The sequence below is a fragment of the Protopterus annectens genome, chromosome 7.part0, assembly GCF_019279795.1.
Source record: "Protopterus annectens isolate FY-2018-M chromosome 7.part0, PAN1.0, whole genome shotgun sequence".
Taxonomy (NCBI): domain Eukaryota; kingdom Metazoa; phylum Chordata; order Ceratodontiformes; family Protopteridae; genus Protopterus; species Protopterus annectens.
Window position 1 is genome coordinate 1,480,542,438 of NC_056739.1, and position 72,089 is coordinate 1,480,614,526.

Consider the following 72,089-nt stretch of genomic DNA (forward strand, 5'->3'; position numbering starts at 1 on the left):
GCACATCAACTTGAAAGAAATGTTAGCAGTCCAAAATGCTCTTCTAGCCTTCCAGACTCTTTTGAAGCCAGGACCTCTGCTAATTCGAGCAGACAATACCACAGTCATGTGGTTCATAAACAAGCAAGGGGGCTCTCACTCTTACCCCCTTTGCAGACTTGCCATGAATTTATGGGACACTGCCCTAAATTTGAATCTGGATCTTCAGGCACAGTTCATTCCAGGAAATCAGAATCTCTTAGCAGACAGCCTAAGCAGAAACATTTTGGATCCTCACGAATGGATGTTGGACCCCAACTTATTCAGCAAGATAACTGCAGTTTGGGGCTGTCCTCAGATAGATCTGTTTGCATCCCATCTCAACCATCAGTTGCCTCTCTTTTGCACCAGGTCCTTCCACAAGACAGCTTGGAAAGTGGATGCCCTGTCCTTCAGCTGGAGGAATCTTTCTGGATATGCCTTCCCTCCTCTTCCTCTTCTGCCTCGGGTATTGCTAAAGATAAAGCTGGACAAACCCAGACTGATCATTTTGATAGCTCCAAATTGGCCTCGTCAGTTTTGGTACCCAACTCTACTGCACCTTTGCTTGGAACCCCCTTGGAGTCTTCCTCTGACCCATTCTCTGCTGTCCCAGCATCAGGGTCAGGTATTTCACTCTCAAATCAAGACTCTCTGCCTGGCAGCTTGGCTCATCAAAGGCAATTGATTCCTTCTTCTCTTCCTAAACAAGTTTTGGATATTCTTTTGGAAGCTAGGCGTCCTAGTACAAGGAAATCTTATGCTTCTAAATGGAAAAGATTTTGTATTTGGATGCAGGATCGTGGCTCTGATCCTTTAATACCTGATATTCCCTCTCTTTTACTTTATCTCTCAGACCTTTTGATTAAAGGTCTTTCCTTTTCTTCCATTAAAATTCATGCTTCTGCTATTTCGGCTCATTTCAATTGTGATCCTCCCATTTTTTCCCACCAGCTGGTTAGACAATTTCTGAGAGGAGCTAAGAATTTAAGACCTCCTAGATCTCCTCCTGTCCCTCCTTGGGATCTCAACTATGTCTTGGAAAAGCTTACTTTGCCTCCTTTTGAGCCTGCTGCCTCTGCGGATATTAAGTTCTTATCTTGGAAGACAGCTATCTTGTTGGCCTTGACGTCTGCCAGAAGGGTATCTGAGTTACAAGCCCTCATGGCCGTGGAATCATACCTCATCTTCCATCAGGACAGAGTTTCCTTGAGGACCAATCCTACTTTTATGCCTAAGGTAGTTTCTAGAGTGGCTCTAAATCAGACTATTCACCTTCCTACCTTTTTCCCAAAACCCCAAAATAAGGGGGAAAGGATTTTGCATTCATTGGACGTACACAGGCAACTACGTTTTTACCTGGACAAAACTAAAGATTTCAGAAAATCAGATCAATTGCTTATCTCATTTGCTTCCAGTTCTCTAGGTAAAGCTATTTCTAAGCAAACTATTTCCAAATGGATTGCTCATGGAATAAGATATTGTTACTCTCTTTATGGAAAACAGATTCCAGGTACTGTCAGGACTCATTCTACTAGAGCAGCTGCCACTTCAGCAGCCTTTCTCAGAGGAGCTCCTACCAAGGACATTCTGGAGGCTGCCACTTGGAGCTCTGTGCATACCTTTTCCAAGCACTATAACCTCCCTTTGTACTCTAAGTCTAGGGCAGGCTTTGCCTCTGCTGTTTTGCAGGGTCTTCTAGCTGCTCCTTCTTCTTCATAACCTCCTCCCGTGTTCTCAGCTTTGGGATTCTACCCTACAGTTATGACTGCAACAGTGAAACATGAAGAACATAGTACAGTTGTGTACACCTACCATAAATGTAGATGTTCGAGTGTCTTCACTGTTGCAGTTGGTATTTCCCTCCCTCCAGACCCCTCTTGTTTCTTTTTGCTTACTTTGTTTCCTTTTCCACTACCTTTCTGGTGTATTTGTGTTTCCCTGGGGACACCTTTTGGTTTTATGGGGGCTTCTGACATCAGGGGCAAGAATGGCTGGAGAAGATGGCGTCTGCTGTCAGCTTTATACCCATGCGTTCTGACGTCAGGGTACTTGCTGATACAGCCGATGCTGGACCCAGACTTTGATATTCTGGCCGACCTCGGGCTGCCTGCCGGCAGGAGTACCCTACAGTTATGACTGCAACAGTGAAGACACTCTAACATCTACATTTATGGTAGGTGTACACAACTGTACTTTCCAGTGCCTCTCATCACCAAAAGAAAGGGTGGCATCCCCATGTTTGTTCAGAAGTAAGTTGAAGGAGAATGGGTTGACATCTCAGGCATTTACCCCCGAACTGAGATCTCTTAAACCACAGTTTTAAATATATTTATAAGAAGACTAAGCTAAATTGGACAATCATATAGCTTGCCTCAGCCTGGGATGAACAGTCCCTTTCTCTCCACCTTTTCTGCACACCCCCCCCCCCCCCAGGAACAGTTCAAGCTGGCCCAGAACTTCATGGATTGATTTTATTTTACTTTTTATGTGTACACAGCCAATTTCTACTGAACCATTAGTATTGGGGTGCCCTGTGCCAAAGAAAGAAGGGAACCCCAGAATGTGGATCTTCCCAAAGGGATTCAGACACATCAAACTCATGAAATGGCCAGTGTTGACCAGCGGTCTCCCCTCTGTTACCTTGTGTCAGATACTGAGGACACCTTATACTCTGTCTCGTCCCCAGTGGAGGTCTCATTTGGGGATACCCTTCACAGAATGAAGGTGGTTTTCATATAGGAGGCCAATGAATTCTGTCATGCCCAGATTACATGCAGGGATTTTATGAGCCTGTCTGAACCCAAACTTCTGTCTATTTCTCAAGTCCTGGTGCCTCTTTGGAGCTAGGTTCCCAACCCTTTGCTCCTTAGAAAACCTGACCATTTCTTTAGGGTCCATTACTTCGACAGATACCTAAAGAAGAGCTCATTGGCTGACACAGTTGTGGTGGTGAAGGACACCAATAAGGGTACTACTGTGGCTTCCTCGTGAAACCTTATTCCCAATAGTAGAGAGAGAGAGAATTTGTAAAAAAGAAAATATATACTTCAACTACCATGACCAAGAGGTCCATTAACTACCAGTCTCACATGTTCACGTTTGAAGAATCCCTCTTCAGCCAGTTGGAACAGAAGACAGAGGAGATGGAGGTTAAGGACCCAAAGAGGGAGATGCTTGACTTATACAGCCTTCATTCCCAGGCTACTAGACACTCAATGAAATGCAGCCATGGTGTAATGTATGCATCATGCTGGGCAGCTGCAGTGAAGTCGTTATGTGGTAAGGAGACATGGATACCTGAGAAACAAACAGCTACCTCAGTATGTAAAAGCAGAGTTCTTTAATGTATCTCTGAACAAGGGAATCCTATTTGGTTCCCTTGCAGAGAAGTTTGAAAGAAGAAGAAAAAGGGGGAAGACCATAAATCATTCGAGAGTCTTTTTCATTCCCCTATATCAAGGTATAATAGGAACTATCCCAGTAAAAGCTGTCCCTTCTGCCCTAATCATGACAAGGGCAAGCCAAAAATGTTTAAGTGCTGCTACAAGAAAAAATGCAAGTGGACCACAAGGGGGAACCAAGAGGCTCTCAGGACATGGTACACAGTGGGGACTGTTGTGACTCGGCAAAGCTCATTCCTTATCCCACACCACTAAATCCCAGGGCCACTTCTACTTAGCATCCCCTTCTCCTGTCCTAAACAGATTGGTAGCAGGCTGGCCCCAGTTCAAAAAGAAATAGGATGCCATCCTGCAGGATGGGTAGATCTTGAAGATAAAGAAGTGCTTACTCTGCTTTCAAAAATAAAAAAAGCCAGCATTTCTAGGCATTCCACGCCCATTCCCAAGGAGCAAGTACTTCCCATCACCTCCGAGTAAAATTATCACAGAGAACCATCTAGAGGTTGCCAGAAGAAAAAGGAAGGTGTGGAATTTTATTCCAGACTTTTTTCTGCTTCCAAAAAAAGAAGGGAGTTTGGCCATTTTTACTTATTAAGATTATACAGTTTTCTAAAGGTTATAACGTTCAACATACAAATATTACAGAGCCTTTTACCTTTATCCTTCTGCAAGCAATTGCTTCCAGTCATTGGGCTGTGTCTGAACCTTCCAAAATCACATCTTTCACCCTCAAGTCAAGTGCTGCTTGTGAGGGTACTGCTAGAAACATTGCAACAATGAACCTTCCTTCCTATCAGATAAATTGTTCTTTCTGTCCCAATACTTCCAAAAAATCTCTGAGCAGTGCCAGGTCTCACAAGAGTTTGTCAGGGTCTTGGACTATATGGCATTTTGAATTCTGATGGATACTGTAGCAAGATAACACATGAAGAAATTACTTAAGAAACAGGTGGTCTGATATGCCAAATCCCTGCAGTGTTCCATTCTAATATTAGCCCTGCATTACAAAAGAGCCCTGACTATGGATAAACCAGGTTTGCCTCAAGCTGGGAAATGCCTTTCAAGATGACCTTGGGGACCTTAGACTCTCCCAACACATTCTTGAGATTCATCTTTTAAAGCCCATGTGGGAGAACAGTGAGTCTAGGACACTCAGAACATGGCCTTCAGGAAGAGGCACATCAACATAAAAATGGTGATGGCAGTGAGTCTAAACATTAAGGCAATCAAGTCTATTTGACAACATGGAACCTTACACATCCAGATATCATAGTGATGTGGTATATCAACATACAGGGAGGTATTCATATTTTCTATGCAAGCTTAGCAATGCAAGCTTGGAAACTTCTCCAGGAGTCAATCTTGACCTTTAGGACAACTTACAACTTGTCCCAAGAGAATGTGTTGGCAGACCAGCTGAGCAAAACAGAGGATCCCCACAAGTGGATGCTAAATATTGATATTTTCTTGACATAAATCATAGGTGGGGTTTGAAAGAAGTTAGACCATTTTACTTCTCCAAAAAACAGACAACCAAGCAATTCTTGCAACAGGTTACCAGTAATGAAGAGTTGAGCAACAAAGTTCTATATAAAATATGTCCGTATCTGTGTACCTTATCTTCAATACCCTTGATATCTAGGGTGGTATAGAATATAAAGGACAGGACAAAAATGCTATTGGTTGCTTTATTTTGACTGGAGCAACACTAGTTCTTCTTGCTGGGCCTAGCAAAGACAGAACTCCTCCTCTTGCCCCAGAATATGAATCTCTTAACTGAGAAGAAGAGATTCCCATTCCAACCCAACTTCAGAATGCTAAGGCAGACAGTGCAGATGATTTAGTGCATATTTCTTCTGAGGACATATTTAAAGAGGACATGTACAACTAGAGGGAAACCAGGAGACATAATTCAAGGAAATTATATCCACCTAAATGAAAAGGTTCTTCCATTGGTGCCTTTGAAGAAACCATGACCCAAATTCTACCCTAGTGTTGCTAGTCCTCACCTGTCTTTCAGACTTTGCAAGCATATGATATGCCTTAATTATTTCAGCCGTCTTACTGTGTCTGTGACTAGACCCATTTGCCAAGGATGTTCTATTTTTGAGCATCAAAAAGTAAATGACCACTATCGGACCTAAATTAAGTCTTGGAAAAGCTTGCCTTGTCTCCTTTAAGGCAGTTACTTCCATCTTCCTCAAACTTGTGCCTTGAAAATTTGCACTGCCAGTGACACTAATTTCAGCTTGATAAAATTTGGAGTTGCAGGGCCACATAGAGAACTCTTAATCTTTCACAGGGTCAGGTCACTCTACAGACTAACCCTTCCTTTGTGTCTGTTGTGGTGATGGATTTAACCCTGAACCACACTATTCACTTTCCTTTATATTTCTATTACCCCAGAAAAAGGGAGAAGCAATCCTACACTCGCTCAATGTGCACAGGCGAATGTGTTTTTACTTTGACAGAGCAAAGTACATCAGGAAATCTGATTGGTTATTCATTCCTTTTGCTTAGGACAAGGAAGGTAAGTTGCTAAGCAAACATACATATCAAAATGGATAGTACATTGCTTCTGCTTCTGTTACTTCTTTCTTAGTAAAACAATTTCAGGCCATGTCAGAGACCCTTCTTCAAGGGCCACTACAGTTATTACCACCTCCCTGACAGGAGTTATCACACAGTCTTGGAAGGGGCAACATGGTCTTGTGTACATACTTTTTCTAAGCATCATAAACTGAGCAGTGCTTCCATGGCAGGCATTACCACAGTTATTCTGCAGGACCTATTGTCCCATGCCTCTTCAAGGGCCAACCATCCTCTTGTCCATAACATATGTGAGTCTTCCAAGAGTCAGTACTGCAGCAATGGATTATATAATGGACATAGAAGAAACATGTTAGGAATATGCCATCATTTTTTATGCTGAAGTATATCCACTATTGTAATACCAATTTCCTCCCCATCCCTTACTTTCTTTGTCTAGATGGTTATAGGTGAGTATCCAAATCACTTTTTCTGTCCTCACTGTCTACATCCTGATCAGACACCTCCCCTCCTCAGGGTTTAACAGCACGGAAAACACAGTTTTGGAGGGGTCTGATGGTTAAGACAAACATAATAGAGTAGGCTGCCACCCTTTTACCCAGAATACTGTTGTCAGGACAAGAAAGATCAGAAGACAGCACTGTCTGAAGTCCATTCTGACCATCATCTTCCTGGTGCCCAAGGGTGCAGAGTCTACTGGGCAGAGAGTGGAAAACTGGTAGAGATCTGGTAGCTGGACCAACCATTGGGCTTTCCAATAGTCCGTGTTTTAAGAAGAGGTATACTCACACATCTGCAAGTTCCTAGTGCAATTTCACTTTCTGCAGGGGTATAGTGTAAAGCTTAGGATATTTAAGTGTAGATCATAACCCAAGGCAGTAATATGCATTTGATGTATGTAAGACTGATTCAGCCATTTGCATTATTTGGTGGTCAGTGGTGCTTATCATTGGATCATAGTCCTGTCTATTACAGAACAAAATAGTTTCCCTGGCTGGTTTGTAAAGATCTGGTGCAGAAGTTTCTACCATTCATTCTGTAAGCTATGCTTAGAAAAATGCAGAGAACCATTTCTCAGAATGAACTGTAGACAGCAATATGAAACTAGAAATACCTTTTCATAGTACAGATATCATGCAGCAAAAACCATGTAACATGTCTGCTCGTCAGGATAGCAATTGAAATATGCAAGTACACATGTCTGCTCAACTGGAAAATAGTCAAGTTCAAAAAAAACAATCAAACTCTACAACATATTCTCAGGTTTTGTAAGCCCTGGTAATCTGGCATGGAAAAATACACAAGTCCACTGGCAATGCTCAACCAAACATGTTGCAACAAACAAATGAATAGTATCAGAAGGTCATTCAGAACCTGCAGCAGTAAGTATGGGCCCTGGGTAAGGGTTGTGGATACACCTAGGAAAAGCACCAGCATAGGGCATCAGTATGTGGAACAGACTACTTCCTGCAGAAATTAATGATGTCTGAACTTAAGTCTTTGAAAGAACAGATGAAAGGGAAGGATAGCTGTCTAGTGAATGGGCCAGGTTAATAGCACTGTTTCTGAGTGGGGAATCTTAAATAATGTATATTTTGATTTTAGAACTAGCACAGGCCAATGATTCCAAACAGTAAAAAAAAAAACTTGTAACCCACTCAGGCGTCACTCCTCTGACACACTCACAAAGATTTCACATGGAGCATTTCTCACTGGGCCTCCGCTGAACATTGGCTCATTCCAAGTCAGACTTTCCCGGTAAACAAATGTTAAATAAATAAATAAATCCTATAATGGTAGACAATTTTATGGAAGTGACAAGTGCAAGGTGATGAACAAACTGCCCCAAAACCCTGAGGACAACTTGCTTTAGAGAAATCCACCTAACAATGGAGGGACTAGTAAGAATTGTCTGAAAGATAAGCGTGAGGAAAAAACATCCACCTATTCAAATATGCTGAGACCATCTTAGACCACCCTTAAGTGTGAAAGGGATTAAAAATAAGACAGAAAAAGTCAAATGTTTCAGCGGTCTGTTAAGTGTTGAACATGGGATTATCCAACCACCAAAGTGGTGTTTTTTTACACTCTACTGGGAGCACTGAGTTATTGTGTTGGAGTAATACCAGCCCTTAAAAGACTTACCCCTTTCATAGATACATGGACATATGTGAAGGGAGGGCAAGAAGAAGCTACAGAGGGTGGGCAGAACGGCAAAGAAAAAAAAGTCTACCATGACCATAAAATAGACACCATCCTACTTTTGGTTAGTGATTTATGATGTAAACCCAATAGAATCTGTATCAGAGGACAGTAGATGAAATGAGGAACTGAAAATTTTAAGTATTCATTTTCTTTGTTTTAGGAATGCAAAGTAAGAGGGTTGCACATTGAGAGGCCAGAAATGACATTCATGTGGTACATTGGGGTATTGTCTCACCAGACCAACCACCTGTCTACCCACAATTTGAAATGGACCACAAACTCATTGTATAGTAGGCAAAAAAGGAGAAATATTGATGTTCTTCATGTGTCACTGTTGCAGTCATTACATTTGGGTAATCTGCTGGCAGGTTGCCCTCAGTCTGCCTGAATTCCAAAGTCTTGGGTCCTGTATCGGTTGCTGTCCTTTTCCATGATGTCAGGTCGTCAGGGGTATAAAACAGGCAGCCAACACCATTTTCTTCAGTCTTTCTTGCCGCACGATGCCCAAAGCAGAAGCAGTTTGCAAGTGCCAGTCGGCCGACTCCTGAAATTTTCAAATTCGAGTTTCAGAACCAAAGTGTTCACTAAAGCTAAGTACCCCATTGGGGAAACTTTTTCTTGCTCCATACCGATGTCAGTAAAAGTTAATAATTGCATTACTTGTGGAAAGCAAATACCTCATAAGGATTTCCATTTATACTGTATTCCTTGCCCTAGGCCCTGATCATGTCTCTCCAGACCAACCACCTGTCTACCCACAATTTGAAATGGACCACAGACTCATTGTATAGTAGGCAAGAAAAAAGAAATATTGTTGAACAGGTCTTAGCATTTCAGGCATTTAGCAACACAGTATTAAAGCTTGTGACAGAGTTGCCCCCATAGGAGGCCACCTAAGGATTGGAAAAAAAATAACAAAGAATGAGTATAAAGAGACTGAACAGGCTGTCTTCTCAGGCATTAAAAGTTTGTCTGTTACTTGCATCAGCTGACAGAAAACTGACATTTAAGGGTTTTGTATTCTCCTTTCATGCCATTACCCACAAAATGTTTACGTTTTGAAAAATTATCTGTGGATTTGTTGGGTACTTTAGTTAAACCTCCTAAGGGATGTCAGTATATTTTGGAAATCTGTATGCCACCTGCTATGCTGAGGCTGTGCCACTTTGTAGAGCTCAAGACAGAATCGTAGCAATAGAATCAATGCTCCTGTCCTCTCTGGTAGATTTTCCCAAGGAAAGATCAGTGAAAGGAACCTACTGTAAGTCAACTTGCACAAATCAAGCAACCAAGAACCTATGCATATTGTCCTCAGAGCTGGTTTGGTACAGCCCAGTAGTACTGGAGCCTAAATCATGTAGCACCATTAGGTTTTGTAGGCATAAATTTCATACACATGCCATATCCCAGCTAGACAGATGAATAAAAAGATTGGAGAATGTTCAATACCTCACCACCTTTGACTTAGCTATGGAGTACTAGTAGTTTACCCTAACTGACCAGAAGAAGGAAAATGCCTTCTCAATCTATGGTGAGTTCTTTCAGTTTAAATTATGTTTTTGCCTGCATGGAGCTTCAGTTACATTTCAACAACTAATGAATAACATCTTGAAGCCCTGTACTATCCTCAATTCTGTTCAAATCACTCTGTTGGCAACCAACCTTGGTAAATGCGCTATTGGCTTGCAAGAAGATAAATGTTTAGAGCATGCTGTAGGTCTAAGATTAGTAAAGACTCCAGGTAGGAAATGTCAAAGCAATAAAAAGATGACTTAGACTACATATTAAATAGCCAGTCAGGGCATTCCTATAACTTATGTATCTATTGTAAGTGATGATACAACACCTTTTAGAACATAGTTTGAGTCTGTGTTATTACACCAAGAGTTTACTAGGGAGAGTCCATTCTGGATGGTTTGGGCGTTGTAGGGTGACTTAACAACACCATCGCAGTTTTCTGTCATCTGCAAACATTGTTAGTGAGAGGTCTTGGCATTTTGCTTGGAGATCTGAGGAGTAAATAACAGCAAGGACAGGTCCCAGTACCAAGCCCTGAGGGACACTGCTGGTCATTTTCATACTTTATGATGAGGCATCTACAACTCATACAGTCTTGTCTTATGACCAGTTTGCAATCCATCTTCTCCTATATGGGTTGATTATTTTATATCATTTAGCTTTTATAAGATGCCAGCTTGGGGCATGGTAAGTCTCAGTGGGGGTAGAATGTTGGCACTAACTTTGTTTACCAGGATATTGTCAGTGCCTGTTGGGTCAGAATATGGGGTGTGATTCTAAATATATTAAGAAAAATACATCACCAACAACCAAAAGAATGCACCAAACACCAAAACGGCAACATATATAAATGAAAATCAGTGCAATTACCACGGCTAATAGCATAAACTTTCTTCAGATCTTATTAAAACATAAATGTTTAAAAGAGAAACAACCAGTGAGGTCAACAGATGTAAATCAAAAATATTCTCATTCAATCATTTTATGAACCCTTAGCCAGTAGAGAGAGAGCCATACCCCTCTCAGAAATAGGTTCAAAGAACATATGTAAAGTCTGGCATAATCTTACAATTAGGCAGCTAAAATCAAAACAACCAATGAAATTGAGAACTGTGAATCCAGTTGTCACACTTAGTCCATTCAAGCCACATATCCATTCAGTCATAAAAATTAAGATTAAAAAGTGAATAAGAAATATGAATAAAACAAGGCGCTAAAGGCCAAGTAATGCATCAACAACAGATCGAAAAAGCAGCATCTAGGTCCATAACCCTATTACTACGATCTTGTGAAAGATTTGCCCTTAAACTAAAAAGTCTGCAATGAAAACAAGGATATCCCATCCAATACAACAGTATCAGAAATGATGTCATTGTCATGGAAGCCTGGACCCCTTAAGGACAGGTCTAAGAGGCACACAACCATTCAAGCCTGGGAATTTATCTGATTAAAGTGGTAATCCACTTCATTTCTGTATTGTTAACAATGTTGCCACCTCTAACAGTTTCATTTATCACTTGCAGTGCCATAAAATAAAAAGAATGGTTCCTGTTGGATGATATACATTTGGCAAGTGCATCCTTTTCTTCACAATGCCGAATATCACTCAAGTGTTTAAAAATACATTCTTTAAAGGGTCTGTTCGTTTTCCCAACATAAAACGAATCCTAGGAGTCACAAGTTGCTAAATAGACTATGTTCTTGGTCTTACAATCTGCATACAAGGATGGTCTATGCATGAGATGGGATGCATGAATGAATTGGTGGTGGAAAGATGTTGACATCCTTTGCACAATCTGCATGGAAAAGTCGATCTCAAGGGGGTCTTGTATCTTGGGCCGTAACAAAGTTGTTTCTTCAAATTGGCACTATTCTTGAAACTGAAGGCAAGGTGTTCCCTAATATTTCCTTAATCTGGTCATCATCCAATTTTTTCTGATGATATCCCATACCAAGGTCACATCAGCTGAGTAGGTGAGCGTCAGCTTAAGTGCTTTATCTGTTTGAGTCCTTGAGGATGAAATGTTAGAGATATTATGATTCTTCCTAGAAAAATAAGGTTTCCCTTTTTGTTGACTAGTCAACTGAATCTCTTGTTTATGATGACCCCCTAGTCAAAAAATCATTACTAAGGGTTGGCATCGCCTCATAATGTACACCTTCATCTGTATGTAGGTGTGAAGTTCTCAGAAACTGCCCTTTTAGTATATTCTTATAGACGTGATTAGGATACATGTGAGAATGTTCAAGCAACTTGTTTTTCTAGCATGCTTTTCAATGCAATTTTGTATTAAATTTCGTATCATGTGTGAGATATATACACGTCAAAGAAATCCATGGAAGTAGACTCCTTCATAGTTAACTTTAGAAAGGACGTAGTTGTTTCCAAGTAAATAATAGTCTTTAAGCTGTTCTAAAGTACCATGCCAAAAAATAAAAATGTCATCCACAAAGGGCTTGTAATAATAAATGCAATCGGAAAATCTGTTATTGTTGAAGACATGTAAATCCTCCCATTTAGCTAAGACCAGATTAGCATAGCTATTGGCACATGGTGTGGCCATAGCTACTCCCAATTTCTGCCAATAAATTCTGTCCTTAAATACCAAGAGGTTGTTTTCCAAGATCAATTCAAACAGCATGCATATCATAATGGTATCATTTCCATATCCACTTTTTTCATGCAATAACTTCTTCACAGCATCAACTCCATAATCATTGGGAATCACTGTGAACAGACTCTGTATACAGTCTAAGGTGACCATATAATGCAGAGTGGTGACTTCCAGTTCACTAGTACTCCGATAAAATGATGCCAAGAAATGCTGGGTGTGTCTCTCAAAAAAGTTTCGGTTACCCAACCACTGCCTGCCACTATTCGGTGTATTGGGGGATTGTACAAGTCTTTACGTATCGTGGATAAACCGCTAATGATGGATAATAGTGGCTCATGAACAATAAAGTGTTCATATAAATCAGTGGTGATTAATCTAGTTATGAACATATCCTATAAAGTGTCTTGAACTGTCTTAATAATCTCCCCGACTTGCAATCTAGTAACAGGAATATTTCTCTTTATCACTTAATACAAGGTACATCTTATTCTCATAGTCATAATTATTCATCATGATTACAGCATTTCCTTTATCGGCCGGACAGTTCTTAATGTCTGTATTATCTTGTAGGTCTTTTGATGCCTGTCTCTCTTCTCATGTTAGATTATAGAAGCATTTCCTGTGTTTATTCAATCTGATGAAAAGCTCTGTCACATATTTTCAAAAAAATGTGTCGACAGTGGAGCTCAGTTGAGGTACAAAAGTACTGGGTTTCCTAAAGATGGTAATAGTATCAGGCATGTTCTGACCATATATAGTCCTCAACATAATGTTCCTTGCAAAGGTCTTGACACTTAAAATAACATCACCCATTTTTGATGGCGTGCAGGAATTAACAAAAGCCCTTTGTTCAGTATGTTGAAATTCTCAGCCTTGAGAGTGAAATCAGAAATGTTAACAACTAATAAATTTGTGTTTATTTCTTCATGAACAATGGATTGGGGACGGTGGAAAACTTCCTCCTTTTGCATCCCCTGCTGAGTGACTACCCCCGGGATTCTGCTTTGGTTTTACACACACAGGCAATTCTGGAAAAAACGATGTAGCATCATTCACGTCTATATCACCACATTGAATGGTGAGAAGTTCGAACACCATTTGTTTGAACCGAAAAATCCGAAAGCTCCAAACCGCGAAGTTATGGGACATCGATTTTTTTCCTAGGGAAAAAAAATTGGTGGGCCGTCTTCGGAGCTTTGCTATTTCCTCCACTGTAGTGCGATATCGGAATTGGTATATTTAAGTAGGGGGGTGTGGGGGGCACAGCCTCCTACATTGGGGGTGTGTGGTGTGTGAAGCCCCCACTTTAGTTTGTTTTAAAGTTGTGATTTTTTTTCCATGGAGCAGTGATTGTTTTCCCTGGGAAAAAATCGCTGTTCTGTGAGTTTGCTGTTTAGGGATTTTGGACTTTTAGGTTCGAACAAAGGGCGTTCTAACTTATCACCATTCGATGTAGTGATATAGACCCGTATCGGTCTTCTCGTTACTTCTTGCACCTAAATCAGAGGAAGGAGGAACCTTGGAAATCGATTTGGTACTAGAATTCTTAATATTGGGATCCACATTGTGTAAAGTTGGCAAATTATGTGGCCGTATATCATGTTCATCCAAGGTTAACACATTGTGAGGTTTATTCAAAGAGGAAACTATTACTGAAGGTACTTCATCTTTAGAGGTGCGAGTTTGACTCATTGCTCTTCATCTGTTTGGACCATATTGGCTATTTTTGAAATCGGTGTAGTCTCTTTCTAATTTTTGCTTCTTAATGAGCTGTAATTTCAAGTCATATGCAGAAACTTGACTATACAAACTAGCCTGAAAATATGTAAATCAGCATTGTAACAGTTCTTTGTCCCTTTGTAGTTCTTCAACTTGTTTAACTAAATACTTCTCAAATGGTTCAAAGAAATCAACAAGTAATTTAATGTAACTAAACTTACTTCCAGATTTAATTTTTACCATCATTTGAGGAAATCTGGAAAGGTTTCTCTGTAGGTGAGCATCTGGAGAACTCTCAAACCTCTAGGGGATAACTCTGATGTAGGCATGCCTCTAAAGGCAGGCATTGCCATTGTAGCCTCTTCAGCTTGTAGAGACGGTTTTCCAACTCCTTCAGACTGTTAAATTCCCAAGTCAGGAAGGCCATCAGGTTCCTCGGTGCTCAGTTCAGTGAAATCCAAGTGTAGTAAAGGGTTGTCATATAAATGTAGCTTATTCCAAGAAAAATTAGATGTCCTTGTATTTCTGGATGCATCAGGATTATAATGCAATTCCACTACAAGTCCTTCTGCCATGTGTTGCTACAGTATAGCACAAGAACTGAAAGGCAAAGAAAAAAACACACCAAAAGCAACCAAAAGAACGTACCAATCACCAAAATGGCAAAATATGTAAATGAAAATGAGTGCGACTACCATGGCTAAATAACATAAACTTTAATGAAATAATAAAATTGTAAAAAAATGAGCTCTTTAGTGTTACTCAGAACACTTCTTCAGATCTTATTAAAACATAAAAACATAATCCAAAATACTGCTGCAGGTCTGGAAAGCAATGGCATTCAACAGAAAAGCCAGTCAGACCTTCAGTAAACTTTATTGTAATAAAAATAGGCGCATTTGTTTATTCAAACCATATGTGAACTTCTTCAGACTCTTCACCCATAGTAACAGCTCTGTTTAAAAAGACTCTAGCAATGGGATGCAGTCATTATATCACTTCCTCAAGTGTCTTAAAGATCCAGCCACCCTTTTCTTTAAACATCTTAAATATAAAACAGACAGGTACGACCAAACTACCTTATTATTGAAATAACTTGTTTTAACCTAAAAGGTAGTTAGCACTTTGAAAAAAAGTCATTCAACCCAGAATCAAAATAGGCATTAAAAATTAGTTGCCATGCTAACTCTTTCTTTTGCAAATAAAGTCCCCAAGGCCCTTGCCTCACCTTTACTGGGACATGATCAATGACAAAATTATATTCCTTCATATTCACGTTTAGCTAAGGTGTTAGATAAATTCATTTTATTAATACTATATTCATGTTCATAGATACGGTCTCTAAGTTTCCCCTCATTTTTTTCAACATAAAAACAGGGACACTTCTGACACTGTGGTAAATAGTTAACTTGTTTAGATTAAAAATACCCTTACTATGACAGGTAGCATCCCTTACCTGAAATGTGGACCTCCCTCATAAATGAACTTGCAATATGAGCAGGCTCCACATTTTGTTATACCAGACCTTCCTCTTACTGAACCTGTTTTTTTCTGTTCCAAAAAAGCTTTCAGGTACTGGCCCCTCCAGTATACTAAAGGAAGAATTTCCTGGATTTTATCACATATTTCCACATCACCGTATAACAATAGCAAATAGAGAAGGGGCCATACCCCTCTCAAAGATGGGTTCAAACCACATATATATATAAAGTCAGGCATATTACAATTGGGCAGTTAAAGCCAAAACAACCAATGAAACTGGGAACTATGAATCCAATTGTTACACCTAGTCCATTCAAGCCACATGTTGCTTAAATGTTCCAGTATGCATCCTAATCACATCTATAAAAATATACTAAAAGGGCAGTTTTTGAGAACATGCCTACATACAGATGTAGTTCATTATGAGTCAATGTCAACCCTTAGTAATTATTTTTTGACAGGGGGTTATCATATACCAGAGATTAATTTGTTGACTAGTCAACTGAAAGATCTTAGATCTACAGGAGAGAAACCTTATTTTTCTAGGAAGAATCATAACATCTCTGTTTCATCTTCAAGGACTCAAACAGATAAAGTGCTTAAGCTCACACTCACCTACTCAAGTGATGTGACCTTGATATGAGATATCAGAAATAATTGGATGCTCTTAACAAAACATGACCAGATTAAGGAAGTAGTAGGGGAACAGCCTGCCTTCCATTTCAAGAATAGTGCCAATTTGAAGAAACAACTTTGCTATGGTCCAAGATATAAGATGCAATTGAGATCATCTAGAATTGGCACTCTTCCATACAGATTGTGCAAAGCATACCAACATCTTTCCACCACCAATTCATGCATCCCATTTCACGCAGAACATATAGACCATCCATATATGCAGATTCAGACCAAGAATATAGTCAGTTTAGCAACTTGTGATTTCTGTGATTCATTTTACGTTGGGAAGATGAACAGACCCTTTAAAGAACATATTTTTAAACACTTGAGTGATATTCGGCATTGTGAAGAAAAGAACATATATCATCCAACAAGAACAATTCTTTTTGTTTTACAGCACTGCAAGTGATAAATGAAACTGTAAGAGGTGGAGACGTCATTAACAATCCAAAAATAGCAGAAATTAATTGGATTGCCACTCTCCAATCAGATAAGTTCCCAGGCTTGAATGGATGTGTCCCTTTTAGACCCACCCTTAAGGGGACGTAGGCTCCCATGATGATGACATAATTTCTGATACTGTTGTATTGGCTAGGATAGCTTTGCTTTTACTGGAGCCTTTTTAGTTAAAGGGCAAATCTTTTACAAGATCATAGCGACAGGGTTATGGACCTAGATGTTGCTTTTTTGATCTGATGTTGATTTATTACTTGTCTTTTAGTGGCCTTTTTTATTGACATTGCTTATTCACTTTTTTAATCATAATTTTTATGTTTCAATGGATATGTGACTTGAATGGACTAGATGTGACTGTTGGAATCGTAGTACCCAATTTTATTGGTTGTTTTGGTTTTAACTGCCCAATTGTAGTATTATGCCTGACTTTACATATGTGCTTTGAACCTATCTTTGAGAGGGGTATGGCTCCCTCTCTGTTGGCTAAAGGTTTGTAGAATGAACAAATGAGATTATTTTTGATTTGCATCTGTTGACTTCATTGGTTTTCTCTTTTAAATGCTTATGTTTTTATGTTTTAATAAGATCTGAAGAAGTGTTCCGAGTAACAAAAGCACTCATCTTTTTTACGAGTTTATTGTTTTTATGCTATTAGCCATGGTTGTCGCACTGATTTTCATTTACGTATTCTAAATATGTGCAGAACAGTGTAGGGTACCTTTTTTAGTTTTCTGCCTTGGGTAAAGAAAGATTTCTAATTATCTGGTGTCAGAGACCAGTTTAAGTTTACAAGCTCCTTTAGTGGACCTGATAGTGTTCTTCAGTTTTTTTGTAATGCTTGTGATATTATCATTCAGTATAGGGGGGGGGGGTTGGATGTACTAAGTAATTTAAAGAGCTTCTTACTTTTGTTGCATAGTTTATTTATGGTGGTGGACTGCCAAGGTGGTTTGTTTTTGAATTTTCCATTATACATGGTTCTCTTGAAACTACCAGTTCAATGCATTTTACTAAACAAGTAAGCTTGCTGCTGTAATACGGGCAGAAAAGGTAAGTTATAAGGGAACTTAGAGACCTCATCATAGAGTAAGTTGAAGATGGTATGTTTGTAGTCCTTAAATTCAGTGAGGTTTGCTGAAGGAGGTTTTGAAAGTTTAAAGAAGGTCACAAGTTTATAGGTTCATTGGTAGGTACTAGGCTATGTGCCCAAAGGCATTTATAAGCCTAGCCAGAATGTGTTGGCTTTCGCTGCCCCCTTAGATTAGTTCCCTGTGCCTCTGTCCAGCAGAGCCACTGAAGTGTTTCCTGGGGTAAACTTCCTGTTTCCCATCCACTCATCAAGGTTTCTCATAAAGAGTGCTAGTGAGGAGCTCTGCCTAATGTAGACTGGAATCTTGTTCCAGAACATGGGAAGTCTCTGGGATAGGAATCTATCCCTCCAGCACGTCCTATTTATTGTTGTGGCGAGGTTTAAATCCCTAGAGCGTGTGGCTCGAGGGGATATGGTTTTCTTTAGGTGGAGCATGTCCATCAATTCTGGGTTGGACATGGCCTTGTATGTCAGGCAGAGATCACCTCTGAGTAGGTGGCATGCAACCGAGTACAGCTGGAGTTTCTTCAGTCGAGCTGCATAGGGCATCTGTTTCAGGCCAGTGATCCTCTTGGCGAGGTACTTCTTTGGTCTTTCCAGCTGTTGCAGGTGTCTTGTAAGGTACATCCCAAACAGGGCATTGTACTCTATGATGGGTCTGGTGAGTGATGTGTAGAGGGGCACAATGACCTCTTTTGATCTGGATGCAAACCCTTTTGTGATTAGGTGGGCCACATAGAAGGATTTTCTAACCACTTTGGCAATGTGATTATCAAAGGAGTGGTTACTATCTACTTGGGTCCCCCGATCCCTTATTTTGTCTTCCGTATTTAGGGGGCTACCACCAATGTGGTAATTTGTGGGTACTTTGTTTTTTTCCAAAGGGGATGACTATGCACTTTTTGGCATTTAGTTTGAGGCCATGGTTTTGACACCAGGTATCTGTCTCAGTGAGACCCTTTTGGAGGATGTCTGTGTCAGTCGGAGAGTCAGTTATAGCCCCTTGTTTGCAGTCATCTGCGAACTTAGTCAGCCATAGTCCTCCTGTGCTTGCCTGTACCTCTGAAAAGTATATGCCGAATAGGAGGGTCCTAGGACTAAGTCCTGGGGAACGCCACTTGTAACCGGTTTAGAGTCAGACCTAGCTCCCGCAACTCTTTACCATGTGGGTTCTGTCCGTGAGCCAGTTGGCAGCCCATCTCATGACATAGGGGTTTATGTTCAGGCTGGCGAGCATGTCTGTAATACCAGAATGGGGAAGGATGTCGAAGGCCTTTGAGAGGTCTAGGTAGGCTGTGTGGACCACCTTTCCCTCAGCTATAGCCTTGGTAACTGTCTCAAAGAAGTCCGCCAGGTTTAGGAGGAATGATCTGCCCTTAACAAAGCCGAACTGGGTAGGATCCAGTGTTTGGAGGTCCCCAATGTCTCTCTTAGTGAGATCCATGATGACGTGCTCCATAACCTTGCAGACCAAGCTAGTCAGGCTTATAGGGCGATAGTTCCTGGGGTCTGTTGTAGCTCCACCTTTGTGGAGCAGAATAACTGTTGCTGTGCGCCACTCTATGGGCACGTAGCCTGTGGAGAGGCTGAGTTTGAAAAGTGTGTTTAGGTGAGCGGGTTAGTTTATCTTTGAGCTCATGTAGGACGCAGCCTGGGATACCGTCTGTTCCCATTGATACGGTGTTTTTGGCTTTGGAGAGGGCTGTTTTAACCTGAGTGTCTGTGATTTCAGGTGCACTACATTCTTCTGGTATGGTTATGGGCCATTTTAGGGGTGAGAGAGGGGTGAAGTTTGCACTGAACCTGTCTGCCAGGATGTTCACGATATCGGTCAGTTCAGTATATTTTGTGCCATTCTGCACTAACTCTGAGCAGATCTGGGAATTGGCACTTAGATTCTTGACATAGCTAAAGAATGCCTTGTGATTATCATTTTAGTCCTTGGCAATTTTTCTTTCGAAGCTAGCCTTGGATGATTTTATGAGGGATTGTAGTTTCTTGCTGATACTGATCAGGGATGTCTTTTCCTCTTGGGATTTTACTCTCTTCTGTACTAGTTCCCACCCTCTATTGTATAGCTTGTTTATGGCAGGGATCCACCAGACTGGTTTGTGGGTTTTTCTTTTGAGCCTTGCCTAAAAAAGGCACTATGGGGGGTGGCAAGAGCCTTGGCCAGTATTCAAAAGCCTAAGGGTGACAAGTGCAAGCCATCTCTAGCGAAGCAGCGTGACTTGTCGAGCATGTCATCCCAGGCGGACAGGCACTGGGTCCCCTTTGAATGACACCAGAAACTTAGCCAATTGTTGAAATTGATAGTTTTTTCTTTATACCGTGGTATCATTCTTGGTGAGGGCAGGATGCTACTCAGGGTCAGGGTCATACTGGCCTGGTCTGCGTGATCAGAAAGCACCTCCATGTCTCTTTTCATGTAGTCCAGAGAGGTACGGCTCGGGTCATTCACACCAACGTGGACAATGACAGAGTTGTATTTGTACTTGTTCTGGTGTGACCTGAATGCTTGTGTTATGTGGCAAATCCTGGCACCCGACAGGCAGCTAACAGTAACCTTCTCCTTGTTCATCCTAGTGAGTGGGACATCAGTGTGCCTGACTCTAGAGTCACCTATTACTAGTGTGTTGGGTATGTTATTTTGCCTTAAGGGCTGTCATTGCATGGCACACTGGTTTTGTGAAGTATGTGTTTCATGGTTTGTGTTGCGGGGTGGAGGTTGCTTGGATGTCTGCTTTGGAAGTGTCTGTTGCTTTTGTAGATTTTTATTAGAGCTTCTGAGTATGTTTTTGTGTATTTATGTGTGTTTTTTGTCGGTGCTGATTTCATAGGTCTTTGTGAGACTGGTGGTGTGATGCAAGTAATTCCCTTCTCCTCTTGACTGTCTGGTCCAGTCTTGGGTTGAGAGAGCTTAGCCTCCAGTATGGCTGTATAATTGCATCTGTCACATGTAGGGTTGTCTGTGTACATGAGGCAGTTGTAACATTTCCTCAAAATGCCCAGATTCACCACTTGGACTGGAGAGTACACCTGAAACTGCCCTTTGGACATGCCTGGATAGGTACAGTGAGCTGTTTTACTGATTGGCTGGTAAGGCCAAATAGAGAGCCTTGTCCTGCTCTACAGTATAGGGGTTCATAGGTTGGTACTAGGCGATCAGCCCTAGGGCCTATACAAGCCTAGCCATAACAATTCCCTGGCTATTTCTTCCCACATTATTTACTTTCCTGGACCCCTGTCTAGCAGGGCGACTGACGTGATCCCTGGGGTGAATTTCCTTTCTCCCATCCAATCGTCAAGGTTCCTCTTGAAGAGGTCCAAAGAGGCACTCTGCTTTACATGTATGGGCAATCTATTCCAGAGTCTGGGGAGTCTCTGGGTCAGGAACCTATCCCTCCAGCATGTTTTGTTTATTGTGATGACAAGGTTTAGATCCCTGGAGCATGTAGCTCTGAGGGATTGGGATTTCTTTAAGTGTAGCATGTCCAACAGCTCTGGGTTTGACATGGCCTTGTATGTTAAGCAGAGATCGCCTCTGAGTAGACGATATGCGACAGAGTATAGCTGGAGTTTTTAAGGCGGTCAGCATAGGGCATCTGCTTTAGGCCTGTGATTCTTTTAGTGAGGTATTTCTGAGGCCTTTCCAGTTGTTGCAGATGTCTTGAGAGGTACATACCAAATGGGGCGTTGTATTCTATAATGGGTCTAATGAGGGATGAGTACAGTGGGACAATGACCTCCTTTTTCTGGATGAAAAGCCCTTCGTGATGAGGTGTGCCACATAGAAGGATTTCCTGACTGTTGTGGCGATGTGGTTATCGAAGGTGAGACCACTGTCCACCTGTGTCCCTAAGTCTCTTATCACACTTTCTGTGTTTAGTGTACTGCCACCTATATGGTAATTCATGGATACATGTTTTTTCCCAAAGGGATAACAATACATTTCTTGGCATTGAGCTTGAGCCCATGGCTCTGGCACCAAGCATCTGTTTCTGTAAGGCCCTTTTGTAGAGTATCCACATCATTTGGGGATTCAATAATGGCTCCCAGTTTGCAGTCATCTGCAAACTGTGTTAGCCAGAGTCCCTTAGTGTTGACCTGTACTTCAGAGAAGTAGATGCCAAACAAGAGCGGCCCCAGGACTGAACCCTGAGGTACTCCACTTGTCACTTGTCTGGAGCTGGATTTGGAGTCAGCTACTTTTACAGTGTGGGTTCTATCAGTAAGCCATTTAGCAACCCATTGGGTGACATAGGGATTAATGCCCAACTTAGTAAGTTTATCTATGATTCCAGAGTGGGGGATGGTGTCAAAGGCCTTGGCAAGGTCTAGATAGGCTATGTGGACCACCTTACCCTTGTCCATGGCTCTGGAGACTGATTCAAAGAAATCAATCAGGTTCAGGAGACAAGATCGGCCCTTCACAAACCCAAACTGGGTGGGGTCCAGTGTTTGAAGGTTTCCAATGTCTTTGTTTATAAGTTCCATGATAATACGCTCCATGGCCTTGCAGATAAGGCTTGTCAGACTGATGGGACGGTAGTTTCCGGGATCCAAGGTGGATCCCCCCTTGTGGATTGGGATAACTGTAGCTCTGCGCCACTCAGTGGGCATGAAACCTGAGGTGAGGCTATGATTAAACATGACACTTAGGTGAGGTGCCAGTTCATATTGTAGTTCATGTAGTACACAGCCCGGGATGTCATCTGGTCCCATGCATGCTGTATTCTTGGCTTTAGAGAGTGCGTTTTGTACCTGTGTGGCCGTTATTACTGGAATTTGGCAATCTTCCGGTATTGAGATGAGCCATTTAGGGGGTGAGAGGGGGTGAAGTTGGCACTGAATCGATCTGCCAGGATATTGGCAATATCCTTCAGATCAGTATATTTAATGCCATTCTGTTTTAGCTCAGAGCAGATCTGAGCATTGCCATTTAGATTCTTGACATAGTTATAGAATGCTTTGTGGTTGTCTTTGGAATCTTTGGCAATTTTATTTTCGTAACTAGCTTTGGTGGATTTTATGAGGCATCTCAGTTTCTTACTGAGGCTAGTAAGGGAGTTTTTTGCATCCTGGGATTTTCCTCTTTTCTGCAAAAGTTTCTTCCTTTTGTTGTAAAGTTTGTTTATGGCAGGGGACCACCAGATTGGCTTCCTTTTTTTGGATGAGAGCATTTTGGTTCTATTTGGGATGGCACGATTCATGCATGAGCGGATGTGCTTGTACAGTGCCTTAGTGTAGGATTCAGCAGTTGAACTTTCAGTTCCCGTCTGCATGGGTGTCATGAAGTTTGTCACTTCTGACTTGAGTAGCATGAAGTTGGCTTTGGAGAAGTTTTTTATGGTGGTTTCTTTACTGGGGGTTGGGATTGGGATGTGGATGTTAAGGGTGATTAGCTTATGGTCAGACCTGACTAACAAGGGGGTGACCATAGGTATGGAGCATTGATTTCCCATGTTGGTAATGACCAGGTCTAGGATATTGGAGCCCTGGTGGGACTATGGATTAGTTGATCCAGGGCATTGGAATTTATGAATTCCAAGAACCGTTAGCAAAGGTGTTGGGACATGAGTAGTTTTCCCAGTTAATGGCAGGGTAGTTAAAATCACCCAGTATTAGGGTGTTTGGTTCTATCTTAATATTTTCCAGTATGTTTAGAAAGGTGTAGTGAGAATCTTGGGGTATGGTGGGGATCTGTAGCAAGCTACAATTTGGATTGCAGTCTTACCTAGTGTTAGTTGCACTTGGAGAATTTCAGACACATTGTGTTGGCCAACTAGCCTGGTGGTGTGAATATCCTTGGTGAATATTGACACTCCTCCACCTTTAGTGTTTCGGTCCTGGTTTGGTGGCGAAAAGTGTGGTAAGAGTTGTAGCCTGGTATTGCAGGGGTGCTCTCTGGAGCCTTGAACCAGGTCTCAGTTACTGCACAGATATCGATGTTCTCCATTTTTAGGAGTGCCTCGAGAGAGTGCATTTTGAGGTTTAGACTTCTAGCATTGAGTAGCATTACCTTCAGATTTTGCATGCTTGTACCTGTTACGGTGGTGGTTTTGTCCTTTGAAGTTTGCCTAAAAAAGGCACTATAGGGGTGGCAAGAGCCTTAGCCAGTAACCTGAATCCCAGGGGCAACAGGTGCAGACCATCTCTGGCAAAGCATCGTGGTCTGTCAATTATGTCATCCCAGGCAGACAGATACTGGGTGGTCTAGTGCTAAGGTTTATTAGTGTATGGTATGAGTTTTGAGCACGTGCCAGGCTGAGAAGTGAATGGTTTGAGTGCTTAAGTTGAAAGTTTGTCTAGTTCCAAGGGAAAAATTGAAGAGTAAATTTTGTGGAGCTGGGAAGAGTTATACCCTAGCTAACCAGCGCTGTCCGGCACGCAAAACACAGCTACTGCAGGTTTTATAGTAAGGAAATTAAAGAGAAATTAGCCCAAAATGGCCAATAAACTACTAATTTCTGGACTGAAACCACTCCTCCAGGGAAAGATAGGCTGCTCAAAGCTCCCCTGTCTCACAGGTGAACAGAGAAACTTCATTCTATCCAAGTAAGGTATGGCCAAACACAGAAACTTGTAATACAGCCCTAAATTCAGCACTAACCTGAAAACTGGACTATACCAGCTTAGAAAGGTGGGAAAACAAATATATATTTTTTTCTTTCAGAAAATAAAGCAGATACAATCAAAACACTTTAAATGCACATAAATGGCTATCACACGTGAGTGCGTAGCCTACAACAGTTTAAACAGGTGATTTAAACACAAAACAATTACTTTAAGTGCAGGCAGTAAAATAAGTACAATATGTAGCTGAAACAAGCTTTTTAAATCACAGAAACTTTAAAAAAATGGCAACACTTCACTGAGGAAGAGGATACAAGAAGAGTAGTGCAAGAAGGGACATATTTTTAAGAATCCAGTCAAGAATACCGTGTCTTCTGGTAGGATTATTTGCCAACTGCTCAATGGAATTTTTGTTTATCCAGTATTGGAGGTGTAGTTGCCCCAGTTTATTGAAGTGTAGTTAGTCCCTCACATTTTCTAATAGGTAGAACATTTAGAACACTGAGGAATCTTTTATTATTAGGGGACAATGAGTTCTCTAACAAGCTTATCGATAGTTAATCTGATAAGCTTGTCACAGAACTCAGTCTGTAAAAAGCTTATCGATAATCCATTCTGTAGGTTATCGAGTTCAGTTTGTGAGTCTGTAGGGGTCTGTGTGGAGGTAATATGTTCCTTGACAAATACAAAGATTCCTCCACAGTTGCCACTAGGTCTGAAGCAGAAATAAGCACAAACATAAGACCATAGTATAGAGGGAATGCAGTCTTTGCATTTAAACCAAGTTATTTCGACTTCTGGCATTTAGGCGAGGCATCTTAATGTGATCTGTTTTTGGGACTGATGTGTTAGGTTGGAATGTCCAGCAAATGGGATATGCCTGAAAAGGCATTAAGGTCAGCAAAGGCTTTAGATAGTATGCATAAACCTTCAAGCGAAAGTTACAGGCCACCTTTAGCAAAGCATGTTTGGACTGTTGCACCACATGTCCCATGCTGACACATCCTGCATCCCTTAAAATGAAACCAGCTATTTTAAATAATTAGTAAAGCCAATTATCTTTCTTTGTATCGATGATCATTTAAGGTGAAAGAAGAATTCCACTCAGGACTAGTGTCTTGCCTGTATTTAAAACATGCATGGAAAGTTATGACATGTCTCCCTGTATCCCCCCTCAGGGTTTTAAGTCTGTATTTGCTCCTTCCCACAGGTGCCACTAACAAGTCATAGTTGTATTTGTTAGGAATTAAAGTTCTTAAAGCCTTTGTAACATATGAGATCCTGATTAACTGGGGACTTTTATTGAGGTCTTTAAATAATTATTACATTTCTTTAAGATATCTGTCTATCCAGTATAAAATTGTTGCATGAATTTTGTTATTACCATTTTTGTATTCAAAATTAGCTATTTAAGTTGCTCTAAATGTTGGTATTGTGACTAAATTAATGTTATACCCAGTGCTGCTGGTTATGTTACCAGATGTATGGCTGGTAGGAAAAGCCACACAAAATATTTAAGTGTGTTAGAATTAGATGCATGTCTGACCCCAATTAACTTTATTTTTGAGGCATTTCGCTGAGATATTTTCTTTTCATTATCTTCAGTTTTGGGATTTTTGTTGGCTAGAATGACTAATAAAGATTTGAATATTTAATAAAAAAAAAGAGAGAAAAATCATTGCATTTGATTTTTTTGCTTTTTAGAACTTTAAATGTATGTACTTAAAGGTGTAATGGTCCCTGTGATCACTTGCCTAGCATTTCTCCTATGTTCCCATACTTCATTGATCTGCCTTTTGTGCCCATACCCTTACCATAGTGTCTATATGTACTTTTCTTGTTCCCCTTTTTCATGTTTTTTACCAGTTGTGTTTCTTAAATGAATTCATTGATTCTTCTTATATTACAGACAGAAATGGAAGATTTAGTTGTTTGTAGCAATGCAGTATAGTAATTTGTTTTGTAAAGATAAAGAACATTTATTAATTATATAGATAAATTACTTGTTTCATTCTTGCTTATTGTATCTTGTGAACGTATTTGTTTCTGACACAGGTCATGACGGAAAATGTCTCTACGAAATTAGTTTGTTGACTCTTCTTTTTTTTTAACCAGGTAAACTTAGGACAAATACTTGTTTTTTGGAGTGAAATGAAAGCATACCTCTCAACCTCTCACAGCAAAAATTCTGCACGAAGCAATTGTGAGAGGACAAAAGGAAGATTTTAAATATTGCTCTTAGAAACTTGGAAAGTTACTAGAATAATAGGTTTGCATTAGCATACATTTTGTGATTGATGCAAAGTCTGAAACTCAAATGTCTGTCATTATTTAGTGACTTTAAACCAAAATGATTTACCAGAAAAAACACAAATTTTATGAGGATCAGATCGAAAAAAGGCAAAAATCTGGACATTCTGCAATGTTCTTTAATTTAAAAAAAAAAAAAAAAAGAAAGAAAAAAAATGTTTTTAAGGGCATCCTTCAAGAACAGTCCTATAGCGTCACATCCCTCTCCTGTTCTTCCGGTCCAGTCACAATGCAAGACATCCTCTTCACCCTCATTCACAATTTTAAATACAGTATAGCATTTTGCTGCCAAGTGTGTGTCAGAATTCAAGTGTTCAGTTCACGGAATTTTGCTCCTTCACCTGTTCCAAGTGTGTGTGTGTCCCTTATGTGAATGTCATTTTGTGTGTGTGTGTGTGTGTGTGTGTGTGTGTGTGTGTGTGTGTGTGTGAGAGTACCTATGCCAATGCGATGTATGGGCCAATTATGATGATTACCATAGTGGGATTCTATTTGCATCTGAGTTGCTATGCTTTACTTCTTTCCAAGTTTTTAAGATGATCGGCCCAGTTATGTGAACAGCTAAAGACCAGATGACTAACATCTTAATACATACAGATGTTTCTAAAGTAAAGTAAAACCTTGACGCATGCACGCAACAATGAAACAACCTAAGTGAAATGCATCATTGATACTGTGTGGTTTCTGTAAGTCATTCTTTTCCTTTTTAAAAGTACAGACCATTTTATATTAAGCTACTTTGTAAGATTTCAGGGGTCTATATTAGAACGTCGAAAGTTCATTATTTCAAACGTTCTAACATCGAACCCTATTTAGAGAATGCTGAAAATAGCGAAACGACAGATAACCAAAGTTTTTCCTAGGGAAAGAATTTGGTTGTCCATTTCTGTCGTTTCGCTATTATCAGCGCTGTGGTGGAAAGTTACGGGTCAGGTTCAGGTAAGTGTGCAATTGAGCGTGGGTAGGTGAGTTAGGGTTAGAGCACAAGGGAGGTATGTGTGCAATTGTGTGGATGTGAGGGTTAGGGCGGGTTAGGTGAGTTAGGCTTAGGGAGCGAGTGAGGTGAATGTGCGATAGTGATGGACCTTAAGGTTAGGGTTTGGGTTAAGGGAAGTGGATAGTTAGTGGTGTTTGTACAGTTTAGTGTAGGGTTAGCTGCAAGATTTTGGATGTATGTGTGTGGATTGCTGTTTGTTTGGTGTGCTTGTGTTGTGTGTATGTGTTTTGGAACAGCAAATTTTTTCCCTAGGAAATAATTCGCTGTTCTGAATGTTCGATGTCAGCATTCGCTGAATAGGGATCGATGTTAGAACATTCGTAATAATGAACTTTCGATGTTCTGATATAGACCCAGATTTCAGTGTAAACAACTTATACAGTATGACTTTATATGGCAAATTAATGCCTGTTATAGATATATGCTTAGATTGTATTAATGCCAGACAGCTAAAAAAATACTGATAGACAACAAGTTTAATTTTTGGTCTTTAGTGACAGTGGTTGTTTGATTTATCATCAGAAACATGAAGTCATTAGCATGTCTGCCTCCCCTAGCACAAAAGTAATTATTGTGTTGCATGTACTCATGTGTTAACTTTTAAATACAAACATGATTAATGTTTTGGGTTTTTAAAGTTTTTTACTGCAAAAATATTTGTGCTGCAAAGTTAAGAAATATAGTTGTGTCAAGTGGATTTTACAAGGAGCTGGGAACTTTAGCCTCAGGGGAAGAGAATTTTAGTACTGCTTATACCAAGTCTGTTTGCATTGTTAGTAGCACAACAGGTAGTGTATGTGCTTTTGATGTAGAAGGTTGTGGGTTCTACTCCCACAGTATGTAGATGGATCACTGATACTGTACTTTGTTACACTTTAAAGGGGGTAGATACTGCAGTCCTGAGAATGTCCTCCTCTGGAGGAGATACCTAATAACTATGAACCTGTTATCAGTTTGCCATCAATTCCCTACTGGAATTTTACTAGCTTATCATTTTTAATGTAACATAGGCAATTTATTCTTCAAGGGCAACATGCACTTTATTTGTAGATGAAACAATGAAATATAAAGTTGTTTACTAGCAGCAACCTCTTCATTAGTTACAGATCTCTTTAACGTGGAACTATTTAGATGACTTTTATGTCTGCAGAGATTGTGCATGTTTACTGATATTGGTGGATTGTAATGACAGAAGTTTGAGTAGACTTATGGATTGGGCAGTTTTGTCATTATTGGTTCAAACATTTTGTTTCATTGCTTCCTGGAAAAATGTTCAAAACAATAAATTTAAAACACGCCCTAACAAGTGTGCTGTATTATACAAGGAATATACTTTAATACAATCAGGAAGAGGAATCAAAGAACACATGTATGTTTGCATGCCCCTAAATATGTGTGCAAGGGGGTCTATGATTTGAAAACAGCCCAAAGGTAAACTGTATCTGTCACTGGCCAGATGCATTTTCTTTGTGGGTTTCAAAGCTGTTTAAATGAATGTCAGTTTTAAGGGTAGAGAAGTTTTAATGCTAAGTCTGTTTTCATTGTGAAACTGGATTGCTTTGTTTAGAATATGTCTATCAGTGTTTATGCCATAAAATTTAAAATAAGTTTTAAATTAAATCCAAATAATTATTGTAGAAGTAAAGCATAAAGCAGTATGAACATTAGTGTTTATGGCAAATGGGAAGAAATAGCCAAGTAATGGGACAATGAAATGGCTGCAAGGGGGAGGGCTGTGTATGGGAGGGCCCATTTGACCATGATTTTGTGAGGGGGGAGGTTTGGCAAACTCAAAGGCAGCCCTGGGTGGCACAAGTTCTAGCTGTCCCACTGTTTGGGATTGACAGTTGCTTGCTTTTTGTTAATATTGTCACATACTTACTTTTCTGAATATATATGCATTTGACTTTTGGACTGGCTGTGGAAGATTCCTAAATGCTTTTGCTCTCTTTATTCCCCTAAAGGTGCAGCAAGCTCTCACACAGTTCTCTATCAAAGAATATGTGACTAATAAGGATCCAAAATTAAACAAATCATGCCATGGTAGCTAGGAGCAGTAATAAAAATAGTTTACCAAATTAAAGCCATGCTAGTATACCTTCATGGAATGGTAAATGGATATAATAAAACCATTAACTACTATGTAGTAAAGTGAGACAACCGTTGAGAAGGTCAAATGGCAATTAATCGAAACCAATGAAATACATTTACAGGCAGAATAATTCATGAGTTTGTTAATGAATTATAGAAGCAATCAAATTAAAGCCATTATAACAAATATTTCAAGTTAAGCTCATTACTGGGTCCATTAGAATGCAAAGTATTGTCAATACATTTAAACAGAGTATTTTTAATAAAATAAGTGAAACATTCAAGTATACTTTAAAGTTAGAACTGTGAAATGCAAAGAACTTTACTAAGTCAAGATTATTATTGTATACTAAATTGAAATGAGTTGCTACTGAGTTTATGTGATGTCAAATGTCTAAACTGTGTTCCTGCACCCAAATGTGTACCTCTCAAGTTGTTAGTCAGATATAGTACAAATTACAGTAGCAACATAAGCCATAAAAATACTCTGGGTGTAACAATCCGAAAATTGAAATGACTTGAATGATTAGCCATTGATATGTTCACAAGCAAAATGCCTGTATTTACAAACTAGATTTCACAGTCATAAATATTCCTAATATGTGTCACAGCCACACGCTCTGTCACTCTCTTCTAATTATATCAGTGGTCATTCCCCAGTTCTGACTTTTTATCATTTAAAAAATACCATACTCCCTTTTCTGAACTCAGGGCATTGTTTTCTATTTGTTAATCATGTTCTGTTAGTTTCTGCTCTGAAGGTTATAGAATGGACCCACTATTACAGACTTGACAACACTGAAGAAGCCTCCGACTTGTTGATGAAACTATTACTTCCTCATCAAAACTTTTTCAGCCACTTACTGGGGAAGATCACGAAACAAGGAGAAACTGGGATTTTGGATGCAGATCCTTAAGGAGAATAACAATAACCATACAGAATATTATATTCATGGAGTAGAAGAAAGTATTCTAAGAACTAAGCCAACACAGGAGTGGAGAAGGTAGATTCTGCAAATAGGGATGACTGAAATTAGGGATACAGACAACAGGCAATATGGGACCAGAACTTACTGGAGAAAACTGGCAAAAGAACCAAGGTACTGGGAGAAAATAATTAGGAGAAGGGTTATAGAGTAGAAAGCCAAGAGTTTATTTGGATTGCAGACTAGACATTGCCACCTGTATCAAGGATTGATATCAGAGAATAGGCATAGAGAAAGAAATGGAGGATCCTAAGTGAAAGACCAGCACTGGTAGAGTTTAGTAGAATCTAGAAAAGAAGCTGCTGTTAAAAAAAGGACTAATTAGTAGAGCATATAGGGGAGCCTTGAGCAGCCTACCTGTCCCTGAAGGAGTGACCTCAGCACAAGAACTGTAGTAATTGATTGTTTTGGACCATTTCTAGCTCTTTTGAAGTAACCTGTTTAAAATCTGCCTCTGGGCATTTTTTTCTGGCTATACTACTCAGACAAGCTCCTCGTGGTCCTGCAGAGTGGTCCTAGCTACAGAGAACTCAGAAAAGTGACTACTTTCTTGATTTAAGTATCTTTGCTGTTTTTTATTTGAAATACCTTCTCTAGCTTACCTTAAACAAGCTTAAACTGTTTTTTTAGCTGTTTGTTGCATTATATAATATCTACACTTAAAGTTACATTTAGTCGAAAATTGGTTGAAAGTTTGTTTAATTTAACTGTTGAGGCTGCCCACTAAAGTGTGCTAGCCTGTGTAACTGATTTATTACTGTTTCTGCATTTTCTGTGTGTTTTCTATCTAAAAACAAAAAAACAAAAAAATAATCCTTGTTTTCCCGCCTCTCCTCGACTAGTTTAGACCAGTTTACAGGCTTTGTTGTATTCTGGGCTGTGGTGTAGTTCCTGTGTTGTCCATTACCTTACTTGGATAGAAGGAAGTTTCTTTGCTCACCAGTGGGAGTGGGGAGCCTTGAGCAGCCTACCTGTATCTGAAGGAGTGACCTCAGCACAAGAGCTGTAGTAATTGGTTGTTTTGGACCATTTCTAGCTCTTTTGAAGTTCCCTGTTTAAAATCTGCATTTGTGCAATTGTGCGCATAGCGTAGTGCTGGTTAAACATGGTTAAACTTCTTCTGGCTCTGCCAAGTCTGCTCTTCAAATTTTCCCTTAAGGAAGCTCTACTCTTAGTATAATCAGACTACTCGCTATATTATAAGCCCAGCACTTGTTCTCAAAACCTCTCTTCTAAGTAAGCACTCTCATACTAAGTAAGCACTACATCCACCTACCACCCCTGTGAATATCCACTTCCCTTAAAGGTACAGCACTCCCTTATATTATTCTAGCATGTTGAGTGGTAGATTACTGGCATCGTCTCGAGTTCAGCTGGTTAATCTGGGAATCTTGAGACAATGCTACAATTATCTCATGTACACAGACAACCCTCTCCTCCTCCCAACAAACACAAATACATGTGAGAGATGCAACTATATAGCCAAACTGGAGGCTGAACTCTCTCAACTTAGGGCTGGCATAACCAGACAGGAGGAGATGGTAACCACACACACAACAAACCCAGTCCCACATAGACCTACCGCAACTGCAAGCCAAACACATAAAAACACAAAGACATACTCGGAGGCTCTAATAAAAAACTTACCAAAACAACAGAGGCTCCCAAAGCAGACATCCAAAAATCCACCACCTCAAAACAAAACACATGCAACACATACTTCAATAAATCAGTGCGTCAAACAATCACAGCCCTTAAGGCCAAACACCATGCCTGATACACTAGTAATAGGTGACTCTATAGTCAGACACACTGATGTCCTGCTTACCAGGCTCTAGGATCCCCCACATAACACAAGCACTCAGGTCACTCCAAAGCAAGTACAAATATGACTCCGTCATTGTCCATGCTGGCGTGAATGACCTGAGATGTACCTCCCTGAACTACATGAAAAGAGACATAGAGGAGCTCTCTGATTATGTAGCCCAGGCTGGTATGACCCTGACCCTGAGCAGCATCTTGCCCTCACCAAGAATGATGCCACAATACAAAGACAAGATGATCAGCTTTAATAATTGGCTCAAGTACTGGTGTCATTCTAAGGGGATCCAATGTCTGTCTGCTTGGGATGACATGTTGGGCAAGCCACGCTGCTTCGCAAGGGACGGCTTGCACCTGTCACCACTGGGCTTCCGGATATTGGCTAAGGCTCTTGCCACCCCCATAGTGCCTTTTTTAGGCAAGGCTCAAAAGACAAACCCACCTCCTTAGAAAACAAAAATGGAAAAAAAAACTAATGGTAATGCTGCTCAACGCCAGAAGTCTAAATCTCAAGATGCAGGCACTCGAGGCACTCCTCAGTATGGAGAACATCGACATCTGTGCAGTAACTGAAACCTGGTTCAAGGCTCCTGAGAGCACCCCAGCGCTACCAGGCTATACCTCGTATCATGCTTTTTGGTCCCAAAACCCGGGCCGAACCACAAAGGAAGGGGGAGTGTCCATATTCATCAAGGACACCCACACCTCCATGTTAGTAGCAACACATGAAGCATCGGAGACCATACGGGTGCAACTAACCATAGGCAAAACTGCAATACAACTGTTAGCATGTTACAGACCACCCTCCCAACCTCAGGAACCCCACTCAGCCTTCCTGAAGACATTGGAGGATATGAATGTATCACAAAATACCATCATACTGGGAGACTTCAACTACCCTAACATAGATTGGGTACATTATTCTAGCCCTAACACCCTAGCCCAAAGGTTCCTGGAATTCATAAATTCAAATGCACTGGAACAACTAGTCACCTCTCCCACTAGGGGAGATAATATACTAGACCTGATCATCACAAACATGGGGACAAAATGCTCCACACCAGACGTATACCCCTCACTAGTGAGATCTGACCACAAACTAATCACCCTGGATATACATATCCCACCTTCACCCCCAGCACAAAAGACCACAGTGAAAAACTTCTCAAAAGCCGACTTCACTCTTCTTAAGACTGAGATGGTATCCTTTAAGCCCACTGGGCCAGTGGAAACAACATCCCACAATGCTGAATCCTTCACAAATGCTTTCTATGGACATCTCCAAGAATGCATGGATCATGCAATCCCAAATAAATCCAAGACCCTCTCCACCAAAGGCAAGCGTCCTGTCTGGTGGACCTCAGCCATTAACAAATTGTATAACAAAAGAAGGAAGCTACTGCACGACGGAGCAAAATCCCATAAAGGGAAGACATCTCTGATCAACACTAGCAGAAAACTACGTTCTCTCATAAAAACATCCAAGGCCAACTTTGAGAGAAAAATCGCTAAGGACACTAAAGATAACCACAAAGCCTTCTTCAGCTATGTTAGAAACCTGGGTGGAAACCCTCAGATATGCTCAGAGTTAGTTCACAACGACAAAAAATACACTGAACCCACAGACATTGCCAACATTCTGGCAGACAGGTTCAGTGCAAATTTCTCCCCTCCCTCACCCCCAAAAGAAAAAATACTTATCCCAGCTGAATGTAATCTTCCTGTCATCTCAGATGTCCAGGTGAGAGCCGCCCTCAGCAAAGCTAAAAACACAGCATCAATGGGACCTGACGGTATCCTGGGTTGCGTGCTACATGAACTCCAAGAGGAGCTAAACCCGCACATAAAAATGCTATTTAACCTTAGCCTTACTACAGAATATGCATCTAAACACTGGCGTACAGCAACAGTTGTCCCACTCCACAAAGGGGATACATCTACAGACCCTGGGAACTACCGCCCCATAAGCTTAACCAGCCTGGTCTGCAAAGCTATGGAAAGAATCATTATGGAACTCATAAACAAAGACATTGGGGACCTACAGACACTTGATCCCACCCAGTTCGGCTTTGTAAAGGGCAGATCCTGCCTTTTGAACCTGGTTGACTTTTTCGAAACAGTCACTAGAGCCATTGATGAGGGCAAAGCAGTCCATACAGCCTACCTGGACTTGGCTAAGACCTTCGACACAATACCCCACTCAGGCATCATAGATAAGCTCAACAGCTTAAATATAAACCCTTATGTCAGTAGATGGGTTGCTAACTGGCTAAAGGACAGAACCCATAAAGTCAAAATCGCTGGAGCCATGTCAGACTCGAAGCCAGTCACAAGTGGTGTCCCACAGGGATCTGTCCTGGGACCCCTCTTGTTCGGCATTTATTTCTCAGATGTTAAAGCAAACATGGGAGGGTTGTGGCTGACAAGGTTCGCAGATGACTGCAAACTAGGCACCATAGTTGATACACCAGTTGACACATACATCCTACAAAAAGGCCTCACAGAAATGGACAACTGGTGCCGGAGTCATGGCCTTAAACTAAATGCCAAAAAATGTATAGTCATCCCCTATGGGGAAAAACAAAGTACCCACAAATTATCACATAGACAGTAACCCACTGAGTACGGAAAAAGTAATCAGAGACCTCTAGGGACCCAAGTCGACAGCGACCTCTCATTTGACACCCACGTTGCCAAAGTGGTTAGAAAGACATTCTACCTTGCACACCTTATCATGAAGGGATTCGCATCCAGATCCAAGGATGTCATTGTACCCCTATACTCCTCCCTCATCAGACCCATGATTGAGTACAATGCCCCATTTGGTTAGTACCTCACCCGGCACTTGCAGCAGCTGGAGAGACCACAAAAGTACCTCAACAAGAGGATCAAGGGTCTCCAACATATGTCTTATTCTGCCAGACTAAAGAAACTCCAGCTCTATTCAGTAGCATACTGCCTGCTCAGAGGTGATCTGTGCCTGATGTACAAGGCCATGTCCAATCAGGAACTGATAGACATGCTCCACTTCAAAAAATCCAAATCTATCAGAACCACGAGAGCTAAAGACTTAAACCTCGGCACAAGTATGAATAGGACATGCTGGAGGGATAGATTCATAACCCAGAGGCTTCCCATGCTCTGGAACAGAATCCCAGTTCATGTTAGGCAAAGCCCCTCACTGACTCTCTTCAAGAGAAATCTTGATGAGTGGATGGGAGATCGTAAGTTTACCCCAGGGGTCACCTCTGTGTCGCTACTAGACAGGGGCACAGTAAACTAATTCTATTATATAAGGGGACCTTCACTGTGTCACTACTAGACAGAGGCACAGTATTCTAAATCTATTCTGTACATTTTTGTACCATTTCATGGGGTGGCGAAAGCCACATCTCTATGGCTAGGCTTACAAATGCCCCAGGGCAGATAGCCTAGTACTAAACTATGAAACCATAAGAATCAATCAGATGAAGTTAGAAAGGACTAGGAAGAGAGCTTTAATAAGCAATTCACAAAGAAATAATGGAGGATATATGTATGTCTCCCAACTATGCAGCAAAGTCTAGAAGATTTAGAATTTTCTTGGAAGTGTTCACATAGGTATTTTTATACCCCAAGGAGACTCCAAAGATTTTTTCTTCAGGTAGACAGTAAATGTTGGAGGTGTGATGGGGAAGAAAGAGGTAACTAGGAACATATTTTCTAGGAGTGTAATGAGTTGATAGACTTTAAAAGATTCTCTGCAGACTACTGTGTCAGAGATACTGAATGAACAAATTGGCAAATAAGGAAATTATTTTTTGAGCTCTCATTCAGAATTGGAATTGCATAGGCATCGTAATTATGTTGACTGCCAAAAAAGCAGTTGTAGAAAATGGAAATAAAAGTCTAAACCAACTGTAGTAGAAGTAGTGAATATAGCAACAGAGATAAAACAACTGGGATCTTTAGAAAACGGTAGGAGAAAATTACATGGAGAAAAATTGGAATTGTGGGAACAGTACCTGCAGAGGAGAATTGAGGTTTAAAAGAAGGCATGATTTGATTGAGTTATGTAATATCTGACAATGACTGGACAGATTGAGTGATGTATAATATTTGCAACTAAAATTATGTCAATATGGTTTGTTTTCATTTATATAAATGTATGATTCCCTATGTCGTAAGTGATACTTTAATAAAGATGTTTCTTTTAAAATTTTTTCTCAACCACTAATGTTTCATAGGATTTGAAGTTGCAAACATTTTGTCTAACCTGTGAACTTCAGCAACATTTGTATGCCCCCAACTCCTGATCCAACTGCCACTATCAAATGGCTTGCTCTTTTACCTTTGCCACTTTCCTTCACAATTTATGTACCTCTTTACCAGTTACTTTTAAATATATCTGTACACCCAGCAAGACTCCTATTTCCTTAGTTGGCAGAGCCTGTGAGCTGCCAAATCCTACAACCAGGGAATGAGGAGTTTGTATGGTTAGGTTGCACCATAGGACTGCATGGACTGATTCACAATCCCTGGATAGGGCACTGATGTACTCTGTCAATGTATGTAGCATGCTCATCAGCATATTTTGTACCACATCAATCATTCCACTCTTAATTTTGCAGTTGCTGCCTTCAATATCCTCAGTTGTGGAGAACACGCAGGTAGAAAATAATCCTACGTTCTTCTCCCTTGCATAAAAGAGATGGCTGGCAGCCACATTATCCTATACCCTTGCCCAAAGGTTCTCACAACTCTGGCCAAAAATGCCCTATTATAACTGCGGTGGTAGCAACTTAATTATGTTTTTGGTCATAATTGTGGAGGAAGCAACTGCATTACTTTGGTAGTTTGAGGCTAATAGGCCCCCAGAAGTCATAAAGTTTTACAAATTTTTCCCCTACCATTTGATTCAGTAATGGCCTGACCAAACATCATGAGTAAAGAAATAGACTTGATCATATTTGTTTTTAATAAATTGTGAACAGGGGTTCTTCATGTTGCTAACTGCCAGGCTGCATTATAATAAATAAAATAAAAATGGTCAGAAAATATTTTATTTGAAATACAGTATTATTTCCAGCGTTTTGTTTCATTTAAAAATAGTCAACTTTCCTGCTTCAGGGTCTTAGAAATCTGTGCATGCACAGAATTCCAATTTCTCTTCAAAGGGCTTACTCAGCTGTGCTGTTTGATAAATCACCTCAATGTCAGACCTACTTCAAGGGGAGAATAAGGAGATTCCACATTATTACAGGTATTTCTGACATTCTAAGAGCAGTAGAAATTGAACTTTAGAATAGGCTAGCTGGGTCTGGCTTACTGTCTGAAGCAGAAAGGAGCCATTTCTTATTGGATCAGGTTGCCTTGGTTGACCGGTACCGTAGGCAGCCTGAAAGAAACTGAAAATGAATGTAGAGTTACCAGTGCATGCATGGAGTACATTTTTTTTTTTATTAAATATTTTTTTTCTTTTTCTTTTATATAAGATTTGTTCTGTGATCCTTCCCATTATTTTGCTTGATATTACTGCTGCTAGCCAGCCTGCGGGACAGTGTCATAGTGTATATTATTTTTTATATATATTTAATATTTTGCCTGTGTGTGTGAATACACTACATTTGTTTGACAGTAACAATGTGAAATATATTACATTACTGTAGCTATTATTAATGTATTATGTTCATTCATTTGATCCCAGTCAGACATCTGAGGTATACACAGTAAGGTGTCTGTAATAGGTAGACACATCTGTGAATGTGTGTGTATGTGTAGGGAGTATAACAACGGGTAGACTACTTCTGACACTAATGAACTGAAATACATTACTGTGGCCATTATTTGTGTTGTATTCATTTATTTGGTTGTAAGTCTAAGATGTACACAGTCATACATGTTGCTGTAATTGGTTGTCACACGTGTGCCCATGTGTGTCTGCACATGCATGTGTGGGTAACTGCAGTGGATTGACTGTATCCTTCATTTGATATCAGTCAGAAATCTGATGTTTTCACAGTCATACAAGTTGCTGTAATTGTTGGGCATAGCTGTGTGTGTATCTGCATATGTATGTACCTACATAGGAGTCTATATAGAGAGGGAGGATGTGTTACAGTGGGTTGGCTGTATGTTTCAGACAGTGGTGAGGTGAAATATATTACTGTTGCCTTTATTTATTAATATGAACATCTGGTAATTTTATTTGATCTTCAGTCATCTGAGAGAGGCCCAATCAAAGTAGCTGTAGCTGGTTTCACAGTGATCCTATACGTATATGTGTAAAGGAGGTTGAAATCAATAATAATAGACCATAATTATTTGTATTTTATTGCATTCATCTAATGAACAGTAAGCCAAAATATGAGCCTGTCTAACCAAATTGTTTGCACAAGCTGAGCATTCATTTTTTTTCTGGCATTGCAGGATTGATGTGTATTTGTGTTGGAATACTGAACTGTACTGTGACTACTGTTTGCATGAAACCAAGCTGAAATACATTATTGTGGCCATTACTTTTATCATAGTCAGATATCTTGGGGTATTGGCAGACAAAGTGGATATAATTGATGAATACAGGGAAGACCTGGAGATGAGTGACTGACCTTGTTATTATTTGTTCATGTCAAAACATCATCATTTTGACTTTGCAGGACTAATTTGTATTTGTGTGAAGCAGGTTGCATACTGTACTGTAGGTATTGTTTGCATGAAACAAATACAGTACTGCAGACGCTATTTTTATCACAGTGATTGTAGTCGACAAAGTGGCTTTAATTGCTGGGTAGAAGTTGCCTGTGGATGCAAGTTACTGGCTCCTGGTGTCATTTGCTGTAGTTAAACAGTCGTTATCCGACTTTGTAGAATTAGTGTGCATCTCTGTGAAGCCAGCTGAAATACTTTACAGTGCCCTTTTTAACATAATCAGAAATTTAAGACATCCACATTCAATAAGCTAGCTGTAATTGATGGGTATGGGGGCTGTTTGTGGATGAAAATGACTGTGATTGGGGGCATGTTGCAGTGTATCTGAAACAAGTTGGCCATAATTTCTTTCATATTCCACCACAGTCAGACATTAGAACTGTACAAAGTGTCTGTGGTGGACTTGGCAGGATGTGCGTGATAGCAGCTGATCATTGTCACAGAGGCACAGTTACTAGAGTTGCCATCCCACAGTTCTTGGTTCTTTGGTTGAGTTTTTGGCTGTGATTTTTTCTTTGTGGAGTCTGCATGTCCTCCCTGACTCTATCTGGGTTTTACATTGGTTCTCTTTTCTCCTCCTAAGACCCTCTACTATATGTAGGCATTTAATACAGACTTAGTGGAGTTCCCATCCTCAACCCCTACTCTGGGCCCGCTCAGGATGTGCACAGATGATCTCCATAAATTCTGTTGAGCCAATGACAGTGTGTTTATATCTATAATTTCCTTGCAATCATACCTCAAAAGTGTGCACAGAACGTCAGTACAACTTATCTAGTAACAGTGTACTGTCTAGGAGCAACACATTAGAATATGTTACTGTGATCAATGTGTTTTTTTTTTTTTTCCAGTTTCTTCAGAATCAAAAGATCTGTATACTGGTGGGTATCTTGTTTAGCTAGGATTAACTCATTCCCTCCAATGGAGCTCAGTAAGTTTGCCCTATAAGTTCCATTGGGCGGAACCTAAGCTTTTTGACAGAATCAAATTTTGTCCTCACATTTCAAACAAATGTACATATCTCCAAAAACCACAGAGGTTACTAAAGAAGTGTAAATGACAAACCCTTCAGCACAAGCTATTTTTATAGTGGTATTATTCTTTAGTTTTTAGGTTTTAAAATGGATTTTATGAGTCCAAGTAAACATAACTATTAAGGTTGTAATGTTTTGTAAACTACTTACAATATCTCAGCAAGCACCCTAGTTACACATATACTTTTAGTAGTGTGGTGTTCATACAGCTGAGAGCTTTCATATGTGGCTAAGCAGTTCTGTCTGTACTACTTGGTTATTAACATATTTACAAAAGCATGAACTTTATAACAGTAAAATATTATATGAACAACAATTAATATCTCTTTACCTGCACTAGACAGGAGTCAGATGTAAGCACATTTGTGTTTACTGTTATGTAAGCTTTAAGGTTAAATATTTTAATACTTTGTATGTAGCATGGTTTTGAAATTATTAATGTAAAAATGAGTGAGCAATATTTGACACCTAGAGGTGACACTAGAATGTAACAGCAGAAACACCTACAGGCATCACCCGGCTATAATGAGTTAAACAAGCTATGTAAATGCATCTGATAGCATCTAGCTGAAATGTGTTACCATGGCCATTTGTTCTTTCACTTTCATCCCAGTCTAATACCAGAGGGGTATACAGAGGGTGAATATATTTTTGGAGGGGTACAGAGGCAAGCAGTATTCCTGCATATGATTTATAGCTTTGTAAGCATTTATGAACTCATTTTATTTTGGCAGATTTGGACATTACACTTAACTTATTCCTTCCTTGAAAAAAAAAAGAGTGAATTTCTTTCCTTACTCATGATTTTTATTTAGGCCATCATTGGATCAAAAAGTTGGGGAAACGCTCTGAAATGCACCACAGAACATCTAGAACCCTTTGACTGTTGGGAGCCCAGCAACTCACAAATTCCAGCTTAATTCAGTTACTTCCTCCACAGTTATTATATAGCAGCCTTGGCCAGTTAGGTAAAATTGAAAAGATACTGTATATTAATAGCTGAAGAGTAAGATACAGTGTGAAAAAACAAGAAATAAGTAATATGTCTGAATGATATGCGGACAGGATTTGGGGAAACATGGAAGAAGCACTGGGAATGCAGGGTGGCAGTGTGCAACAGTGAGTGAGGGTGCCATGAAGTCCTTTCTTTGGGGCTCTATCTCACTTAAGGTATGTCCTGTTACAGACCATAGTAATGTAATGCACCTGTTGATTTTGTGAATGAGGAATCAAAAGCAGAACCTCTAGCTATTAGCTTCATAAACACAGAAAATACACAGAAATTCAAGGCCAAATTTGATGAATGTGAAGAAGAAATAAAAATGGCAAAAAAGGTGCACATATTAATGCTGGGAAAACTGCTGAGAAATTTGTAACCCTTTAAGTGAAAGAGAACAAAGAGGAGAAAGAAGAGAATAAGAAAACATCAGTTTCTAAAAAGAAAGAACCTAATGAGAAAATAATATAAATAATATATTTTTAAGTAAAGTGGCTATAATTTGTAGATACTGTGACAGTCTGTCAATAAAAGTGGCTGATCCCAACTGTTCTTTCTACAGAGGTAAATGGTCAAGCCCCACCAATTTAGTTGCTTCCTACTGCACTCCTTGCTTTGAAGCCACCACCCACCACTGGCTATTAAGCACAATGAACTTTTTCTACTGTTGGTCATTGCTATAGCAAAGCAGTGAGTAAATGAGTAGTATAGATTTTAAAACATATCACATATGAGAACAGTAGCAATGTTAGTAACTAAAACCATCAAGTCATTCTAACATAAAAAGGTAACCTGTGGCTCACCAAACCCAAACTACAGCTAATGGCTTAAAAATGATCATCTTGATTAGAGAAGTGGGCAGAGTGTCATTAATCATCATCATCAGATTAATCCTGTACAATTGTTCATTGTTATAGCAAATATGAAGAAGACATCTGAAGAACATGAAACTTCTACAGAAAATGTAGAGTATTTTAACCATGACCCACATTTTGAATCTATCATTTATTTGCCAGAACAAGAGATTAAAACTCTAGAAGACAAACTTTTCAAGATGGGTGCAGAGTTACTCAGATTTGCATCAGAATACAATCCACCAAAATGGAAAGAAGAAGAGAATGGCAATGTTAAACTGCTAAAGCATAAAGAGAAGTGAACAGTTCAGATGTTGATGCAAACTAATGCCAAATGCGACAGAGACAGAGCATGGTCATGGAATCCACCTGTTGATTTTGTAGATGAGGAACCAAAACCAAAACTTCTAGCTATTAGCTTCCTAAATGCAGCAACTGCACCAACATCCAAGGCCAAATTTGATGATTGTGAGGAACAAGACAAGGCAAGGAAAAAGGTACATATATTAATGCTGAAAGAATCACTGAGAAATCAGAAGCCATTTCAGTGAAAGAGAACAAGAAGGAGAAAAAAGAAAATAACATTCTAAGGATAACAAATCTAATGAGAAAAGGGAGTAAAAAATACCTTTTGGACATGAGTTCTGTTGTGTATACATTTTATTACAATGGACTTTAAAAAACTGGATTTGGATATCAGGTATGTTTTTCTAAGCATTTTGCACTGAGAGATCTACAGAGAAAATCTGCTTTGTGGTCCAGAACATGTACTGTGTTGTAAAGACAATAATGTATAAATTGTCTGTATGAACAGAGCCGTTATTTCCATGCAGGATAAGGAAATAAAAGAAATGAATGTACAGAGCAGCAGAAGTGCAGAGGGATAATGCCATGTAAATTGTATTGTGAATAAGGCTTGTAAAAGCATTTGATATATATATATATATATATATATATATATATATATATATATATATATATATATATATATATATATATATATATAAAACTTCTAGAGAGACAGAGGCACATGTACAACAGGCCCAGTCCTGAAGCCTTTGGGAATCAGCTTATGAACAGTAGTGGTTAAATCAGTTTCAGTATATTCACAAGCGAGTCAAGATTGCTCATTAAAAGCTTTTTTGGGACAGGGCATTCAAGTACTTGAAAAGAGTGGTTAAGCTTGAAAGAACAGATGGGACCCAATAGTTCTGGTCTTGGATTTGTTGGATTTTTGTTTTCTGAGCATCATTGTCCAATGGTTTTACTGGGCAGAGATTAAAGATTAAAAGTTCAGAAAAAGGCAAAAAAAAAAAAGATTAGCTCGTACAGCTCCTGAGGAAAAATCTCAACAGTCACACCCAATTCACTCACTGCTTTGCACATGTACCTTTTTAAAAACACCTTTACTTCTTGTTTTAATGTGCTTGCTACTCATTGACACAGATTAAATTGCACCTGGCTATTGTTTTCATGATTTTTATAGGTGAAAGAAAGATGACATTTTGGAAATACAAAAGAAATGCCAACTTGGTATCAAAGCTGCAAGGTAATTTATTAAGTTGTATCTGAACAGATGAACCATGTAGGGGTGTCCTCTTTCCCCTTTGTTATTTGCATTGTATTTAGAGACACTAGCAAAGAAAATAAGGGACACAGAAATTCAGGGATATAATTGGTATGATAGTCAAGAAAAGTTGGCTTTATTTGCAGACAATATTTTGTTCCTGATAAAACCAGAAAAGGACTTCTCAGTATCATGGAACATTCTGAGACAGAGTCAGTTTTTTCGGGATATAAAATTAATGAACACAAAACAAAAGCTACAGTTGTAAACTGTGTACTCACACATGAATTGGTTCAGCAATACCCATATTTATGGGCACACAATAAAATGACAAAGTGTTTGAGTAGGTGTTTAAAAGATTCTGTTATGCAGCCAGGGATATGTGAGAAGAGACTAAACAAAGATAATACAAAAACTGAGAAACTGAAAGCTCTTATTATGGGTAGCAAAATACAAGCAGGGAAAATGTTTTTAGCCCCCTTAATGTTATATAAAGGTCAGGCATATTTTATCAGAGAAGTTGCAGAGAGCAATTAATAGAGTTGAAGGATTTTTATCAAGGAGGAAAGAGGGCAACAGTCAAGTGGGATAAGTTGATCCTTATAATAGAACAAGGTTGTTTAGGATTACCTGATTTGAAGGGATATTATAAAGCCACACAGTTAATGCTCCTATAGACAACACATGCAGAAAGCTATAATTCACAGTGGAAATGGGTGATGATGATGAAGCAGGGGGTTGGATTCATGAAATAAAGAGAGAATTGGGATTTTGGATACAGATCCTTAAAAAGAATAACAATGCCCATACACAATATTATATTCATAAAGTAAGAGAAAGTATTCTAAGAACTATGCCAATGAGAGAATGGAGAAAATAGATTCTGCTTATAGGGATGACTGTAATTAGCATCACATAGAATAGGCAAAAGGGGACTGGAATTTACTAGAGAAAGCTGGCTAAAGCAACCAAGGTGTGTGTGTCTTTTTTTTTTTCGGTTAACAGCCAACACAGGAAACTCCGAATGCTAATGAGGCAGCAGAGAGTTTTACATGCTGGCTTGGGCAAAACGCACAACTTCAACGGCGAAAGGCCATTCACGCGCCATGTCGTCACACAGTAGACGCTTTAACTGAGAATCGAACGGACAACGTCTAACTGTGAGGCGACAACGCTACCGCAGCACCACCACCGCAGCTAAAGCAACCAAGGTACTGGGAGCAAATAACTAGAGGAAAGGTGATAGAATGGGAAGATGTCAGTAAGACATTTGGACTGCACACTAGAGACTGCCTTGTCTATCAGGGACTGATATCAGAGTATAGAGAAAGATAATGGGATAGAGAGATCCTAAGTGAAAGACTGGTTCTGGTAGAGTTTTTAGTTCACTCTTGAATAGAAGCTGCTGTTAAAAATGGATTATTAGTAGACCATATACAATATTGCACAATAACTATTGGAATCAATCAGAGGAGGTTAGAAAAGATTGGGAAGAGAAATGTGATAATCAGTTCACAAGGAAACAGTAGTAGGATGTATGTATGGCTCATAATATGGATCAAAGTCTAGAAAATTTAGGATTTTTGCTTGGAAGTATTTGCATATACATTTTTATACCCCAAGCAGACTCCAAATATTTTTCTTTACGTAGACGGCAAATGTTGGAAGTGTGATGGGGGAGACAGAAGTGACCGGGAACATTTGTTTTGGAAGTGTAATGAATTGGCAGACTTTAAAAATACCCTATAGAGTACTCTTTCAGAAATATAAAAAAATAGTATTAAACCGGTTTTGAAATATAAAAGAGAATTTCTATAATATATTCCCATATATATATATATATATATATATATATATATATATATATATATATATATATATATATATATTTTACCGGGCATTATGTTTGTTTTTGTACTGCTATGTTTTGATTGGATAATTGATGAATTGATTTATTAGGGTATGCTGGCTATTAGTCTAAATGGATTAATTGCAGAACTTGTACTTTGTTTTAGCATTGACAAAGAGTTGTTATAACTTGAAATCCCTGCTGTTTTATTCACGTCTGCATTTTTATTAAAGATTTGGCAAGTGACAGTCGCGTCCCTGTCTGCTTTTTTATATTATATCCTTAACCCTTCAAAAAGGCAAATTAAAACTTTCCTTTGGAAACTGTCATAGATCTCAATTGAAAATAAGAACTACCTTAAGACTGCTCCAACATGCAGTACTTTAACTGCATGTAATAACTGAGTGATCTAAGAAATTTATTTATTTTTTTTATTAAACAAGAAACAGCTTTATTAAACTGCTACTTATGACAGAGGTAATCATACCGTTATATAAATGAAAACAAACCATATTGACAACCAGAGGATTTTTCATCAGGTAGACAGCAAATGTTAGCGGTGTGATGGGGAAGAAAGAGGTAATTGGGAACATATTTTCTAGGAGTGTGGCGAGTTGGTGGACTTTCAGGATTCCCTGCTGGATGCACTGTCAGAGATGGGTGTGATGAGGGAGATTTTTCTGAGCTATGATACAGAATCTGAATTGCCTAGACATGGTAAGGCCTTACTGTGTCTATTAAGGTATCCACCAAAAAAAAATTACTAGAAAATGGAAATCAAAATCTAAACCAACTATACTGAAAGTAATGAATATAGTAATGGAGATAAAACAACTGGAATTCAGATCTTTAGAAAAGGGTAAGAACAAACTGCATAGGAAAAATGGGAATTGTAGGAACAATACATAGGAGGAATGAGGTTTGAAAGAAGGCAGGATTTAAGAGCTATGCACTGTTTGACTGAAAATGATTGGGTAGATTATGTATAATGTTTGAAATTGTGAGTATGTCAGTATGGTTTGTGATGTAAAATGCTTGCAACTAAGATTGTCTCCGTGTGAATTGTTTTCATTTATATAAATGTATGATTGCCTGTGTCATAAGTGATAGTTTAATAAAGATGTTTCTTGTTTAAAAAAGATAGGAATTGAATAATTTATGTAAAGTTGCTTAGGTTATATGATATATAGCAATATATGTGAAGTTTAATGTTTGTAAACGTGAACTTGTTAATACAGTCTGATTACTTTTATATAAATATAAATTTGCCTATGTGACAGGCCCTCTTTACCTGGACAATTAATCAAGGAGCTTCAGTCCTCGCCACCAACACTAGTGAGAGACCATCACTAACACAGGGATGGATTTACACAGTATTTTCAACTGCAGCTCTCTACGTCAAGCACGGTTTCCCCCAAGAGCACACAGCGAACACTCCCCCAGATCTCTGGACTGGACTCTCTCTCCAGATCCCAAACAAGACTCACTTTGGAGCACCGTGTCCCATTTCTGGGTACCTGGCACACCCACACCTTGGTAATTAATTGTCTCATATACACACACACTCGTGGGAAAGGCTGACACAGATTTACTAGATTTTTGCCCTTATGCCCAGACAATAAGGTAACAATGCTGCCTCCAGCCAATTGCTATCAGGCTGTTACAAGGGTATCCAATTATACTGAGTAAAATCAATGCTAATATAAATGGTAGAGTGTAATCCAAGCAACACCGCTTTTCGGAGTGGCCAAGGCTTCATTAAAAAAAGCACAAGTACTCTCAAGATGTTAAAGTTAATCTCTAAAAGATCAGTTCCCAATGAAAGGTATAAAAATGTTTAATAAAATATAAAACATGAGAATATTAAATAGCTAAGTGCAGTAAACATCAGAGTTTGTCACAGGAGAAAGAAAAATAACACAGTTGGACAGATTCAGGCAGATACAGAAAAACACTACTTAGCTAATCTCACTGTAATTCCTGACTGTCTAAAGAAGGACTGTTCCCTATCTAACTTCATTCAACAAGGCAGGATTGAATGCTGAGATGCTTACTTCCACAAGGCAAGGTGATAAGCTTCCCACTAACACTGATTACAACTTAGCTCAGTTGATCAACGCAACTGAACAACTAACTGACTCTGATAACTATCATAGATTTTTGTGTCAGATTCCAAAGAAAACAAAACAAGCTGATCTGTGAGTTCCATCCCTCAGTTCTGGTTATAGAATGACATCACATTTGATCACATGACTCCAGTAGAGAACAGACTCAGAGCTTTTCTAATATCTGTTGCAGTGATTGAAAATTATTTGCTTAAACATAAACATTTAATCATTTCCAATAACATTGTTGATACATTTTTAACATAAGCATTTGTACAAGACAGTGTGGTAGTCAAATGACAGAAAGTTTTTCACAAATCTGTACAAGTCAGTGTGATAGTCAAATGACAGAACATTATTTACAAAACACCAGCTAATTACAATGGCATATCTTACACATGTACAGCCCTATTCTCCCTGACCCAGATGGCAAACAACTCACATTGTCACATCTCTCCCCTCCCCTTTGTAAACACACACTAGTTTTTCAAGTGGCCCTTGAAAAACATTGCTTGAGAGGAATGGGCCTGTCTGGGAACACATTAATGTATACTCTGTCTTGAGAGCCCATCTGTATTGGCATTGCTGTAATCTGGACTGGCTAACACAGGGGATCCTCCCAAAGCCCCTTTAAGCTTTTGGAATGACTGCTTGCAGGCTGGGGTTCACACTGCCTTATCTGGCCTGTTCTTCCTTATCAGGCCTGTGAGGGGAGCAGCTATTATAATTGGGAACAAACTTTCTATGGTAACCAACTGTCCCCAAGAATGCTGTCACCTGCTTTTTGGTAACGGGGCAGATCACTCCTGAATAGCTTCCACTTCAGCAGGTTCTGGCCTAATCTTATCACTCCCCATTTTATGTCCAAGGTAGGAGATATCTGCCATCCCCACCTGTCACTCACTTGGCTTAATGGTCGACTCTGCTCTTTGCAGTCTGCCAAGGACCTTCCTGATATGCTGAGGCTTCATTATGTTAATATAATACAATTTGTGACCCTGTCTCCTGCCTAGCAGGTTTACATGTAATTAACAATACTGACCTTCCTTACCAGTTTGAAGGATTCTTCCCAAGCTTCCTGTAACTTATTGTGTCTGACAAGAATGAGCACCATAACATGCTGTGCCACTGCATACTCTTGGGCTTGAGCATTCCTGTCATACCAGACCTTTTTCTTGCTGTTGGGCTCCTGCCAGGTTCTCCTGGGCCAAGCCTATGAGTTCCCTAAGCCTTGTCCTGAGGTTTAAGACATATGCCACAACAGACTCCTTGTGGAATTTACATTCACCCTCCCACTCATCACAAATCAGTTCTAAAGGCCCCCTCACCCTGTGCCCATACAGCAACTCAAAGGGTGAGCAACCTGTGGATTCCTGGGGGTAGCTCTTTGTATGCAAACAGTGAATGTAGCAAATATTTGTCCCACTCTTTCTTAATCTAGTCTACACATGCCCGTAGCATGGATTTTACAGTAGAGTTTAACCTCTCCATAAGACCAGTATTCTGGGGATGGTAGAGGGTGGTCTTTAGGTACTTCACTCCGCAATGCTTCCACAGACAAGCCAGCAGGTCTGACATGAAATTGGCACCTCTGTCAGTTAGTCTTTCTTTTGGGAAACCTACAGTGCTGGAAATCTCTAAGAAAGCATGTGCCAACTTTTCTGCCTCAGTGGAGGGCAGAGTTACCATCTCAGGGTATTTAGTAGCATAATCTACTCGCACCAGGATATACTTCTTCGCTGTGGAGCTTGGGGTACTCAGAGACCCCACAACATCCATAGCTACCCTCTGAAATGGCTCTCACAGGTAAAGGCATTAACAGAGCTTTGGCTTTGTCCTCTGCCTTGCCTACCTTTTGGCAGTGCTCACAGGTTCTATAGTACCCTTTTGCAATCCCAGGCCAATAAAAGTTCTGCATAATATGTCTCTTATTACACGTTATGCCCATATGACTTGCAAAAGGAATGTCATGGGCAATGGCTAGAGATGCCAGATGGTAGGATCTGGGAACTACCAACAGTAGGTGTATTACCTCACTCTCTAGCCCTCCATCAGAGGTTCACTCTCTGTACAGTAACCTTTTGTTCCAGTATATAGACTCCCATTTTCCTTGAGCATCAGGTGTCTCCTTAGCTACCTACCTCAAACTTCGTAAAGTAGGGTCCAAAAGCTGAGCCTTTCTCAACCCTACCTTTGTAACCCTTCCCAGATCCCTTTCCACAAGAAGTCTAGTACCATCTGACAGTGGTGCCACCCTGTCAGGCTGGGTACTACCACTCACCTCTGTCCTTGCTGTCACCATGTCCACAGAGACATCAGTACCTACCAGCAGTTGTGGTTCACTTTCAGGCTCAATGCCACAATGTAGCTCCCTCCCTGAAATACCCACATCACCAGCCCAAGCTTCAGGCATGGGGTCTATCTGGGTCCCCCTCCCCCAGGCTACCAGACCTTCCTGCCTGTCTCCAAGCCTGAAAGCATGTAGCTGCATGCACACAAACTCAACGTGATAGACGCAGACGAGTTGAGTGCCATTTTTCCTGTAAAAGCAATATATAAGGAAACAGCTCCAGTACTTAGTAATATTGACCATCCCTCCTGGCATGTCTAAAGGTCACTTCCCCTGTGCTTTCTCCTATTAACCTGGTGAACTTGAGCATTCTGAGGCAGTGTAGCAACTGCCTCATGTACACAGACAACTCTCTCCTCTTGCATCCCAACACTCGGACTTGTGAGAGGTGCACTTATATATCCAAATTGGAAGCTATGCACACTCAAGGCAAGACTGGAATCGCTGGTCAAGAGAAGGTCAACACCTGCACCACACGCAACAGATAGCCCTACTGAACACCCACCATCACAGCTCTCACATAAAAACACAAACCCACCATCATGGAGGCTCTCAATAGAAATCTACCCAAACAGCAGAGACCTCCACGGCAGAAACATACTCGACCACCACAACACAGCACAAACCACAAGACACATAGCTAACCTACATAGTGTGCTGCTCAACCTAAGCCCGTAAGGCAAAACAGCTTGCCCAATGCACTAATCATTGGTGACTTGATAGTGAGGCACACTGATGTCCCACTCACTAAGCTGAATAAGGAGAAGGTAACAGTCAGCTGTCTATAAGGTGCCAGAATCCAACACATAACACATGCACTCAGGTCACTCCACAATAAGTACAAGTATAACTCTGTCACTGTCCATGTCGGTGTGAATAACCTGAGATGCACCTCCCTGGACTACATGAGAAGAGACATGGAGGAACTCTCGGATTATGTGGCCCAGGCAGGTATGACCCTAGCTCTGAGCAGCATCCTACCATCAGCCAGAATGATACCGCAGTACAACCAGAAAATGATAGACTTCAACAATTGGCTAAGTTTCTGGTGTCACTCTTAAGGGGATCCAGTTTCTGTCTGCTTGTGATAACATGATTGACAGACCTCAATGCTTTTCCAGAGATGGCTTGCATCTGTCACCCCTGGGATTCTGGATACTGGCTAAGGCTCTTGCCACCCCTATAGTGCCTTTTTTAGGTGATGTTCCAAAGACCAAATTACCACTGTAACAGCTATAAATAAATGCAATCTGAGGGTCATGCTGCATAATGCTAGAAGTCTAAATCTCAAAATACACTTGCTCGAAACACTCCTCAAAATGGAGAACATCAACATTTGTGCTGTAACGGAGACCTGATTTAAAGCAGCAGAAAGCACCCCTGCACTACCAGGCTATAACTCATTCCACACGTTTTCAGCCCCAGAACATGGATTGAAGCTCCAAAGGTGGTGGTGTCTCCATATTCATAAAGGATATGCACACCTCCAGACTAGTAGCCCAGCATAATGAATCTGAGATACTTCAGGTGGAACTAACATTGGGTAAAATGGAAATTCAGGTCATAGCCTGCCGTAGGTCCGCAACCATGTCTCACGACTCTCACTCCACATTCCTAAGCACCCTGGAAACTATTAGGGTCCAGCCCAACACTCTCATACTATGTGACTTCGACTACCCCTCCATCAGCTGAGAAAACTACTCATGCACCAATACACTGGCCCAGCGCTTCCTGGAATTCATCAATTCCAATGCCCTGGACCAGCTCATTCTTACCCCCACTAGAGGAAGCAACATCCTTGACCTGGTTATTACTAACATGGGCAACCATTGCTCTACACCAATAGTTAGTTCCTCCCTGGTTAGATCCGACCACAAACTAATCACCATGGAAATCCACATCTCACCCACACCCCCCTGAAAAACTTCTCCAAAGCTGACTTTGGGCTGCTAAAAACAGAGGTAGCTAACTTCATGGCACCCATGTTAATGGAAAATAGATGCATGGCTACCGAGTCATACACCAATGCACTGTACGAACACATACATAAATGCATGGAACTAGCTATACCCAACAGAACCAAGATGCTCTCCTCCAAAAAAAGGAAGCCAATCTGGTGCTCCCTTGCCATTAATAAACTCTACAACAGAAGGAAGAAACTGTTGCAGAAAAAGGTGAAGTCCCAAGACTAGAAAAACTCCCTTATTAGCCTCAACAAAAAGTTGAGATCCCTCGTCAAAACCTCTAAAGCCAGCTATGAAGGCAGAATTGTATCAGGCACTAAAAACAATCACAAAGCCTTCTATAATTATATCAAAAATCTCCACGGCAATACCAAGGTTTGCTGTGCGTCACTGCACAATGGTACCTCCTGTACTGAGCCAACAGATATTGCCAGCATGATTCATTGCCAACTTTACCCCCCCCCAAAGGAACAATCACAATACCGGAGGAATGCCAGGCACCCAGCATTACTGCAGCACAGGTTAAAGCTGCACTGTCCAAGGCCAAGAATACAGCTTCCGTGGGACCCGACAATATCCCTGGATGTGTTCTGCATGAACTGCAAAGTAAACTGGCACCACATCTGTGTGCCCTGTTCAATCACAGCCTCACCTCAAGCTTTGTCCCTACCGAATGGCACACTTTACAGTCATCCCTCTAAAGGGGGAGTGATGACAGACCCTGGGAATTATCGCCCCATTAGCCTGATTAGTCTGATGTGTAAGGCTATGGAGCCCATCATCATGGCCCTATTTAACAGGGATATAGGGAATCTTCAAACTCTAGATCCCACGCAGTTTGGTTTTGTGAAAGGTAGATCATGCCTGCTCAACCTGGCTGACTTCTTTGAGTCAGTCATCAGAGCTGTGGATGAGGGCAAGGCAGTTCATACAACCTACCTCGATCTGGCCAAGCCCTTTGATACCGTTCCTCACTCAGGAATTATTGATAAACTCGCCAAGCTAGACATCAACCCCTATATCACTAGGTGGATTGTAAATTGGCCCACAGATAGAACTCACAGTGTGAAAGTAGTGGACTCCAAGTCAGACTGCCAACCAGTCATGAGTGGAGTCCCAAAGGGATCAGTCCTGGGGCCTCTCCTGTTTGGCATCTACTTCTCAGAAGTCCAGGCCAACATGGAGGGACTCTGGCTGACCAGGTTCACCAAAGATTACAAGCTGGGAGGCAGTATTAACTCCCCAAGTGATGTAGACATCCTATAGAAAGGCCTCACTGTGACCAACGACTGGTGTTGAAACCATGGCCTTAAGCTTAATGCCAAAAATGCATCTTCATTCCCTTTGGGAAAACCTCAGTACCCACTAATCATCACATTGATGGTAGCCCACAGAACACTGAAGGCGTTTTAAGAGATATGGGGACACAGGTTGACAGTAACCTCTCCTTCAGCCACTACATTGCCACTGTGGTCAGAAAGTTCTTCTGTGTGGCACATCTCATTATCAAGAGTTATGCATCCAGGAAGAAGGAGGTCATCATCTCTCTCTACCCTTTCCTCAGACCAACCATCAAGTATAATGCCCCATTTGGCATGTACCTCACTAAACAACTGCAAGAGCTGGAAAAGCCACAAAAGTACTTCACGAAGAGGATCCTAGGCCTTAAACACATGCCCTACATGGACAGACTCAAAAAAACTCCAGCTTTTCTCTGTCTCATATCGTCTGTTAAGAGGTGATCTCTGCTTGACTTACAAAGCCATGTCTGACCCATCCCTGTTAGAAATGTTACACCTAAAGAAATCCCAATCCCTTCGCATCACATGCTCTAGGGACCTCAACATCATTAACACAATCAACAGAATATGCTGGAGGGACAGGTTCATAACCCAGAGACTGCCCATGCTCTGGAATAGACTTCTCATACATGTCAAGCAGAGCACCTCACTGGCCCTTTTCAAGAGAAATCTTGATGAGTGGATGGAAAATAGAAAGTTCACCCTGGGGATCACTCCAGTGGCTCTACTTGATAAGAGGCACTGGGAACTAACGGCGGCATGATGCCAGGGCACTTCTATGGGCTAGGCTTGTAAAGGCTCCAGGGCCGTTGGCCTTTTACACACCAATGAACATATGAAGTAGAGGTCCCCTTTTCTCCCCAGCTCACCTGCAGAGTTACACTCTCGGTCTGCCAACCAGAGTCTCATGTCCTCAGGCAGAGTACTAAGGGCTTGTTCCTTCACCAAAAGGTCTGCCAGTCTTTCAGAAGTGGTGACCTGACACCCACTCACCCTCCTATGGAAATAAATGTTTAACTTAGCAATATAATCACATACACTTTCATCTACCTTTTATCTATGCTCACAAAACTTTTTTTCTGTAAGCTTCAAGTGTTAAGTTATGACAGTTCAATAAACATTGTTTCACTCTGTAATAATTTAAACAATCAGAAATCAGAGAATTTAGAAACAGCAGTTACAGCTTTAGCATGGGGTAATGGGATCAAGAACCATACTCAGAGCTCTTGGTCAACATTATACTGTTTACATACCCTTTCACATATATGAATAAAACTATCAAAGTCATCCCCCTCTGCAAATTGTGGAGGAAATTTGCTGACCTTTATTGCTCCTGGGGTCCCATTATCCCTTCCCTATTACCTCCATTTCTTTCATGCTGATGCTATTTCTCCTTTTCTTCATTCTGCAAATGCCACAGTCTCTCTTCGATTTCCAGATGTCGCAGTCTCTAGTTTTCTTTTTTGCTTCAGTCTCCAAATGTTACAGTTTCTCTTCTGTCTCCAAACATCACAGTTTAAGCTGATGCTGCTTCTCCTTTTCTTCAGCCTGCAAACATTTGGCCTCCATTTTATGCTGACTCTGCTTCTCCTTTTTTTCATCCTCCAGTTCGAGTCTCTTTAACTCCAGACTTGTTTAAGTCGAATATAAACAAAGAATATAGCCTCAGGCAACAAAACAACCAGAGCAAAAAGAAGCAAATGAGAAAAAACACCGTAGCACTGGATGTAACACAGCAGAATATCCGATTTATTGTAAGTAAGCGCTTTCAAGGGTTCACCTCTTCATCAGACTTAGATAAAAATGACTTAAAACAACCACATTAAATAGTATTCCAATTAACTGCAGTAGTGGTGCTGCGGTAGCGTTGTCGCCTCACAGTATGACGTTGTCCTGTTCGATTCTCAGCTAGAGAATCTTCTGTGTGGAGACATGCGTGAATGGGCGTACCTTCGTTGAAGGTTGTGCGTCAGAGCTGGCAACTCGGCACGTAAAAATCTACTGCCAATCATTAGTGGACTGGAGTTCCACTGTGGCGACCCCTAACCGGGAAAAGACGAAAGACACAACAACAACTTCAATTAAAAACAATTAAATTATTTAAAGCCATACTTAACATTTTTAAAAACATCACAACATACATAAACTAAAAGCTAGTGTCTCAACTGCCTCGCTTTTAGGAAAGGTTTAATGGAGACCATATTATTCAAACCAGGTGCTTTATCAGCGCGCAGTAACATAATCCATTTTTGTTCAGCCGCCTCAGTAATATTCCTCATAGCTCCTTCCCTTTTTCTGACTGCAAGTATTTCCAAGACCAGAAACAAACATATGCTCACTACCTTCATTCTTGATGTGCATAGCCGAGGCACTACTTTCCTTTTTATTTCTTGTATCCCTCATATGTTCAAGTATCCTGTCTTTGAACTGTCGATTAGTCATGCCAATATAAGATGAAAAACATTTGGCACAATAACTCAGATATATTACATTGACTGTTTTACAGTCAGCATAGTGAGAGGGCTCTATTCTGAAGCCTAACTTAGGGTGTACAAAGTTAGTACCTGTGTGTATATATGCACAGGCAGTACAACGCCTGCATGTATATGTACCTACACTATCTGATCTAAGAGTAGTCCTATTTAAACAAGATTTTTAACAAAGATGGTTCTTTAGGGTCTTATTTTTTCGAAAGCTAAACTTAGGTTTGTCTCCTACTATCTCCTTCAACCCATCCAAAGTAGAGAGTATATTCCAGTTCTTATTAATGACATCGCAGATCATATTTATTTACTAGCATATGTCAAAATTATTCTCAAATCATTACTACTGTCATTAGTGATCTGTCGTAGCATCTCACTACTCTCAACAACACTACCTACATGTGGGTCACATACTGTTGCATTGTTGGTAAAGTATGGTTTACACCTACCATGTCTATCTTTCCATACCTCTTTAATGTGCCTGTCTATATCTTTACTTTTATAACCCCTTTCTATAAAATCCAGTTTAAGGGACTCTAGAGCTGAATTCAGCTTTGCGTCATCATTATGTAATCTCATCAACCTGACCACCTGTCCTTTTATTATATTACGTTTGCAATGGTTCGGGTGCATGCTTGTATTGTGCAATAGGTTATTCTTTCTAAACGGTTTCCTATACAAACTAGTTTTAACAGTATTAAGCAAATGCTTACTAACAGTCACATCTAAAAATTCCACGTGTTGTAAACTATAATTGTATGTGAACCTCAGAAAATCAGTGGTCGTATTTAGATAGTAGATAAACTCTCTTAATCTTGCCTCAGTTCCTTGCCATAATAAAAAATATCATCCACAAAGCTAGTATACCACAAGACAGAGTTGGCCTAGGTCATATTAGAGAGTATAAACTCTGTTTCCCAATGCACTAGTGAAAGGTTGGCATAGCTGTTGGCACAGGTTGTGCCCATCGCCACGCCAACCTTTTGAATGTAATATTTATCATTGAACATAAAAACATTGTTACTTAAAATAATGTCCAGTAGGCTACAAATCAGGTGTATTTTATCACCCTGAACCCCCTTGCTATACCCCATTGATTCGGTATGACCGTGAACAGGGATACAATGTACATAGTAACAAAGTGACATTCAGAATAGTCAGGTCTCCATTTCATTTGTAATAACTCTGAAAAAGTTTTAGTGTCCCTTAGAACAGACTCACACTATTCTAATATGTGATGTAAGTTCTTTTCAACAAAAATGGATAGGGGTTCTGTAGTCCAGTCTCTGCCAGAGACTATAGGTCACATGGGTGGAGTACTAAGACATTTATGAACTTTTGGCAAACCATATACAATTGGTACCACTGGATGTTCAACTGAGAAGTATTCAAAGAGTGGCTCTGATATCATATTAGTTATTAGTAGAGCAAAGATCAGAAATGCTATTCTATCCATAACAGCTTTAACAGTAGCTACTGATATACATTCATAGGTATCACTTTGACTTAAGAGAACATACATTTGTCTGTGATACTGCTCCTTATCTAAAATATCTATACCTCCACCCTTGTCAGTGGGGTCTAACTTCTACGGAAGTTAATTCCCTCAATTCTTTCAGTGTAGCATACTCTTCTTTAAACATATTGTGGTAGAGTTTATGTTCATCTTCACTATCAAAACTATCCCTGATCTGTTTATCACAGATCTCCACAAAGGTATCAATAATAGCAATCCTGGGTTGAACAAACACACTGGGTTTTTTAAAAATCGATTGAGTAGTATTTGCATTTTTAAAAAACACACGCAATGTCAATGTCCTGGCAAATTGCCTTAAATCTTTAAGAACATCAGTTATTTGTGCTTTTCTAGCTGGTACAAAGCTGAGCCCTTTGCTCAGTAACAGTCTCTGAGCATCAGTCAGTTCATAAGTTGAAATGTTAAAAATAAAACCTATTTGGATCTTTTGCCCCCTCTGTTCCAATCCTCCGTACTTTGCATTCTCCTTGTTTTTTGGTTTCTCATTCAACTCCTGGACCTTCCCCTGATCTGGAAAGGTTTGTTTGATAAAAAATGACTCATGTCTGTTATCGTTGGTGTTACAGAGTCTTTACTGCTAAAAGCAGCAACATTCGACCGTTGCAGTCTGTGTTCCTTAGGTTTAACAACCTGTCCCTCATGCTTACGGTCAGTTTCCTGATACCAGGCTACGCATATCATTCCTGTTACCTGTAGCAGAATCATGCCCCAACTGAGAATCCACTACAGGTGATGTTATCACTACATTGCCTCCTAGTTCCGGCTCACTGCTAAATGGAAGGGGCGGGAAGTGTTCCACAGAGACAGCAGGGGCAGGATCATTACTAACATTGCTGGTAGTCTTAACAACCACACCCTCATGCCGTATAGGGTGTCTATCATTCCTGCTTCTATTTCATGGGAAAACATTGCCGTTCCTGAAGTCACCAAAGTCTCTCTGCGACTTGCAACCTTTTCTCATAGTTCTGATTGTTCTCATACAGGGTATCCATCTTATCACCTAACACAGTTGGTGAATAATTATTATAAATATCATTCTGTAGCCTGTTGATTTCAGACATTAGCTCTTCCTCTTGTGGGTGAAAAAAATCAATAAGCAGTTGCAAATGACTTGCGCTATATTCGAGGTTGATCAACTGCAATTGTCTAAGCAGCTCTGGATAGGTTTGCCCATACGTTATTATTATTATTGTTATGGTTATCTAGCACTTACTTATAATTAATTGGATATTCTGCTGTGTTACATCCAGTGCTACAGATTTTTTTAAGTCCTCTAAGGAAAAGGTGAACTGTCCTTTTTCCAAAGGCTGTACATCCCCATCACTGGACAAGCATTCATCCTGGTTGCTGGACCATGCTGCAGCTGCAATTAAGGCTGAAATCATATCCTCTTTAAGTCAGGTGGGCATGCACCAGCCCTTTAGACCCAGCAAGACTTTACTGCATCTAGGCAATTCTGATTCTGTATCATAGCTCAGAAACTCATTTCCTTAGTCATACCAATTTGTTCACACAGCATTTCTGATAGATTAGTCTGTAGGGAATTTTTAAAGTCTGCCAACTCATTACACTCCCAGAAATTATGTTTCTAATTATCTCTTTCTTCCCCATCACACCTCCGACATTTGCTATCCACCTGAGGAAAAATTCTTTGGAGTCTACTTGGAGTATAAAAATACCTACTTAACACTTCCAAGAAAGATCCTAAGTCTTCTAGACCTTGTTGCATATTTGAGAGATATACATATATCCCCCATTGTTTCTTTGTGAATTGCTTATTCAGTCTCTCTTCCCAATCCTTTTATCCTCCTCTAATCGATTCTTATAGTTATCGTGTAATATTTTATATGATGTGCTAATTCCTTTTTCAACAGTAGCTTCTGTTCTAGATTCTATTAAAAATCTCTCCCAATGCTGGTCTTTAAATCAGGATCCTCCTATTTCTTTCTCTTTGTCTATACTCCAGCAATCCTTGATAGGGAAGGCAATCTCTAGCCTGCAGTCCAAATAAATTATTGGCCTCTTCGTATTCTGTTACCTTTCCCTCTCTCATTATTTGCTCCCATTACCTTGGTTCTGTTGCCAGTTTTCTCCAATAAATTCCAGCCTCGTCTTATCTATTGACTGTATCCTTAATTACAGTCATCCCTATCGGCATAATCTCCTTTCTTCATTCCCATGTTGGCTTAGCTCTTAGAATACTTTATGCTACTTTATAAATATAATAATCAGTATAGTTATTGTTATTCTCCTTAAGGATCTGCATCCAAAATCCTGGTCTCTCCTTGTTTGCTGAGCATCCCCCACCCATTTTGTTATCATCCATTCCCACTTTGAATTATGGGTTTCTGCTTGTGTTGCTTAACTGTGTAGCTCTGAAATACCCCTTCAAATCAGGTAATCCCAGACCAGCTTGTTCTATTGCTAGAATCAGCTTATCCCACTTGACTCTTGCAACCTTTCCCTCCCAGATAAAATCATTCACCTCTTTTATTAATGCTATCCACAGCCTCTCCTCTGGTTGATAAAAATATGCCTGACATGTATAAAACTAAATCCCAGACCAGCTTGTTCTATTGCTAGAATCAGCTTATCCCACTTGACTCTTGCCACCTTTCCCTCCCAGATAAAATCATTCACCTCTTTTATTAATGCTATCCACAGCCTCTCCTCTGGTTGATAAAAATATGCCTGACATGTATAAAACTAAAGGAACTAAAAACATTTTAACTGCTTGTATCTTGCTATCTGTATCCATAAAACAGAGCATCCAATTTCTCAGTTTTTACGTATATTATCTTTTGTTTAGTCCCTTCCCACATATCCTTAGCTGCCACACCAGAAACCTTTTAATCGTACTCCTAAGTACTTCATTTTATCATATCCCCATAAAAATAGATATTGCTGAACCAATGTATGTTTGGGTACATAATTTACAGCTATTGCCTTTGTTTTTAGCTTCATTAATTTTGTATCCTGAAAATAATATCATCTGCAAATAGAGCCATCTTTTCCTGACTACCATACCAATTGTATCCTTGAAGTTCTGAGTCCCTTATTTTCTTTTCCAGTGGTTCTAAATATAATGCAAATAAAGGGGAAAGAGAACACCCCTGCCTGGTTCCTCTGCTCAAACAGAAATTATTAGAGAGGAACCCATCAACTTCAGTTTTCCCTTCTGATCGCTCATATATCTTCCTAAGCAATCTTATAGTTTTATTTATTTATTTTATTTATTTTTATTATTTATTTTTCATTTGTTGACCGGGCTAGTCTAACTGGGTATATGTCCATTTTCAGTAGAGGCCCGGGGAGAAAAGCTCCAAGCATCAGCAGTGACAAAGAATACAATATATAGTAATAGTCAAGTGAATTACAGTACATTGGCTACATTGGTCAGAAAAAAATTGTAATTTATCAGAGAATGCAAATGCTTCCATTGCCCTGGTCATAAACACTCAGCTTACTATTTCAAATTCTTTCCCTGCATCAAGACTTAAAAACAACCGTGATATTTTCTTACATTCTGCTTTCCTCTAGATCATCACTGTTCAGTTAATTGTGTCAAATATTTGTCTCCCCTGCATAAAACCATATCAATCCATACCTATCGATTTTGGCATCACCTTTGGCATTTTTTAGTCATTATAGACATAAATACTTTATAATCATTGTTTAGGATTGAAGTGCATCTGTATGAAGCTTGATCTGATGGGTCTTTACCCTCTTTAGGTATTACAGCCACCACCACTTTCTTCCAGGATGTTGGTTCTTCTCCTCCTCTTAAAATGCTGTTAAACAAAACCTTCCAGATCTTTCAGTTTTTTAACCTCCTAGCTTCCAAACATCCACAAGAATACCATGTATTCCTGCGGACTTTCCTGTGGATTAGTAATACATCACCATTTTGATCTCATCTCCTCCTATTCTGTTAGTAATTGAGCCTCAACTACCACTAACCTTGGCAAATGTAATTCTTCCATAAACATTTCCATTTGTACCTTTTCTTGATTTCCACATTTCTCTGCTTTATCAGACTTTCATACAATTTTTTAAATATTTCTAGTACCTCTACAGGGTCTTTTGTTATCTTCCTTGTTATAGTCTCCCTAAGTTTTGCAGCAACCTTTCTACTTTCTGTTGCATGAGCTGTTGTGCTAAACGTTTTTGTGGTCTGGAGTTATCAAAAAACAGTTGCTTAAAAGCAATCTTTGTAAACTTATGCATATTATTTAGGTAATCCTTTATTTTCTGTTTATCATTCTGCAGTTGTTCTGTGAGATTCCCGTATTCTGCAATACTTTAACCTTTATCAGTCCCACTAATTAAGTATTGTTAATTTTTAACAATATCTCTTTTCCTTTTATTTCCATCCTATTTTTAAACTCCACTTTAATGTTATCCCACTCCCTAGCTATATTTTCAGAAGAAATTTCTATCTTCTCTAATAACTCCCAAATAATTTGTACTACCCATTCCTTAAATTCCTCTCTTTCAGCAGATAGTTGGGAAAGCGCCAGTGTCTCATTTTTATTTCATTACCCTGAATTTTTATTTTAGTTATTATTGGCACGTAATCTGAAACAAGTTATTGGATGTGTATCAGAACTTTGTTAAATACACGTGTTCCTGTTAAATACACGTTCAATCTAGTCTAGACCAGTTTTTGGATTCTGGAGAATAATATGTAAATTCACTCCGAACTCCTACTACTGAATTCACATCTTCCTTGCCAAATATTTTCATAAATTTCTTCAAAAATCTGCCCTCTTTTGTTATATTTCCCTTTTGGGCCCCACAGATACATCTTCACTGCTGCAAGACAAATTCTACTCCCCACCTGTAAGTAATATTCCCTGCTGAACACTGATTATTTCTCCCAGAATTTTCTTAAGCTCCATTATAGAAGTTTTAGGTGGAATATAAATACATTTAAAGATAACTTTTTAACATAATGGCACTTTCTATATTATTATTCCCACCTTTTATGTGTAACAGTTTTTTGGTTAAGTGTCTAGTTCCAGCTTTTGTGTTACATGCACTAATGTTACAGCCTGTGCTTCTATTAAGTGCCGTTTGTTTTTGTCTTATCTATATTTTTCTCCCAGACTGGGAAAACACTTGAATGCTTTCAGAAAACATTATCTCCTAGCCACTGAAAAAAAGCAATAAATATTCTATTTTTATTGATCTTCATCAGATTGCCTCCATGGAGACAAGAGAACCAGATACAGAGTTGTTTTACAAACACTCGTTTATTTGCTAGACAATATTCCTTTTTATTTATTCGCTTTCTCTTAAAACTTGTTACTAGATCAAGCCAAGTGCCTTAATCCAGCCATTCCCCCTATGCAAGAGTGAAAAAAAAACACATCAAATTTTCTTTTATCCTACTCTCTTGACCAGATTTTTCTTTTTTATGTTGCAGTGCCTGCATTTCTTAAAACTGAACAAGGAGAAATAAAGAACAAAAAATAAACATGAGGAATTGTTTATTATAGTATCCCCATTACAGTCAAAAATAACTGAGAAAACATTACTTTATAGCATGCAGATTATATCATGCATTATAAAAACACTATTATTAAGAACAAAATTTTGTTTTACTTGCAGATAACTATTTCCTTCCTCTTCCACTCCCCTAAATGTTCTTCAAAACATTAATGCCATGAAGTAGGGCTTATGCTTTAGAGTCCCCTATAAGTTTAACAAATCAAAACATCCAATATTTCCAGGTTTTCTTCTTCTGTCATGTTACACAAATAAAGTTAATGGTTTGTAATCCCACATATATTTGTCAATTTCTGAGTTGCTAGTTTGGTTCCTGTTGCTCTCCATCTCCCAAATCCAGTCACAGCTTCATTTCAAACTTACTCCCAGTTCTTCTAGTCAACTTGTGTGATTTCTTCTCTCTCTCAAACATTTTCCATTGAAACAGTGGAAAAGGTTTCACTGGCACAGACTGTGATCGTTATTACCAGAAGAACAAGAAGCAGAATCTCCTTCTGTTTCGTAACTCACTTTTTGTTGGTCAAACTTTTGTATTTCCTCCTTGGCATGCTCTGCATCAAATAATTAATTTGTCCCTCCAGGAAAGAATATTCTGAAAATAGCAGCTTTAATCTCATGCTTGCTTCTCAACATTCCCTGCTTAGTGGAATAAATTTACTCCTCTTCTGCTTGGTGTACAGTGAGTAATCATTTTTCACAAACTCTCCACTGTCTCCCACTTTTAGTACTTTGTCTGCCACAGTTTTGTCAGAATCATTACTTCTGCTGTTAGGATTGCATCTTTACTATTAAAGGTCTATGTTGTTTTCTCATGGCCAAGTTTGGAGCATACACATGATGTGCCCTTTCAGTTAACAACTCCTACTGTGGAATACCAGTGAAGTTGCTTATCTGTGCTTTCATAAAACGAATACAGTCTGTTCCTTCCCTATGTGCTGTGTCCTCTAATTCTATTATTTTTTGAAACATCTCTTCTTGAGCAGTCTGATATTCAGCCAGCCCTTTCTTCATTTCAGTCTCTGATTGTTGCAGTTTTATCACCTCATTTGATTATCTTTTTAAAACATTCTCCACTTTTTCCAGCCTTTTGTTATTTGAGTTAGTATACTCCTTCAGTGTCGTATTTATTTTAATCAGCTCTGAGTACATTTGACAGTTTTCTTCTTTCATGTCTTTCACCAAAGCTGGAGCTTACACTGCTTTTAGCTGAACAGCTGCAAAATTCTTCCCAGTCAGAGTTTTTTCCTCATCTTTTGTGACTGATTTTCTTTCAGGTTCTCCAAATTTCTTTTTTGTCAGCATCCAGACAGTGCACTTACTAGCCAGTTACTGAAATTTACCTAAAATACGAGTCTACTGGTTCTGTCTTCTACGTTTCTGTTTTCATACTGGGAGAGCTTAAATTAAGCTGTTATTGAATGTGCAACCATCTTGGAAATCCCATTTAACAAATTTCTTAAGATCTGCACAAATATGTAACTAATTTATGAGAGCTGTTTGGAATTGGAAGTTTCCTTACAAATAGTGATTAAGTAGAAGACCAGACTGCCTTTCGTAAGAAAAAAAGGACCAGCTACTTTAATATTTTTCTTTTCCATAAGTACACAAAAGTTTCTACAGAAGAGAGTCTTGCAATAGAGAATGAATTTGAACGAATGAGTGCTCCAACAGCGCTGACCCATATGGATCAGCAGCCATTCGAAAGAATTAGGTTCATAGCAGCAAAAGTCATTATAGTGTTTTTCAAGTTACAAGAAGCAGGAAAGCCACTGGAAGTGTAACACAAAGCTAACATTTCAGAAATTAAACTGTAAAAGTGAGTCATGCAAACTTGCACAAAGACTCTCAAAACCTGGACATTTGATGTCCCTCATATAATCAATGTGGGAGATTGGACTTCATGCTGAAAATTAGGACTGTCTTGCACAAATCAGTACAGGCGGCAACTCAAACTGAATTAACTCAAATTATATCTGCTGTATTGCTTAAGCATAATATGATGTCTCACATCTGTAGTTCCGTAATGTAATATGTCATTTTTATGTTAACAGTTATACTTATTTTTTATACATTGTTTCAGCTGCGCCTGAAAAAGAATCACATATGGTTCAGTCCCCTTCACCTTTTAGAAAATGGGAGCCATTACCCCACTTTATTGGTAGAAAAGTACTGTTTCCACCAACCGTGCAACATTCTTAATGAATACTAAGCATGACACCCAGCAAAGTCTAGTGCCTTTTAGCATTTTTGTTTAAATCTCATCTACTCCCACATCCTTATTATAGCAGAACTGTTTGATCACTGCAGTGACCTCTGCTACAGAAATGGATCCAGTTTCTCTCAATTAGGTCATAGTCTGAGCCTATGCATTCATTGAAAATATGCATGCTTAGGAGCCAGACTAGATTACTACTGTTATGTTTTGATTCATGTTCAACTGTGTCTGAAATAAAGTGCTCTTGTCCAGTAAGACAATTTTTGAATCATATTCATAGACGTTTTCTGAAATGTAGTTACAATGGAAATTTGCCACAGGGCTAAAAGGTATATAAAGGCATGATACTCTGCTGTAATGATACTTTTTGGAGAGAAAGGACAATGCCATTACTTCCGTATGACACATGTACTATAACAAGATCATGGTCTTGATCCATGAGCCAAGCCTGCCTCCCTAGAAAGATGGTTGCAGATCTAGAGATTGTAACTGGAATTCACTGGTATGTAGCAAGTAGATTTGTGTACTATTTGATTTCTAAGGTAATTTCTTTCATCAGATCACACCAATAAACAAACACAACATGCCAACAGCAAACATTATGAAAAATTTGGAAGGTTGACTCATAAGAAAGGAATTCCTGTAGCACAGCAAAGTTGGATCATCCATTTGTAAGGGATAAAAATGCCTCAACTGTATAATTGTAAGCCTGCAGCCAGGCCTGTAGATGGCAGAAGTGTGCAGCTGTGCAGTCAGCACATTGCTGTAGCAGGGAAAAGAAGCAGCCACATCATTTGTAGGTCACAAAATCCCTAAAAAAAAAAATACTTCCTGTAACAAAGTAGTACGATTCCCAGCTACCGACTAACTCAGCCAGAAGTCATTTTTGCATTTTGGTCTACTCAGCCTTCCTAAACAGTTTTCATGGTTTCTTCATAATTTAATTATGTGTTAGTTCTTATCATAATTATGCTAGCAGCTGTATTTCCTTGTTACCTTCTTGCAGTCAGAGGAGTAGTTAATTGCAATGTGCTGTACTATTGCAGGTAGTTTTGAATTGTAGCATTTGAATTTATTTGACTTTTCAATGCATACTGACTTTATTCTAAATATGCTTGCCAGTGTATATTGTGCTCCTATTTAATATTATGCATATATCGGTACATAAACTCTCCTGGTGGACTTCTGCCAACCAACTCCTTGTCAACACAAGGAAAATTAATGTAATGTTTTTTTTTTTTTTTTTTTTTCCCTGTTCACAGAAAACACTTCCCTATCATTCTAATAACAAACACTCAGGGCAGTGTAACTCCTAATGTCACTGAAACCAAATGCTCAGGCATTACATTAGACCCCTCACTGTATTTTTCCACTCACACTGACAATTTTACTTATAAATTATTATTCCAGTCGAAACATTTTTAGAAACTCTCACATTCTTAGCTCAGAAACCAGATCAGCTGTAGCAACAAATGTCCTCCTTCCAGAACTTGAGTATTGCATAACCTTAATTACATGCACTCTTCTGATAATACTCAAAGAATCCAGGCTAATAGAAACAAAGTCTTTAGATCTCCTCTACTAGTTAACACTTGTATTTACCTCTGTGACCTACTAAAGGGACTCCAATGGCTTTCTTTTCCAATAGATCATCTTTTATCTTTACCTGCCTTCTGTTTAAAATGCTATTTAAACTTGTACAACTAGGATACTTCCCACCATTAAGAGCAAAACACCTTTCAAAGAGCAGTCTTACTACCTGGGGAATAGCAAGGAAGACTTCATCACTCTTGTACATCATCACTTAAAAACAATCATTATGGAAAAGCCTTCTCATATTTCAGACTTGCTACATGGAACCACCTCCTCACAGAAATAAAAACTTTTTTCTATCCTGAAAAATTTATAAAAAATCGCTGCAAAATCACATAAATAATGAATACATGTGAAATTGCTTTAGAGACCATTGATAACCGATAACGTGACCTTTTCTGATTGTCTCAATCACACCATTCGGCAATAATATTAATTTTTTATGCTTAATATGCTTCACAACCTTCGTGGCTGCAACTTTTTATACACACACACACACACACACACACACACACACACACACACACACACACACACCATTGATTCTTGACATTATGCCTTTTGCTGTACATAAATGATGATAATAGTATTGCAACATGAACACTGTTTAATGCTCACCCCTGTTGTATTGTATATCCCCCTATGCATTGTGTTCTTAAACTGCTGTTTGAGCCCAGGTCTTGGCTGAAAAGAGTCAACAGATCAGCCCACCTACCCAGTCAACAATCGCTAAGTAAGTAACTAACTAAGAAAATAAATAAATAAATGCATTCTTTGTTTTCTGATTTTTTTGTATATGCATATGTGTGTATATATATATATATATATATATATATATATATATATATATATATATATATATAAATAAAATGTTTCACTGTATGTATTATCCCTGCTCACGGCCGGCCTTAGGCATAGGCGAACTAGGCAACCGCCTAGGGCGCTATACAGGCCGGCCTAGTAAAGGGCGCAGTTTGTGTTCATTTATTTATTTATTTTAAATAATTTACTTTTCTTATTATGCGAACACATAATACGAAAGTCATTAATTAAAATGAATAAATAAACCATAGGGCACCGCATGCCAGATGACGGGGAGTGGCGAGTGCCCTCCCACTTTTATACGTACAGCGTGGCCAGGAGGCTTAAAAAAAAAATCTCGTTCCACCCAGTACCTTTAAGAAGTACATGCGCGTCATACACATGCACACCGACACACGACACTGATGTAAAGACGTTCTATGGTGGCGCGCAAAAATTAAACAAGCGCTTTAAGAGAGGGATTAATTCCATGTGTATGTGTGTGGGCATTTTGTTTAAAAAGAAGGTAAGTGTATTCGTGTGTGTGTTTGTGTAGTTTAAACTGGGTTTCTGTATGTGACAGAAAGTATGTGTGTATGAATGTGTATGGAATTTGCAAGCACTGGTGTGGGAATCTTCTATTCTTTCCTGGTATATTTTTTGTAAATATTTGATGGTGTTGGAAGGAGATTTGTTTTAAAATGCATATTGGTTATTTTGTGTGTTTCTTCATGTTTAATAAGTTTATTGATTGTGGGTAAAAGTACATTTTTTATGGCATATGTAGGCCTTGGTTTCTACAAAGCAAGGAAGATAGTATGATCTTTATTATTATCCTTTTGTGCATGTAATTTATTTCTCTTGGAAAAGCAGATGCTTAGATGTGCAAGTATGCACGATAACTGAATTTTATACTTGCACGCACGTTTGCAGTATTAACACTCCCCTTTCCATTCCAGAGACTGAGCAGGCGGTAGTGTTTACATGTGTGTTCCTATGGCATTTTTTTTCTGGATACCGCCGTGATTAGCTTTATGTTATTGAATGTCGGCATTTACTTGAAATATGTGCACACTGCATTGGTAGTATAAGGAGATGAATTCTTACAAGAGAGTATGTAAATAGGATATCTGTTGTGCTGTGTTTCGATTGAGGAATAGTTTGCCTTCTCTAGCTTTCTATGGCTTTTGGGGTAGCAGTGCATATTATTATTTTAATTACAGGGTTCTGTGATTAGTTGTAGGATATGTGTCTGTGTTGAGTGCATTTTGTGAACTGATTGTATGCTCTCTCTGGACGTAAAATATAAAGATTTCACTGCACTGCAAAACAATTGCGCTGTATCAGAACAAAACACACACAAAGCCGTATCATCTGAGTGTGTTATCCTAGATCAGGCGTTTTTTGAATGGTGCCACAGTCAGACACCTTTATGGATGTGTGCAGTAGGATCACTGTTTAATAATTTTTGCAATTGGTTATCCTTTTTGTGAACCGTAGTAACCCGCTTTATGCAGTAGTAACTCATTGTCTAATTTAATTTATGTTTTAATGTTTTGGCACTTTTCAGTATTTTTGTGTGAGAACTGGATCTTGACATTGCTTTGTCTGCATTGTATTTTTTTCTCTTCTTTTTGTACCACCTGTTGCAACTACAAGAAAGACACAGTCAAGCTGGAGTCTAAACTGAGTAATACTTTATATTTTTTGTAGTGGAGGCCCATGGGGTATGTGCAAGTTACCGCTTAAGAAGACACTAGTGTTTCAACTAAAAGTATATAAGTATGTTTGGGCCAATAGATCAAAACTTCCCACTGACAGGTTGCAAAGTATTGACTTTTAAGCTCTGTGTTTGTAATAAAGTGTAGTCAGACAATTTAATGCCCTGACCAGGTCAGAATCCTGGCATGTCTACAGCTAATGGGGCTTGGTTTTATTTGCTTGAATGTACTCAAACTGACTTAATTCAATGGATATTCACTGGTCATGTACTAAAACACTTATATGTCCTTAAGAGGCCATTTGCAAATGTCTCATGGGCCTCCACTATAGCACAGGTTTAAGGTATAGTGAAGACTAGCTTGGCTAGGTTATTTGTGACTGTTTTTGGGTGAATGATGGTTAAAATTATGCACAAGTATGTCACAACCACCTTGATAATTAATATTGGTAAATTTACAAGATGGGCAGCCCACTAACGTTCATCCTTCTGTAACCCATAACAGTGTATTATCCTTTCAAAAGGTGTCATTTGCACATAGGTTTACTGTCCTGCATCCGTTACATATGAAGAGAAGTGGCACAGCATGTTACCTCCCCACATGAAGAGAGACATGGAGGAGCTTTCCGATATTGTAGCCCAGGCAGGTATGAGCCTAACCCTGAGTAGCATCCTGCCATCATCCAGAATTATACCACAGTACAAGGACAAAATGATTGACTTCAATATTTGGCTAGGCTTCTGGTGTCACTCTAAGGGGATCCAGTATCTGTCTGCCTAGGATGACATGATTGACAGACCACGATGCTTTGTCAGAGATGGCCTGCACCTGTCACCCTTGGGATTCTTGATACTGGCTCTTGCCACCCCTATAGTGCCTTTTTTAGTCAAGGTTCAAATGACAAATTTACCGCCATAACAGGTACAAGCAAGCAAAATCTGAGGGTAGTGCTACTCAATGCTAGAAGTCCAAACCTCAAAATGCACTCACTCGAGGTACTCCTTAAAATGGAGAACATCGACATCTGTGCAGTGACTGCTTCAAGGCTCCAGAGAGCACCCCTGCATTACCAGGCTATAATTCATACCACAACTTTCAGCCACCTAACCTGGACCGAAACACTAAAGGTGGAGGCATGTCCATATTCATTTAGGATATCCACACCTCCAGGCTAGTTGCTCAGCATAAGGCATCCGAGATTATCCAAGTGCAACTAAGTCTAGGCAAGACCGCAATCCAAACTGTAGCTTGCTACAGATCCCCCACACCTTGCCCCAGGATTCCCACTCCTCATTTCTTGATACACTGGAAAATATTAGGGTACAACTTAACACCCAAATAATGGGCGATTTTAACTACCCCACCATTAACTGGGAAAACTACTCATGTACCAACTCTTTTGCTCAATGTTTTCTGGAATTCATAAATTCCAATGCCTTCGATCAACTTATCCACACCCCCACCAGGGGCAGCAATATCCTAGACCTGGTCATCCGACCACAAGCTAATCACCCTAGACATCCACATCCCACCCCACCCCCACCCACCCCCAATTAGGGAAACCACCATAAAAAATTTCTCCAAAGCAAACTTCACTCTTCTTAAGACAAGTGGTAAACTTCACGACACCCATGCAGATGGACAATAGAGGTATAAGTGCTCAGTCCTACACAAATGCACGTTATAAGCACTTACATGAGCACATGGATCATGCGATCCCTAACAGAACCAAGATGCTGTCCTCCAAAAAAAGGAAGTGAATCTGGTGGTCCCCTGCCATAAACAAACTCTATAACAGAAGAAAGAAACTGCTGCAAAAGAGAGTAAAATCCCATGATTGGATGAACTCCCTGGTCAGCCTCAGTAAGAAGCTGAGATCCCTCATAAAATCCTCCAAAGCTAGTTACGAAAACAAAATCGTCACTGTTTCTAAAGACAACCACAAAGCATTCTATAGTTATGTCAATAATCTCAATGGTAACACTCAGATCTGCTCTGAGTTACAGTGCAATGGCACTAAATATACAGAAACAACTGATTGCCAACATCCTGGCAGATAGGTTCAGTGCTAACTTTACCCCCTAAAGGGCTGCAGTTGAACTACATTACAAGGTATCTTGTTCTTCCTATGCATTTAAATAATTTAAGAAAATGACTGGAGTGGCTTTTTTGGGGAATGACCCAGTGGGTGTGGCTCAAATAGGGGTGTTTCATGAGTGTGGTGTGGGTGGGGCTTAAGGGGCGCCGGAGCATTACTTCGCCTAGGGCACCATTTCGGCTAAGGCCGGCCCTGTCCCTGCTTCTATAATATGTAGGATCATTGCTGATTATAAGTCATTAGTCTCTTGCTTAATGGCATTTGCCTGAGCAGACATTTGTCAGCTCAAGCCTATCCCAAAAGTCATTGGTGGGAGTGGCTTCCAGGTGCCCAACAGCTAATTCACTTCGATGACCAACATTGCTGTGGGCAGGTTTTTCTTGCAGTCAGAGCTTAATGTTTTTGGCAGGATCCTTGAATGAGGTTTGTCAACCTCAATGTCAATTGCTAGCAATTATACAGGTGTTCTCTTTTTCCTCTGGAAAAATAAATTAAAAAAAGAGAGAGAATTTTTAATTTCATTATACTTGGGCTTTCCAGTATGGGAGATTATTTTGGGAGATTACACTGTATTTGTGGCAGGATTTTTTTTTAAATATATATATAATGACAACAAAGTCGATGCTATAAACACAGCAGCTGGAGAGAGAGATTTTTTTTTGGGGGGGGGGCTTATGGATCCAAGGCAGTTTTAATGGTAAGGAGCACTGGTCTACTTGTGGACTGGGGTTTTCACTCTGAAAAGTCTGCCACAGCTTGGTTTTTAGTCCTTCCTCTCGGTTGGGATTGACCCCATTTTTCTCTCAGTTTGAGTTTTGTGTAAGTACTTTCCCTAATCTTTTTGGAAGTGAATCCATCCTCCTGATAAGCCCACCCCACCCCATTTTTTCCTTCTGTTTTTGTGGC

General features: G+C 39.7%; 1 pseudogene; it reads left to right on the forward strand.

Moving 5' to 3' along the window:
* The first annotated feature begins 3,077 nt into the window (after nucleotides 1–3,077).
* Nucleotides 3,078–42,709, forward strand: LOC122806173 (annotated as a pseudogene).
* The last annotated feature ends 29,380 nt before the right edge of the window (nucleotides 42,710–72,089 follow it).